This window comes from Biomphalaria glabrata, chromosome 4 (genome assembly GCF_947242115.1).
Source record: "Biomphalaria glabrata chromosome 4, xgBioGlab47.1, whole genome shotgun sequence".
NCBI classification, from domain to species: domain Eukaryota; kingdom Metazoa; phylum Mollusca; class Gastropoda; family Planorbidae; genus Biomphalaria; species Biomphalaria glabrata.
The window spans coordinates 20,025,533-20,076,340 of NC_074714.1; the positions used below are offsets into that span (position 1 = coordinate 20,025,533).

The 50,808-nt window shown below is 31.6% G+C and overlaps 2 protein-coding genes and 1 non-coding gene across 8 annotated transcripts; 1 reads left to right on the top strand and 2 right to left on the bottom strand.

Annotated features, from left to right (window-relative positions):
- Window positions 1-1,709: 1,709 nt before the first annotated feature.
- On the top strand, window positions 1,710-32,835 carry LOC106061557 (WASH complex subunit 4-like). 2 transcript variants are annotated; one of them, XM_056026302.1, is made up of 35 exons: window positions 1,710-2,000; window positions 2,884-3,023; window positions 4,532-4,697; window positions 5,719-5,786; window positions 5,878-5,957; window positions 6,477-6,519; window positions 6,659-6,762; window positions 7,306-7,426; window positions 8,154-8,271; window positions 12,532-12,659; window positions 12,897-13,057; window positions 15,471-15,585; window positions 16,476-16,601; window positions 17,153-17,260; window positions 17,390-17,480; window positions 17,635-17,690; window positions 17,812-17,891; window positions 18,772-18,877; window positions 19,576-19,692; window positions 20,454-20,622; window positions 20,829-20,983; window positions 21,686-21,760; window positions 22,157-22,261; window positions 22,494-22,628; window positions 23,691-23,799; window positions 24,214-24,367; window positions 24,880-24,943; window positions 25,080-25,163; window positions 26,131-26,227; window positions 26,572-26,666; window positions 27,351-27,443; window positions 27,696-27,798; window positions 28,483-28,533; window positions 28,757-28,770; window positions 30,817-30,953. In XM_056026302.1, exons 1-34 carry the CDS (start codon window positions 1,916-1,918, stop codon window positions 28,762-28,764), a joined length of 3,510 nt encoding a protein of 1,169 aa, XP_055882277.1. In that variant the 5' UTR covers window positions 1,710-1,915; the 3' UTR covers window positions 28,765-28,770; window positions 30,817-30,953. The 2 variants fall into 2 exon arrangements, with proteins under 2 accessions (XP_055882277.1, XP_013075182.2); XM_013219728.2 differs by lacking the exon at window positions 28,757-28,770 and having other exon boundaries at window positions 30,817-32,835.
- LOC129926108 (small nucleolar RNA U13) lies at window positions 12,098-12,193 on the bottom strand. The gene has a single exon (XR_008777799.1). It is a non-coding gene; the product is annotated as a small nucleolar RNA U13 (small nucleolar RNA).
- Window positions 32,836-33,295: 460 nt separating the features above from the next.
- Window positions 33,296-49,004, bottom strand: LOC106061558 (protein DD3-3-like). Of its 5 annotated transcripts, none has more exons than XM_056026306.1 (14): window positions 48,862-49,004; window positions 46,901-47,061; window positions 45,286-45,366; window positions 44,302-44,467; window positions 43,369-43,539; window positions 41,988-42,180; window positions 40,871-41,016; window positions 40,496-40,646; window positions 39,789-39,893; window positions 39,588-39,650; window positions 38,933-39,222; window positions 38,164-38,235; window positions 37,353-37,524; window positions 33,296-34,815 (listed from the first exon to the last, which is right to left on the bottom strand). In XM_056026306.1, the coding sequence occupies exons 2-14, from the start codon at window positions 47,054-47,056 to the stop codon at window positions 34,605-34,607; spliced, it is 1,977 nt and encodes a 658-aa protein (XP_055882281.1). In that variant the 5' UTR covers window positions 47,057-47,061; window positions 48,862-49,004; the 3' UTR covers window positions 33,296-34,604. The 5 variants fall into 5 exon arrangements, with proteins under 5 accessions (XP_055882281.1, XP_055882284.1, XP_055882285.1 ...); XM_056026309.1 differs by lacking the exon at window positions 48,862-49,004 and adding an exon at window positions 48,696-48,713; XM_056026310.1 differs by lacking the exon at window positions 48,862-49,004 and adding an exon at window positions 48,235-48,249.
- Window positions 49,005-50,808: the final 1,804 nt, after the last annotated feature.

A 50,808-nucleotide genomic window follows, 5' to 3' on the forward strand; every position in this document is an offset into this window, starting at 1 on the left:
CATCACTCTATCATTCAGTCTATTTCTGAATTTAGACTTGATAGCTAGAAAACTGTTTCGCAATGAAATGTTGTTGGAAATGGAAGAAGAAGGCGCAAAACAAACTCAGATAGAACGGAAGATGTCAGCAAGCACTTGATTCAGAATTGTAGAACTACCATTGAAAATAAATCGTTTTAAGCTGCATCGCTATTGATGTAGTGCTGGTGGCAGTGTCTTCTTTGCTAATACATATCCATGAATCTTGCAGTGAGTTTAGATGACTTTTGGTGATTCATTCAGAACCAGACGTTAAAATCAAAACCGACATCCAAGCATACACGAATCACCATTTGTGCAGACACCACAAATTTTTTTCAAGGGATCTAATAGTTTCTAAAAAATGAACCAACTTTATTAAATCTATAACGTGCTGTAGAGGTTGTTTCAAGAGGTTTGTAAAATAGAAATTCGTCTTGAAAATCACGTAAACCAGTGATTGTGAACTATCTGCAACGTCTGTGAATTCATCAAGATGGATGCTAAATATTTGAAGCGGAGAAGAAATCATTGCCTGAATTACCTGATCAATAATATCTGCAGAACTATTCTCAATGGGAAAAGTGTCATTAGTTAAGAAAATTGCACTAAATTTAGTAACGAATTCGACTCCATTCATTACTCGAACAATGTCTTTGGCCGCTGACAATTTTAACTCCTTGGCAATGGTGTGAGATTTCATAGCTCTGTCCATTCAGAGAGAAACCAATTAAGAAGCTATAACGGCTGCTGTTTTGATTATGAGTTAAGATTCCTTGACTCCGTCAGCTTTAAACCTAAACTACCGGATGTTCTTATCGTTCTGACTTCAGACAACTTTGCCGAGAAAAAATCGTCATTAGGCCTATATTTACATTCTTGTGTTCAAGATCCATGTTCATGGAATGTTCCGTAATGTATATATTACCTTCAAACTCAATAACATGGACTAGAAAACAATTACCTATTAATTGTTTCAATTAATAGTTTCAAGGCTAGCTCAAATCTTCACCATTGAAATAATGTTTGATTCCGCAATGAAGTTAAGTAAAGCGTTGGAAAAAAGAAGTAACTACCAATGGAAAACTATGTCTACCTCTAAAAGAGCCTTCTGTATCGTCTGGTAATAAGTTTGTGTTTTCAAATATGTCTCCCCCCCCCCCCAATTTTTATTTCGTTTAATTAACACTTCACAGTCGTTTAATAGTTTATTTTATATGATTACAATCTGAGTAATATCCCTTTACTTTATACATTAGATTGTAATTGTATACCTTCTATAGTACACATTTGCAAAAAGCAAAATTAAAAAATTTGAATGTAAAATTAACGAAAGCCAAACTCTCCGATGGTCTTAGGCGACCCCTGGCAAATAGGCTAGTCATAAAGCGGTCGCGACCCATAGGTTGAGAACCGCTGTATTAGAGCATGGAATGGGTTGCATGAGCTAGCCAGGAAAACCAGTGACTTGGCAAAATTTAGGTCATTGGCTAATATACATGACTAAATGTATGACGCGTAGGACGTAATCATCTTCTTTTTTGAATTAACGTCTTATTATATAAGATAAGATAATGTTCTATTTATTATAATCTTCGCTTATTTCTTGAAGTGTTTACTCCAGGATTTTTATGTTTCCCACTTTTTTAGCTGATACCAAGGGGAGAGAAAAGTACTCATTGTAATTTATTTCCGGGTCATGAAACTTTTTATTTTCACATGACTAAAACAATCAAAAGTCATCAATGTCTCTTCATCAAATTGTAAACAAACCAAAATCTGATTATGTTGTTATTTAAGGTGTTTGTTTTTCAGTTAAGTTGTTATAATCATCATTTATTATTAGATCACCTTATTTATTAATGAATTCTAGATAATATCGAATCTATTTGCTTAAATGTCTGTGACGAGTCCACAGACTCCAAGTGGGGTGACGCCCACAAATGACTGGGAGTTCGACAGATTTGACGATGGTTCTGTCAGTAAGTGTGTTTGTTTGTTTTGAATATTATGAATGAATGTTATTTTATTTTCAATGTCTAGATAATAGATATAATAATATATCGGTATTTTGTTACTTCTAGAGATCTAGACATTCTAGACTCAAACTCAATGGCACTGTGACTGTTGTTATTAAAAATATTGACTGAGAATGAGTGTAACGTAACGCCAGTAACGGAATAGTAATCACATGCATAGACATTCACTGATTCAGTGCTGTAGTCTGTAGTGGGCTAGCTAAACTATAGCCTAGCCCTAGCTAGAACATATATAATAAATTTAATAATTAATAATGTTAAGTTATAAATAACTTATGATTACTAATGAATGTAATTTTAATTAATTTATATATCTCTACTTATAATTGTATCTTATTATGACATTTATGATTTTATGTTAATATATAATTAAAAAATAAAAATCATAAACTTGATCTAGATCTGTGCTGAGATGTTCTAGATCTAGATTCTAGGTCTATTTAATATCAATATTATTTGTTAGTGAAAACATTAGTAAACAATTTAGTTTTAAGAATAGAGTATTATAGACATTCTATAGTCTATAGACTACTAGGAATCTATATTCTGTATCTAGATCTAGGTCTATTAAAACAAAACAAAAAAAAAATAATTTTATTACAGTGCACAATATTATCATTATTATCTTATTTGTTAGATCAATAGTATACATATATACATTTTATTTTAACAATTGTTAATGGATTTCAATTTTAAGTCCTGAGTTTGATATTTAAATTTAAGGTCATTAATGGATGAAGGCATTTTAATTTTATTACAGATTACATTTTATTATAGAAATTACAAACTTAGTATTCTTAGTATTTACCTCATCCTCGAATTTCAGAAATCGTTGGTGAGCTGCAACTTAAAAAGTATGGGAATTTTTTAGAGGAATATGCCACTCAACTGAAAGAAATTGAGGATGCCCTTGATGACACCATTGGCGATGCCTGGGATATGTCCCTGGATCCTATTTCTATGCAGGTATGTGACTTAACATCAAAATTCAATGCTATTTCAATAATTAGGTATCATTATGTTTTCTAATGTACTTATGTGTGTGGCACCATAATATATTGTTACGAATCTCACTATCCAGGCTCTCTGCAAACTGCACCATACACCACCAACTTAAAGAACTTGACAAGTCAGGGCTTCAAAATAACGTAAAGGTTTAATGTCCATAAATAACAGCCAATACTGTACAATTGGCAGCACGTAGAACAGTACAAATAGCTCTGCGATAACAAATATCTCTCCGATAACACCGTTCCGCAGTATCAAGTCTTGCACTGGCCTCTCCGTCTCGTTCCGGGCTTGCACTGGGTTCAACAGTTCAGGACTGACTTCACACACTAGGCTCGTTGTGTCGGACTCGATCGCAGACCAAGATCAAGACGCCGTTCGTCTCAACTGTACTTGACAGTACTCCGCACTGAACCGTCGTAATGCTCCGTACAGAACCACACCGTTGAACTGTGCTGTAGTCGACCGTGTTCTGAACTCCTGTCGTGAACCCGCTTTCTGAACCGTCTTGACTGCGACACCTCCGCTCTTTATATAGGGTCCCTACTGGCCTTCTAGAACCGGACAGAACGCCGCTCGACGTTTCTATGTGGTCAGATGACTACAACTCTCGTGACGCTAATGAGCTCTGTTCACGAAGGCGATTCTTCCCGAACCCTCTTGTTGACACTCGTCTCGGCCGATTGTCGTAACTCGTCACGGTTGACCGCTCGTCTAGCGCTGGCCTGGGGCGATTTGCGTCGACTGACTACACTCATACCACTACCCCCATCTGTGCCACCACCAGGTTTATAACAATATCATTTAATAAGAATTGAATAAGTGGTAATAAACATGAATCCCATGCTACTAGTACTTTGACTTAGAAGAATATACCTATTGTGAGTTGTTATAAGTTATCAATCAGTATTAAAGATGTTTGTAAAATGTTTTACATGTTTCGGATGTTCCTTCAGAGTTGAAGATAGTTTACTTCCTAGTCCAAACCTCCCGCAGGACGACGGGGGATGGGAGCGGGCAAGGTTTGAACCCTCGACCGTCGATTAATCTGAACGACAGTCCAGCGTGCAAACCGCACGACCAGGCAGCCATCCAGATATATATATATATATTTGTCATTTCATTACCCCCATTATAATAATGTCTACTCAAATCGTGGGATAATTTTATCTGGCCTTAATATTTTGAAAGTTTATTATGCTTCCTTTTACATTTAAGAGAGCAGGAAAGTTTCAAAAGTGAATGCCCAATTATCTGGTAGTTTCACTATCAAAACTTAATTACTTTTCTTAAACTCTAATGCTTATCTTTGCTAGACAATAAGGCTATTGACTAATTACTTAAAAATTGACATTGTTATTTACCTGAGAGCAAGAAATATACTTTGTCAATGATGAGTTGTTATTTTTTTTTTATTATACAGTGATTTCTTATGTTATTTTTTTTTTATTTATATGTATTTTCAGATTCTTCCTTATGAACAGACAACACTGCTGCACTTGATTCGAACTGATAATAAAATTCTTAACAAAGTATTAACTGTGTTAGCTGCCCTTTGTTCAGAGATTGATGCCTTGAAACATGAAGCCAATACAAAGTTCTACCATGCTTTGTTACTTTATGGGGAAGGAGGTATTATATTTATTTTCTGTTCAGACTTTCAGTCAGACATTTTTAATCTTCACTGTGATGAGTCATATTACCACTAACACTTTGACTTTGTATTACATGATCTTTGAACTTGCCAGTAAAACATCTAATTCAATGATTAGTCTTTTACATTATGGCCTCCTTAAGTCGCAAAGCAGCTATGGATCATGTCATGGAAATGAGATGACTGCCAGGGCTATGGTCGGAATGATGTCCCCCCTCTCCACATAGATGATTTATCCAAAGGAACGGCAAGTGTCGATGCAGTTTAAGGTCAGCAGTATCACAGGCTTGGCCAGGGTGAAGCACTGAATGCTCTAAACTGCCTTAGGGTCGCTGGCTCCTGATTTTTATTAGAGTTGACTCCCGCAGCCTTTTCCATGATTGGGTATTACAAGGCAGCAGAGGTTTGAATTTTCCTTCTCCTAGGTGGATAGCCAGTTACGGTTAATGAGCCCCTCCTTCCCAAAGCTTACTGTTTTAGACGCCAGTTGCTTGCTTTCTTCCCTTCTCCTGTTAGTGAAAAAAGTTCCGCCAGACTCAATATCTGTGAGTTGGACTGGTTGTCAAAGGCTATTTGAGACACATGCCATCAGGATTTATTTTATAGGTAGTGAAGTGCTTATATCCATTATCACTTACAGCAATGACAATCTTACAGAACCAATCTTTTATATACCTAAAGAATATATGACAGAGCAAATAAAAAATTAAGAAAAGATTGCAAAACTATTTCTGTTTCTTTGTGTTACCAGTATATAAAACATTTTTTATTCTTAACACTAACTGTTGGTAAATATAAACATGTTGTATTCCTCTTTTCATCATAGCCTGTGATTGCCTGCTTGTTTAATGAGCAAGTTGTTTTTTTTTCCATCTGGCTCTCTGTTCTTTATTGAAATCATAACTGCCTTTTTGTACATGTATTATTATGTAAATAGTCTAAACTAGCTTATCATCATGAATCCAAATATTATGTAAATTTTTTTTTCTCTTTTTTTAGAGCCTGAGGAAGGTTTGGAGGAAGGGGAAGCACAGATTCAAATTGGTCGCATGTTTTCACTTCTGCAGGTATTTATTATATATCATAAGGAAACTTTGATTTTGATTCTTTATTTTGTAATTATTCTCAACATTAATTTTTTAAAATTTTTCATCTCAGGAACTCTCCTGTTTTATATCTCGATGCTCAGAGGTAGTTAAAGCAGTCATGAGACAGTTGTCATGTCTCTATACTAACAAGTAAGCCAGCGTTATTAGTCTATTATTTACTATAACTATTCTAGATAATGTATTTTTTTCTGTACATTTACAAATTAAAAGACCTTGAATATAGTGTTCTGTACATAATAATTTTTATAAAATATTTTTAAAATATGTTTTCTGACAGGTTTAATTAAACTAAAATGTTATAATTTAGATGTCAGTAAAAAAAAAAGTTGGCCAACAATTTCAAGTGCAAACTAGTATTTAAAGGGGTTAAGATAATTTTCAACCAAATATATGCAATAAGCAAAGAAAAAAAATCTTAATACTAGCTCTTATAGCTTACAAAAGTTAAGTAAAAGCCACTGTGCCAAATTTTTTTTTTTTTTTTCATTTTACCATTGACATGAAATCTAAGCTGTTTCCAATTCATAAAAGAAATATAATTTTTTAAAAGTTTTTTATTTATAAATAAAAATAAATTATTGTTTTCTGTTATGCATTTTTAATAACTTAAATATTGTATTGTGAGTTTTTTTTTTTTAATATTGTCAGACCAGGACCCAAAATGATTGATGTTACAGATGTTCACTTTCAGGTAATGATTGGTGTACTTATACCTATTACAGAAAACAATTTACTAAAAAAAATTTTTGTTTTAATTGTATTCATATAGATTATTTTGGTTTTCAATAGATTAAAAAATATGTTTGTTTTTTTTATCTTTCATGACTTAGGTTGTATTTGAACATCTGGCTGATCTACTGACCATACTCATCACTCTTGATCGCATCATTGAGCTTCATCCCTCATTGAAAGATCACTGGACCCTTTACAAGAGGTTGGAGCTCCAAACAATTCATTGTCTATGTTGAGTTTTTTTTTTGACACCTCAATCTTTAACAAAAAAAAAATTAATAAATAAACATTTGGCTTTTATTTAATACAAATATTTTGCTTTTCAACATTTACAATTTACCTTCTCACAAATGCACTGCTGAACTTCTTATTATTTTGAAATGATATTTTTAAACTGCAGATGTTCTTTTGAAGGAAAAAATGAGAGTGTGCAAACAATCATCTCAGTTTTATTATTTCTAGTACTGTTGCTTTTCTTGACATCACCAGACACCCCATTTGATTGCATGAAAATGTTTATTGTGTAGGGTACTAATAAAATGTTTGCGGAAGTTCTGTCACAATACCCTTCTGTACCGTATTTTCCTCATTGGTTTACAGCACTTATGTATTATTTTAAATATATCTGAGAATATAAAGAGAATAAAAGAATTTTTTAATTTCGCTGAAATAAGAATGAGAAAGCAAAATGTTTTGTGTGTCGATGAAATGTAATTTTTACTTTACTCTCTTTATATCCATACAGAATGGTAAAATCTGTACATCATGACCCAAGCAAATTTGGTGTTCCCCAAGAAAAAGTCAGACCTTTTGAGAAGTTGATGATGACAATTGAAGGAAGATTGCTGGATGGAATGATATTTCAAGTTAGCAGTTTCTTTTTGTTGTTTTAGTACATAACTAAATTACAGTGATGAAAATAGTTTGAATGTCTCTTAGACAGTAGAGTTTGCCCTTGAGTTACAATGGTGTTGTAAATACCCCTTTCAAGCCTTGCAATCTCTAGGATGAATGATGTAAAAGTCATCTATTTCGATTGCTGAGAGTTAACAAGAGTGTCGTGTGGCCAGCATAATGACCCCAACTGTTTCAAACTCCTTTGGATTTCCCGTCTCTTCTTGAAAATATTTCTTAAGCCAATATTTAGGAAGTTAAATTACAAGAGATAGAAAACTAATTAAATTACAAGGACTTATTTTCTGCACATGTTTTAGTTTCATGTAATTTGCCCTTGGACAGGTAAAGTTAATTTTAGTTGTTTCTGTGGCCAGCTGTTCATTTAAGTGTAATGTGTCTGGTTTTCAGGATTGGTACAGGTACTAACTTCCATATCTGAATGAGCGTGTTAAAAATAAGTCAAAACAAAATAAAAACCTAGCCTCTTCTGTGATTTAAACTCAACATTACTTATGACATATCCTTATGGAAAGTATCATTGTTAGGGAAACCAGAATATCAAACTCTACTTGAAGAACTAAAATTAGGGACATGGTTACTGCTGATGTTTAGAGAAACATAATCCATTTAATTTATGAAATTATCATTAACTGCTTTTGCTAAGCAGTGTCTTTATCCAAGCTCCTTATTTCTCAGAACTGTGTGGAACAACCTTTTGATGATGAGAAAGTCAATGTCTCTAAAAATGGCACATTTGCAGAGGAGTTTGCAATCAATCTCAGGGACTGGATCGTTGAACTAGATGCCAGAATTGGTAAGGCTAATTGATAGTAAAACTTATGTTCCTGAACTTAAATCCCATATCACTTCGCACAATTACATTGACAAATTTAGGTTTCATTTAGCTTTTATTATTAGAAAATGAACTTGTCAGTGTCATCTTTTTCAAAACCATTTGTGTGTTTGTGCAATAGCAATCAATATAGCAATCAATATAATAGCTCTAGTCTCAGGAACAATAGCAGCATTAAAAAATAAAAAAAAATAAGTTCTGTTCTAAATGTCTATACTGGTGCTATCTGAACCAATGCATAAAAAAAGGTTTTGTTGACCATTATTATTAGAGAATGACATCTTCACTTTCCTTCAAATAGGGAGAATGTACTCTTGAATGTCCTAGATTAGGCTTTCGAGCTAAATCTTATTCTGAAATATTTACTTCTGTTGTTAAAAATAAAAGACCAGCAGTCATCTGTTTCTGTGTCCCATGGTTAATGAGTGTGCCAGCATAACAACCAACCAACTTTACTTTTTCTCAACTAATGTCAGGTACCCATTAGAGCTGGATGCACCCTAAATATCATGTAATTAAAAATCCCAGTCTTCACAAAGATTTGTACCCGGGACTCTCCTGTTTGGAAACCAAGTGCTCTACTACTCTGCCACCGCTCCTCCTCTTGTTAAAATGCTAAAGGGTTTTTCTGTTTCTAAAAAAATATTTTAATGTTTTCATTAAAAAATAACATGAAGTGCTAATTCATGACTCCCATATAATTTAATGTGAGACCAAGCGGCAAAAACCACCTTGTTATCTATCAAGGGGGATCAAATTAGAATCCTGACTCGAGTTGAGATGTGTTTGCCAAGCGCTTAAAAGCAGCTCAGAAATCTTATCCCAGAACCCCCTCCCCCCAAAAAGTCCACAAAAGAGATTGGACCGTAGCACACTGAGCATGCTATATGCATAAAAGTTACGCTTAAAAAAAAGCAAATTTTTTTTTAATGCTGTTTTTTATTTTATTTTTTTTATTTGCTCCTAGTTCATAAAATATTTTGGAGGAACAAGAAATAAAAAAAATTATCAGTTTACTTAATGTTCAATAATATAGTAAACTAACTTTCCTATTTTGTTGTTCATAATGTTATAACAATTCTAATTAATATACATACATGATCAATATTACAACATAATAGTGGCGAAATAGAAAGTGATTCTTTTCCTTGCATTTTAAATTTTCCTTTTCATATGATGGAAAAATAGAGTGAGAAAAATTTATCACTATAGGGATCAAGGAAAAATACATGAATAGAGTTAAATTAATTGTTTAAAGTGGCAGCCGGTTCCTCTTTCAAAATAACATAACAATTTTAAACTAACTTAATAATTAATGAAATAATCTTTATGAAATTTTAATAAAATGTGTTATCACCCAGCAACAGTTAATGTGTGAATTTCAGCTCCTTGGAATAATAAAAAGTTGTCAAAATAAACTATTCAAATTTTTCATTTTTGACTTTTTTTTACTATAATGAAAGTGTGAGTTTATATTAAGAATTGAAAAAGCATATTACTACATTCTTTAATTCTTAGTTAATTAGTACAAATAGTGACTTCAATGTATCACATTGCTTGAGTAGATTTAGTAATGTTGGCAACATTAATACATTTTTCTGTGCACGAAATTTTATATAAGTATGTTTTCTATCATGTGTAGAGCTGAAACCAATGATACATAGATCTAGTTAAACTTTAAATAAAAATAAATTGTCAACACCAGACAAGTTTACACTTAAATAGCCCAAGCTGACCAGCAACCCTGAGGTGTAAGCAATTTTAGTATAGATCTGTGGTGCCATTAAAATCTCAGATGCACTTGTCATGGGCTACATCATCTTAAAAAATATTCAAATCTAATGAAACTGAGCCTCAACGAGGTCCTTATGTTCTGTGGGCAGAAGTTTTAAAGGGCCAGTTATCAGCATATCATGTGTTCAGAACTAGAATGCTTCACTGTGGGTTTGTAAATTCATACCTACTTATTCACTTTTTTCTCACGCTCATTTGCTTTTAAAGATTAAGCAGCGCAAGATTTATTTGTATTATTTTTTGTTTATATATGTTTATGTATTAAACAAAACTGTATTGTTATGTGATTATCACAAAATATCAGGATTAAAAATTGTTTTCCATTATTATTTGATAAATGTTAACACACTGATCATGCTTTATTCTTTATCCTTAAAAAAGCAATTATTTACCAACATATACAGCCAGCCAGAGGGGTAGTGAGCAAAATGTGTGAGCAAAATTTTATTTGCTCCCAATTTTCCATGAACATCACATAGAAATATAGGCTTATAAATAAAAAGTATTTAATAATAACATAATGCAAATAACCTTAAAATGTATTACCTAACTCTCTGAGGGTGGAGCCCGTGGCATCATGCTCCTCCTTGCCAGCCGCCCTCACTATGCCTTAGTAGCAAGCCATGATGAAAAAATAAAATTTTATGAAAAGTAAAGTGAAGATATTTAGCAGTTGTGAACTCTAAGTCAATTTGAATAAAAACTGTTTAAATGTTGTTGTTTTTTAACTTGGAAAATATAACTGGTATTAATGTAATGCAAAAGTCAGATGCATATTTATGTTTGAAGCAATAAATGAACTAACAAAACAGTTTTGTAAGTTTTCAATCAAAAACCTGAGGGGTAAGTGTAGACACATGGGCAGCCCAGCACTTGCAAATTTACCACCCAGGCTTTCCCCCAGCAATGGAGAGGTCACTCCATCTCTGACAGTAATGTCTCTGAAAAAAACATGGAGAGTGGTAGTTAGAGTTCCAAAGGGAAAAGATCCTCTCTTCACTATTTTTAATTCATGTCTTGTCTATATCAGTGATGCGCAACATAAATCGACCTGCGGGCCATTTTAATTTCTGACACTGGCGTCGCGGGCCACATAAAGGAAAGGTACAAAAACGAATTGAAATTGACCTGAAACTATTTGCTTAGAAACCCGTGGTTCTAGTACTTACATTCATTAATGGGATGTTATTAGTATTATCTTTTTTCTTTTCATGCGTCAGAAAACGGCTTCATTTCTCTACTAAAAATATGAGCGACAGTGTAGCTAGCTTTACCAACGACTCGTCTTCTTCTTAACATTACTCTTCCAATCTCTAGATGTAGTTTAACAATCTTTTTATTCAAATGACGTCAAATGTGTTTTATTATTGCGTTACTTTTTTTTTTTTAAACAGCCACACTTTATTGACAACTCAAATATATTGGCTATATTGGCTTATTATCATGTTCTGCCAAAAAGTAAAGGTCCTCTCTTTATATGTTTTATAAATTCTACATGAGTCCAATCTCATAAACGCACAAATGTTAATCATAGTACCAATCAATCGGAGAAATATTGATGGCCCTAACGTAGGTAAAGAGACATTTTTCAACCTTTTTTTAGAAGGGGTAGCGGATTTTCTACACTTTGTGCCGACATTTCGGCGGGCCTAATACAACCACGTATCCGGCCCGCGGGCCGTATTTTGGGCATCACTGGTCTATACCAATAAATATTTGTGTAAAGCGTTAACTTTATCCGAGATTGGGTATGGGAGCAATACCTTGTGTAAACCGTTTACCTGACAGACAGAGTGAGTGGGTATAAGCTTTGTAATAATACATGAAGGACAGATCCAAAAATCAATATTATTGCATGTATATATTATAGCTTACCTAAAGCACTATGTAATAATGGAGTGAGAAAATTTGGTAAGCTTATTGAGCACCAGCCAGTTCATAATGTTTTCAGATATTCGTTTCATTTTTTAGTTTATAGCTTGGATCCCTTCGGTATCAGAAGGCTAAGGGCATGGCGTAACAAGGTGGGCTGCCCTTTCATGCATAAGGCATGATGAAACCATTCATCATATATTTGAACCGAAAGGATCAAAGAAAAAGGGGGTGAAGGTGGTGACCTGAATTTTTAAATTGCTTTTGTAAAATTGGTCTAGGACTTTATGTATACATTTTTGTTAAATATTTTTTGCTTACATTCAGATTGTATCCTTCACTGTATTTAATCTATAAACTATGAATATTTATATTTGTCTAAGGTATGATTTTTTTTAAATATATGTAATTTGTATTTATAATTTAAAATAATGTATATTTTTCCTTTTTTTTTTTTTTTTTTGATGATTTTCTCCCCTAATGTATTATTTTAATTGTTATTGCCCTTTGTGTTGTTTTTTTTTTTTTTTTTACTTAATTTTTTTATTTCATCAGGAGAAAGCAATGAAACAGAACATCGCTATAAATATGTTGGAGCCATAGGACTTTTTATTTTACAATTTCAAATCTTCAGAACCATAGATAAACGCATTTTTAAGCCAATCTGGGATGTCTATCGCAAGGTTAGTATATGTCCAATAAGACAATGTAATTTATGAGAATCTTATTTTACAATTTTGATTGTATTTTTATTATAAATAATAACATCATTGTTGTAACTGTAATTAACATTTATTATTGATTTAAAAAAAAACAACTTTATTGCTCTTTAACTTATAATTATATTTTTGCAATCTCAAAGTGATTTTTTGAAAAATCCTGTGACTTTTAAAATTTGAATATTTTGTGTGTGTAAACAGATTCCATGTGTGCATCTTATTGGCAATGTGGTCTTCTTTCCAAATGAGTTTCTGTTAATCAGACTTCCTAAAGCCAGTCAGTTTTTAGATAAAAAATCCCAGCAAGCAGTTACGCAACAAATCCAGGGATGGCTAACTTCCCGCAACCAATTACTCACCAGGTGTGTTTAATAATATTTTTTGTCTTTCTAGCAATATTAACCTATAACCATATCATTCTTTAAAATGCTCATACTACAAGTGTCTTCCATTTTATGGCAGGGTATAAATGTTTTGTTTGTTTGTTGTTGGTGTCACCAAATGAAAATGTGTGTCCTCTTCAGCTTTGTTTAGAAGTGTTGTAAAAATTTTTGTTTGTTTATTTTGAATTGAATTTATTTATAAAATAATTATTAAACATTTTTTTAAAACTTATTATTATAAACAGACAAATTCTTTATAGAAATCACATCATCTGACGTCTTGCAAAACTGTGATAATAAATGCTGTAAAAAATTTATTTCATTATTTGAAGTTATTTATATTTATTGTTGAAAAAAACCTGGATTTTAAAAACTTAACATTTGTCTAAAATAATAGTCAACTAACTGATTCAGAAGAGTTTGTTTAGTTTCATAATTAAGAAAGTTAATTATTTTCACAATTACTTCATTTTAAGAATATTTATTAATTATATCTGGTGTTCATTATCAAAGAAATTATTCCCTAGTGTTGTAGCAAAGTTCTCTATCATGCAGCTGAAATGCTGTTCTTATAATCTGTATATTACTCAAGTCGTTCAACAGTGTCAATAGAAAGTCTTTAATATACAATACTCCTTTTTTTCTTTACATGAAATAAATTTGGAAGTTTAAAACATAAATTTTTTATCCTCTCTTTGAATCTGAACTGGTGGATATTTAGACACAGGTAATTTTCCAAATCTCAGATTTTTCTGTTTTTATTAGTTTTTTTTTTTTTTTTCTCATATATTAGATTTTACTTTTTTTAATGGTTTAATTTCCTATATAATTATTACTTTGATTTATTTCTGTTTGCTAATGAACTATTTGTGTTATGTTTGGCACTGTCAAATTATTATTATGTCTCACTATGATAAAAAAAAATCTGTTAACTGTCACATAAATGTTTATCTCTCTCTGTGGATCAATGATAAATGTTTATCACTGACCATTATAATCTCTCACTGTGGATCAGTGATACATATTTTTCCTTGTTACTGACCATTGTAATCTCTCACTTTAGATCAGTGATACATATTTTTCACTGATACTGACTATTGTAATCTCTCATTGTGGATCAGTGATACATATTTTTCACTGTTACTGACCATTGTAATCTCTCACTGGATCAGTGATACATATTACTCAGTTACTGACCATTGTAATCACTCTATGATTATTTGTCACTGTTTCTAACCATTGTAACTTCTCACTGTAAATATGATAACAATTCAGTAAATGCATTTAATTCACTCTGAAATAAATGAGCTTTAAAAACTACCACAAAAATACTTTCCTCTCAAATCATAATGTTAAGTTTCTATTAAACATTATCAGGAAAAGGGGGAGAAACTTTGTAATGCATTTTAACAAAATCATTAATAAAACACAAATTATAGTTTATATTGCACTATTTGAAATCTATTCTTATATATGCCACAATATACTATTCATTTTTAAAAAGTGTATATAAAATTCTTGACTATATAAAGTTGTAGGAGGATATTGTTAAAAAAATTATTGAAAGCTATTTCTACTATTATTATAGGTATCACTGACATTATTCATAGGCTGGATGTTTATGTTTTTAAGATCAGCAGACATCTCACAGTCATAATACAAAATTATCAGTGGCAATATTTTAGTGTTAAAATTGGGAGAGGACAGTATTTAAAATTGAAAATATGCAGCAATTAGAACTAATTATCTCATCACTGAAAATTAGTGCTCAAAACTTCATTCTTAAAATGTTGCTTTTCATCATTTGTAACATGTAGACTTATGTACATTGCATTCATGCTGCATAGTTTCATTAGTTAGATTTCACTATAAGCTTTTCTTAACATGAAAAATAACTAATTTACACATTTGTTTTGATAAATTAACTTAGCATTTGAACCATTATTTTTGTAACCAATGGCTTATTTAATAAATCTAAATTTAAGAAAGAAATGTGTGAATTTTATATAACACACAGATTCTTTGACCAAGACTCTTAATATAATATTATTCATTTTTTAGCATCATATTCCAACATTTTTGTTTAACAAATAAATGTCTGTTATAATAAAAAAAAGAACTAGCGTTTGTTTAAACTAGTCATTCTTAGATCTACTATATAAATACACATCTAAATAATAATAAATATTGCTCTACTTTAATATGTAGTTAAATATTTGGAATCAATTAATACTTACATCTGTTGTTGTTTTTTTTATTGAAAAAAATGTTTAAAGTGTAGATGTATGTATAATGTTTTTTCAATATAATTATCTTTGTAATATGTTACTATTAATTTGTGCCTTGTTTTCTTAACAATGTCAATTAGCATATGATCATTACTGTCTTCCAGAGACCTGCAGACCTACAGTACTACAGTTGCTGCTTGGATGGTCAGGATGGAGTCTAGTCTAGATGGGGGCACATTGATGGAAGATTTAAACAACAGATGTGTCTTGTTCATACAGGTCTGTGATTTACAGTTATTTTGACTCCATTATTTGACTATCACAAATCTTTGGTCAATTACTTTCTAAAGTAACTTCTGGTTTTTGTTGAAACTTGGTTAGCTGATATATGTCATGTATTGAATAGCAAATGGTTCCTTGAATTTCTATTAACTGTTAAACTTGCACCACACAATATTTTAATTAAATGACAGTCGAAATGTCATGTAAAACTGTTTTTCATTACTTGAAGTTTAGCCAGGCTTTAAAAACTTCAGCTTTTGGAGCTTAGCTCAGTATGGTGTGTTGGCTGAGTGGTAAAATGCTTGGCTTCTGAACCAAAGGGTCTAGAGTTTAAATCCTGGTGAAGACCAGGAATGTTACTACCACCCTCTCTCAAGTTCACCCAACTCTAAAGGTACTTGATATACATTAGTGAAGTAAAGGCAGTTGGTCATTGTGCTGGCCAAATGATAACCTCATTAGCCATCAGGCATAGAAGCATATAAATCATCTGCTCTCATAGATCACTTGGTTTGAAAGCATCAGGCTACTTAAGTTTTTTTTTTTACTTTATTTAATTATTAGTAAAATCAAAATTCTTTTATGTTCCATTTGGCTTAACTAGATTACCACAGGGCATAGTTTGATATGTATTTCACCCTTTTTTTTATGGTTGTCCTTGAAAAAAAGAATGATCATCTGCTTTGCTTTTATTAGATAAAATTCTGTTTATTTTTGAAGGGTGTGTGGGCTTAAAAAAAAATTACCAGTCAGACCCTCAGATTTGAACAATTTTAAAATGTATCTATAAACATATTAGCTTGATAATTAAGTCATACATTGTAGATATCAATATTTGACAAAATGACTTGTTCTGTGTTTAACCTATTGAAATGTCTCCTCACCAGGGTCTTCTTCATGCCTATAACATTAGCCACCTTGTAAGGACAGTCATGAACCTTCAAGTGGCCCTCAGCAAACCAATGTCCAAAACAGCAGTGCTGTCTTTGTGTAGGCTTGTTGAGCTACTCAAGGTAGGAAACTCTGAATGAATTTATTAATTTTTTTACATAGTGGATAAATGCTTTTAAAATAATAGAAATTTCTATTATCAACACATTAAACTTACAATAAACAAAGAAATATTAAAAGAAAAAAGCACCTTACTTTAAACAGAATATGGAAGGAAAGAAAGAACAATATATTCAACAAACTTCAAGTTAAGATCATAGCTAGTTCATATGTAACCCAAGTCTGACAGACACTGACTAGCATAAAGGAATCTCTGTAATTTATAAGAAAGAGTTACAAGTCATTATTGCTTCTAGAAAACTCTATTTATTTACTATACAAAAATTTTACATGCAGTTATGAAATAAAATATGCTTGCTTTGAAAAAACAGTAGTACTCCTAATGCTAAAAAATTATCATAATCTCTTTTTATAACTAAAAGATTTAGTCTCTAAATCTATTTGATTAGCAACTTTTAAAAAGAAAAATATATTATTTAATAATAATTCCATTAGATCAATATTTCTTTTTCTTTTTTTTTAATTATGGTTGAGATTTTTTTTTCATCTACAGTCCATTGAGAATACATTCCATCGCAGAACAATGCTGATTACAGAGTTTATTAATCACATAGTCCAGTTCCTGTGCCTTAGAGCTCTCAATGCTATCAGTACAGCTAAGGTAAAGTTTGATAATAGCTAAACATTTTTTTTTTCAACCTTTAAAGTATTATTCAGATGTACATGTTAATGCATATTATTGTTATGAATAGAACCATATAAAAAAACTAATGATCCTATTTCATTACAGAAGCGTATTATGTCAGACAAAAGATATAGTGAGAAAAGGCTAGATGTGTTATCTGCCTTAGTTTTGGCTGAGGCAGCTTTGCATGGACCAGGTAATCCCTCAGTAGAAGAAACATATCTTTATTTTCAGTTAACTTATTCCATTATACATTGTCTTTATTATGTAATCTTGTCCTAATCCTTATTAAATCACATATACATTATATCATTAAGATGTGTAATGTTTTGTTTTGTTCTTTTAACCAGCAAGCAAAGAAAGACGGCTTGTTGTGAAACTAGCTATGTCTGTTGGAACTAAAATGGTGCGTGCTTTGAGTTTTTAATTTTAGTTATAATTTCTATAGAATCAAGAAATCTTTTTTACAAAAATTTAGTTTAGACAATTAGTATTACCTACTTAATCTATTTATTACTGTGGGCCAGAAATCCTTCAAGGATGATGAACTGCAAAGTTTGGATGATACACTTAGACGTCTTGATTTGATCAGTGAGCTGCAGGTCAAGTAAGAAATGAACATTTATTTTCAACTAGCCGGATAAGACTCACGGCCTGCGGGCCTTAGTTTGGGTATTACTGATCTACAGGATTGAATTTACATCTATGTCAAACTTTCAGAATGTTACCTTCACATTTTTTATTTTGCCATGAAAAGGAAAGTAGAGTATGAAAATGTGTCTACCCGTTCAGCTGACATAGTCATATCCAATATAAATTTCCATGAAAACGGATTTATCCAATTTGTTAAAAAGTTTCACTTTTTAATAGAGATACAATTAGGTACATTCTGTATTTTTCTAGGGCCCTTCGGTTTTGGGAGGGGCATTAAACATACACTACAGTCTCTGCCATGATCTAATGAACTTTTATGTCAAGTTTTATCAAGATTGGTCAAACGTTTTTGATTTTTATTCGGAATTTAAATACATACATACCCCTTACTTTTTGCTTTCTATATTAAATAGCCTTTTCCCAAAGTTTTTTTTTTCATCCATCCTGAATTCATCTTGATCTATTTTAATTAAATAATAGCTTTTCTCTAGTGCTACTTTCATGCTTAGGCCTATAGCATGCTCAGAGCACTATGGTCCAATCTCATTTATGGACCAGTGGGGAGAAGCGGGTATCTGGGAGAAGGTTTTCTGTGCTGCCTTTTGGCACTTAGAAAACACAGCTCTGCTCGAGCCAAGTTCAAGCGTACTTGGCCTCTGGACAATGTTTTGTTCAAAATGTCTTCTGTGTATCGTTGTCAATACAAATTTATTTTACAATCCTTCTATCAGAAAACACATCTTAGAGTGTGCAGTTTTAGAACCCATCCTCCTGTCATGCACTTTGATGTTTGATTAGAGCTTGAAATATTTTTTGTCTCATTGCTTCCCAAGAATTAAAGAAGCCTGTGACTGTAGTTTCATTTACTGGCATAGAGTTGTCTTACCCTTGTACTTGGATGACCTTTGTGACAATGTGACAGATACACACAGAGTACATGTAAGTACTTGGAATGGATTGGATCACTGACCTGGTTCTTGTATTGTTTTTTTAATTGATCTTATGCTCACACAGTTAAAAATATTTTTTTTTATCAATAGTTTGTCTTAACTGATATCTAATTTTAAACAAATTGTGATTAGATGAAAAAAAAATGTGTCCCTTTTTATATCCTGAACCCAAGCTGTATTTGTTATTACCATTCCTTTGAACCCAACAGCTTTGTCGACAACTTTTGACTATGGCCAATACCCCGGCTCCCATTTCATCCTTCTTTAGATGAGCCACTGTCAACTATGATTGACTTTCTCCATTTCTCTGTCCTTTGCCTTGGATAGAATCTCTTCTAATGACATTATTTTATGTTGTCTTCCCATCGCTTTCTCTTTCTGCCTCTCCTTTTTCTTTCTGGTATTGTTTCCTGAAGGAAGATCTTTGCGAACCCTGAGGACTTGTAATATGGCCATAGAGGTTCATATAGATAATTCTAAATCTAAACTAGCAAATCATATGAGGATCAAATGATCAGCATAATTTGATATTTAAATGTATGATGTTAAACCTTGATTTGAACTCTACACTGTAAAAGTTATGCTCTTTTTTATTTTCTCTCTTTCTAGCCTATTAGAATGTATGGTTATTGCTTTTTGTTTGTATGTTATCACATTGACTTGACCTAATGTCTTGGATGTTTTCAGTACATGTTCACTGCCCTTCGAGACTGTGTCCCACAAATGAATGCTACTAGGCACTTGGAGTCTTCTCAGAAGCTAAAAGAGACTTTTGATAAAGAGATAACTAAAAATGTTCAGGAGGTAATATTATTATTTCTTGTCAATTTTGAGGCACCTCTTTGTAAATAGTTTAAAAGAGTAGAATGTAGTCATTCTGTGAAGGTTCTCTCCAGCTTTTGTTAATATTGGCTTAATGAAGAGCCATAAGTTCAATCAGTTCATGAGCAGTAATTAAATTGTATAAGTCTTTGTAGTCATCAATGTTTTATGATAATTCAGTATAGTTAATTAAAGGAAAATATTTTTAGTTTTGGATTCACTAAGTTTTAATCACTCACAAGGCTCATCATTATTACTGTCTTTTTTTTTCCACCTCAAGACTCTTTCTCTCTATTCCTGCATGTTTTAGAAGCACTAAATAGTTGTGTTGGGCATAAGTCTTTTTTTTTTATAAAAATGTAAAGTGTTGGTGAAATATTTCCTACCATTATATGCTAGCTTATTGTAAGTGTTATAGGCTTGCAGTTTTATTAAGGCAATAATAAAATAGTTATGTTGAGGACAGAAAGGACAGTTTAAAGATTTTTGGTAAACAAGTTAGAAATACAGAAGAGGCTATACTGGTAATTTTCTGTTTTGAGGAATAAAATTTATTATTAATAATGTAATGATTTTCTTGAGTTTTCTTTACATTTACTAATCAAGTTGCTTGAATAGATGCTGAATCATAATACTATTTATTCATTAACCTGTCTCAATGTTGAAAGTTTATATAGTTTGAACATTGACTTTTTTTTTTTTGAAATCTCACTAGAAATTATTTTATTTTAACCTCCATCTAGCATTTGTTGGATCCTTTGTGTCGATCCATAGAAACAGATCTCCGTCTTCACATTCACCTTCACCTTCAGCTTGATGATCGCAACCCTTTCAAAGTTGGCCTGCGTGACTTGTCCCATCTGCTCAAAGTAAAGCCTATTCGTTTCTTTGACAGAACCATTAATATAAAGTGTAAGTGTTACCATAGCAACATGGTCTCTAAAAGAGCCTACTATTCTGTTATTATTGATATAGATGGGGTGAGATATGTTGTTAATGAATTAGTTTCCAGTCTTTTAAATGGCATTCTTTACTAAATGTCTAATAATATTTGTCCCATGACATTTTTGAAACTGTCAGATATCAAATATATTTTTCTGTCTCCCTTCTCCCATTAGCCCATGTTGAGCATTATCTGAACAAGACATTCTACAACCTGACCACAGTAGCCTTACATGACTGGAAGACCTATGGTGAGATGAAGAATATGGCTGAACAGAAGTATGGATTGACTCTTATGGAATCACATCTACCCAGTCAAACTTTAGAACAAGTGAGGAAGCAGAAACTTGTTGATTTCCTCCTGTACTTTGTTTGATCTATTTTATCTTATTCAAATAATCTGATGCACTCTTACAAAGTCAAAGCAAGCTAGAAGAGATTTATAGATACAAGTAATATTTATTTATGACTAAACTGCACAACAAATAAAGATGTTTTGATGAAAAATAATGCGTATTGTCTTACAGCTGTTTTATCTTCTGCACTGATCCTTAATAAGGATCTTTCTTTAGTCAGTTCAAAGGAGCTCTTTGCAATAATATCTTAACAGGCTTTATAGACTAGCTTAGACAGCGGTTTACTCTTAAAGTAAAACACTTGGCAGAAACTGACTTCCAAAAGAGACAGAGAACTTGTACAATGTTGTTTGTTTACATGTTTCGGATGTTCCTTCAGAGTTGAAGATAGTTTACTTCCTAGTTCAAACCTCCCACAGGACGACAGGGGATGGGAGTTGGCAGGGTTTGGTTCAGATCTTGCTGACAATACATTTGAGCCCAAAGGAACTAATACTACTACTAGTAATAATGCTACTAGAATTTAAAAGGATCCCCAGAAGACATTGGCATTCGCATCAATTGTGGCAACATATGCCTAACCCTAAAATTCTGCAATGGTCCTCAATCTTAAAGGTCTAAGACAATATTTAATTAATTATTTTGATGTTGACTTGGGCTGTTTCTTTCTGTTTCAGGGGTTGGATGTCTTGGAAATTATGAGAAACATTCATGTCTTTGTTTCTAAATATTTGTATAATTTAAACAATCAGGTAAGTTTTTGGGGTTTTTTTTTTTTGCATTTCTTGGTTATGGAATTCATATCTCTAGCAATTTTAAAATCATTCTTAAAGAAAAAAAGATAATAATAACCACCAATAGCTTTGAATATAATGATTTGAATACATGGCTGAAATTCTTTACTTAATGGGATTACAGTACACTATTTGTAATGATTTCTACATTGTAATTTAATTTAATTAATTAACTACTATTTAAAATATAAAGTAAATAAAAAAATGTAAATGTTTGTATGTTCTCATTTATATTTATACTCAATTTAATAAGCAGAGTCATATAAACAGATTTAAATAATATTACTAATATTAAGGATTATAAGAATGAAAAAGAGTATCTAATTAACTTTTGCCCTTTTGAATTTTCTTCAGATTTTTGTGGAGAGAACTAGTAACAATAAACATTTGAACACCATCAACATTCGTCACATAGCCAACTCTATCAGAACACACGGCATTGGCATCATGAACACAACAGTAAGGACTGTCTCTTCATTTTATTTTTTGTTTAGCCTCAAGAGTTTTATGTATTATGACACTTCTGTGTTGACTTTCTTTTAGTATTTAATATTTTATTCACAAGTAACAGATTTCTGTTAAATAAATGATTTAAATTATTTGCTTATTTGTTTAAAAATGTATTTTCACAATTTTTTGTTTGTTTGAAAATGGGAACTGAAAGAATAATTTATTGTATTATTTGTTTCAGGTAAACTTCACATTCCAGTTTTTAAGGAAAAAATTCTACATCTTCTCTCAGTTCATGTATGATGAGCACATTAAGTCTCGTCTCATCAAAGATTGGAAATTTTTCAAAGAGAATCATTTAGAGACAGATCAAAAAGTAAGCTAATGGAGAATTTATTTTATACAACCATTATACTGCTAAATGTCTATCCCATGACCTCATTAAAAGGTCACGGAATACATGAGACCAAAGGTAATCTGCTTCTGAAGACTGTGGGCATAAATGGCAAGAAGATCCACTGTTTAACAATAGTTTTTCTAAGTCAGATGTGGCAGAATATGTAGGCCATAGCTGTGTGAAATACTGCCCTCATCCTTAGTCTTCTCCTCTAATCTAACTTGAACGCAATCATCCCTACTACCAAATAATAAAACCCGTAGTTAAGGGTCATCATGTTCAACTCTAATTCTCAAAGCTTATTATTCTTTCACTACTTAGTATCAGGAGCTGGTAATTTTATAAATCAGATAGTTTACAAATACTGTCATATCAAACTAAGCATATTCCATGAAGCAGAATATTTTTAAATCTATCACAGAAGGATATGCTCTTCTTATTAGAAACATGTACTATATCAAAATAATAGAATTATATTTATTATTGTAATAGAAAAGGTAAGTGTTAACTATTTTCTCTATTGATTGTGTTATGTATTAATTTGTGTTTCCTAATCTCTCAAGTAATGCTTAATACGTAAGCTGTTATTTTATCCTTGGTTACGTGGTAGGGACAACAATACCTATATGGGTGGAGCTATGATTTTCAAGAGCGTCTGGCTTTTCTTTGTTTCTTGATTGTTCATGAATCCTTTATTCCCATGCCAAAAAAAAAAATTCCTTTGTAGCTGGTACAAGTACTAAAGCACATATTTCTCTGCCATGACTCTTTCAAATTGTTCTTACATATCATATATTTTCATTGTTATACTAAGTAGTATTTAGTTAGTGACTCTTTGCACCACACTTTTAACCTGGGCATTTCAAATCACTTTTCTTACAGTTATATCAGCTAAGTATCACTCCTTCTGTTGAATATATATTTAATAGTGATTTATATAACATTCTTATGTAATCACCTTTATCTCAATATAAATAAGCTTTAGCATTCATTCCATTGTACAAAAATTGTGAACCTATATTTGTTTTTTTTTGTTCCTAGTATCCATTTGAAAGGGGAGATAAGTTCAACAAAGGCATTAGAAAGTTGGGTCTCACTCCAGATGGTGACAGCTATTTAGATCAATTCAGAATCCTGGTCACACAGATTGGTAAGCTTTTGCAAGATGATGTAATTGAGCTTGAAAATATGGCTGACAAAGCTTTGTTTGTAAAATTGTTCCTTCAGATTTTGCAGATAATTACATCCTAGCCCAAACCTCCCTCAAGACAAAGGAGAATGGCAGGATTCAAACCCAGGACTATCAAGACCACAAAATGACACTCCAGAGCGCATACCACATGACATGACTAATCAACTGTTCTAAAGTAGAAACTCATCTGTTTGAGATATTAAATGTTATTTCAACTAAAACAACAATTATAAATTTCTAATAAAATATGTAAATCTATTGTTCAGATGTCACCTTTTTTTTAATAACTTCAGGGATCATTTTGTTTTAATGTTAATTGTAGCCTTTATATATCAAACATTTTTTTTTATTTATTCACTATCAATCTTGTAGGCAATGCCATGGGCTACATTCGTATGATTAGGTCTGGGGGCCTTCACTGCTGTAGTAATGCTATACGCTTCATTCCTGATCTTGAGGACATTGTCAACTTTGAAGAAGCTTGCAAGGAAGAAAATTTATCCAAGGAAACTCAGGCAGCAGCCCAGTGAGATTCTTTTTTTTTTATTAAATTTTCTATAAAAACCTTTTGATGATGTGTTATCTAAGGCTAACCATGGCCATTTTTGTCTTGTATTCATTACATTATCAAGAAATTGTTCTCATGTACACTGTCAGCTTTGACCCAAGTTGCTATTTAACTTTGATATTTGATAATAGACAAGGAAAAAAATGCTGTAATCCTTAGCATAGGTTGTAGTGTTGAAGAGTTAAGAGCCATTACCATTTCTGGTCTGAAGTGAATGCCTACACTTGTGGTTTACAAGGTTTGTAGACATGAAGTTTTGGTAATCACTCCACAACCTTTGATTAATCTGTTTATAATAATTTTCTTTCAAATAATTTTAATTACCATGTGCTCATGTGTTTTTGATTGTTCTCTATAAAATTAATCAACAAAACCTGGAGAATCTACATGTAATATTATTTTTATGTCTGTCTGCATTAACACATTACAGAGGGAACATAAGCTATCTCATTACTAACTTTACTTTTCAGAATACTAGACAATGTGATCAATAATTTAGCCAAAAATTTTGCTGAAGGTACAGAATATTTCAAGGTAAGATCTTTTGTGGAATTTTTTTTTTCTATTACTTCATCAAGATATTAACACAATTACCTTTAAACCATTTTTTGTTTAGATAATTTAATCCAGATGCAAGTTTATAAATTTTTATTCTCAAATCTATATTCAGATCCTTGTGGATGTTTTTGCACCAGAATTTAGAAATTCTAAAAACATGCACCTGAGAAACTTTTTTGTCATACTTCCACCACTGGTGAGTCTTAGATCCTGTTGTTTAATTTGTAACATTGTAAGAATAGTGTTTTGGTGCAGGGATAGATAGTTCATCTGTGCACTTAGTTAGTAAGTTAGTAGAATTTGGTTGTAAGCTAAGACGAATTCTATGTTTATTTGTTTTGATTTCACTGTTCTGTTAGTGAAAGTAGAGCTACGAACCTTGAGATATTGTTACTGTTGTTAGAGGCCTGAGTTTTACATTAATGCTTGTACAAATAGCACTGTAGAGAGTAGTTGTTATTTAATAGTTCAACATTTGATGGGGTTGTTTACAGTTACAGTTTATTCTGATTTGTATTAAATAGATCTATATAAATCTGTTCTTAAAAATCCCTGGCATTTCTTTGAATTGTTGAAAGACATGCATGCATACTTTTATCTGTCCATGCCAAAGCCATGTCAGGAATTCAGAACAGTATTGTAAACAAAATTTACAGCAGATGTGCATCAGACAAGACGACTTTAGGTTCGTGTCAAGAAATGCTTCTTAAGAGTCTTATACATACTGTCTGTAGTATAAAGATAATGGCTGAGGGACATAAATCACTTTGTTACCTGAGATGTCTCAGGAATAATGAGATTTATTTTGAGCTGAGTTGAGCTCAGCACCTAAAGCAACACAGAAACCTTCTCCCTAAGATTTCTTTGAGAAAGCATAAGTAGCACAGAGATGCACTATACAACAATAATAATGATAAAAAAAAAAAACTTGTTTGTATTAAATGTTCTTTATATCTGGATGTGCAGTTAGTACCTCTCTCACATATTAATTCCCTAAATAATACAGAAATTTCGTGACACCTGGCAACTTGTGAAGGCGAAATGTTTATCTCTTCTGTTATTTATTCTTCTGCACTTTTTTTTTTTCGACCACTGTCGTTAAAAGTTCTTCCAAAACCATTTAATGACTCAACATATTAACATGAATTTATTTTATTTCCCAGACCATTAACTATGTGGAACACTCGATCAGCTGCAAAGAAAAAATGAATAGAAAGAACAAAGTAGGAGCAGCTTTCACAGATGATGGATTTGCCATGGGTAAGAGTTAGGACCTCAAATTTTCATTTTGAAATCATTGTTTCATTTTCTTTTCCCTAAAAGATGTCTGATACAATTTAAGCAGGGTCATCTCTGAAAAATCTCAACTCTCAAAAAAAAACATAGGTTGTCCTTTATGGTACACTCATATCATGTATATTACCCACTGTAAATTCAACATTAACATATCCTTTCTAAATATATACTTCAAAATCTCTTTACACTTTAGCTCGAACATACCGGTATATGTTTTAGCAATGTAATTGAAAGATGCTGGTGAAAGCATATTAACATACAATAAATGTAAGCATTAATAAATGCTAGTAACTTTATATTCTCATCAGGTGTGGCTTATATTTTGAAGCTGCTTGATCAGTATTATGAATTTGATTCACTTCATTGGTTCCAGTCTGTTAGAGATAAATTCAAGAAAGATAAGGTAAGAAAGACCTTTAGGAGGGTATTAATTTCAGATTCTCTCTGAGAAAATGAATCTGTCGAAATGATTTTACAATACTTATTAATAGAAAATTAGACTTTCCCTTTAAGTCCTACATAGAATGATTCTATTTAAAGTTTCTTTTTTATGAATCATTTCATGCCATTTACAAAAAAAAAAAAGATTTATTAATTTCTAAAATGTAAATTTAACCTTTAAATTTTTCATTTTTGTACAAGTGCATAAAATAGTGAACACAAGTTTGAGAGTATGTTCCTCATTTAATAAATTTATGAAGCAACTTTTTTTGTTTTCGAATCTTTAGTATTTATTTTGCTTTTGATGTGCTCTTGCAAAATTTGCATCATGAACCCATGTGAGATCAGTTATTGAGTTCACTGCTTTTTTTTCTGACTTTGAAATCTTTAATAAATCAACTGCTGCTAGTCACTTCTTCATTATGGTCATGTGTATAATTTATAAAAAGTTGTAACATGTGCATTTGACATGTAATTCTAGGCATTTAAATTATATTTGCTGATATTACTTTGATTTTTACTAACTTTAAGGAAAATAAACTTTGAAATATATTTGTTGATTCCAATGTTTATTCTATATCTCTGTTGTTGTTTATTTGTATATTTAATTTTTGTATTATTCTTTTTATCTATTTATTATTTTTAGGAGCAAGTATTAAAACAATCCAGCAACAGGTCTGATGAAAAACTCCAGCAAACAATGTCACTGACAGTCAAAAGACTGGAACAGTACTTGCAGGTTATTTTATCATTCATCTAATATTTATTTCTCCCAAACAAGCAGTGAATGTGTCTGACACATAACCATTAATCTGGTTTTTATGCTTTTTATTACAACTGTAAAATAAGTACTTTTTTTTTATTTATTATGAATAAAATGAATTGAAACAAAAAAATGATGTATACTTTAAAGTTCTTGTGATATTGTTTTTAGGGCAATATATTCGGACATAGTAAGCAATTCTATTTCATTTTCTTTCATTATAACCAGGAATATGAGCTGCTGTTCTATTCTTTGAGCAGTGCTAGAATCTTTTTCCGAGCTGACCTCACAGCTGAAGAAGAAAAACAGGATGCTGGGTCAAAAGATAAAGGTTAGTATTCAAATGGAAACACGCCTGATTTTAATGTTTAGTTGTAAAAAAATTAGTTTCTTTCTTTTAATGAGATCACCCATTTACTACCTCATAGAAGAAAATGCCATTTGCACTTCATAAACATCCCACTTTGCCATAACTTAATAAATGATCTGGTCGAGCGGTATTCTCACTGGACTGTCTTTGGGCTTGTTGATGGTCCTGGATTAATACCCTGCAAGCTACCATCCACCGTCGTCCTGCAGGAAGTTTGGACTAGGAATAAATTTTCTTAACTCTGCAAGTACATCCAAAACATGTAAAACATGTTACAAAAACTAATAACAAACATTTTACAAAATTTCCATTTAGTAAACAATCCTTTTACTGACACATAGGAAATAACTAATTTATATTCACTTAGCTAACAATCCATTTTCTATCATATAGCAGCTTCTTTTTACTACAACTCAAGCAACTCATTTACTTCAAGTAATTGAAGAATTTATTTATTTCCATATAGCTAACAACTCTTTAACTTGCTACTTAGCAAAAAAAAACTTCCCCTTGCTAATTTTATTTTACCTCTACAAAAATGACTAGGAATCCTTGGTTATATTTCTAATATGAATGTTTTTCTTTATATTTTTATTCATTGAAGCTCTATTATGTATAATACTTCTATTATTTTATTTTAATTAGATACAGACAACAATGATGGTCAGTCTACATCCGCTGGACAACAATCAACAAGTCAGTAATGAATTTATTTAGATTTAATTTTTAAAAAATGAAAAATTCTCATCACTATAAACTTTTTCTTTCCTTATCAGTACACACTGATTGGACCCTCAATAAAGTTAATGACCATTTGATAATAGCAATTTTGTGCTTTTAAATACAAGAGTTTTAAGATGTATAAATGTAAACATTTAATGGATTATAAATTGCTATTCTTCTATCATCACCCATGCAGCCTCCTGAAGATATGTAAGTTTGATGTAGATATCATCATAACATTGTTTTTGTCACATTTTTTACTAGCTGGAAACTTAAAATCATAGTCTGAGAAAAGAACAAATCTTCTAGCAGAAAATGTCAGAATTTAATTACATCTTGTTTTTTTCCTCAAATCACAACGTGACTCCAACTCAAAATGTTATGTATCTGCTTAGTTTTGAGCTATTGAAGAAAATATGTTTAATAATTATAATAATAATAAACTTTATTGTCCGTAAGGAAATTTGTCTTACAATTTGTGCATTACACCAAACAAACATTATAACTATAAAAAAAAAAGTACATTCACACCAGACTCACTCAGCAAGATTTGTGAAAAGTTTATATCAGATTGTTTCTATTTAATGATTTGAGTATCAGGGGAACAAAAGAGTTTTTGTATCTGTCTTTGCTATCGGTGTCTTGTATCTCTTTTGTGATGGTAAAAACACAAAATCATGACCCAAAGGGTATTTTTTTATTTCTGGGATCTTTTTAGCTTTTTTTTATGGATGTTTGTCTCAAACAGCTGCCCAAATGGGGTAATTAAGTATTAAGGGAATTTAGGAATTCTGTTATAAGGTGTTAGTTGTTATTGTTATTATCTATAGAAATATTCATAGTTGGTATTTTTTAACACGATTCTAAATTATTTTGTCTTTTACAAGTATGGTGACACCCAAATTTGTAATCAAAAAAAGATAAATTCATCCACTGTTTTTGGCATTTATAACAACAATACTAAGGAATTCAGTATTTTACTTGCAGTCCCAGTTGCAACCTATATATTTTGCCACTTCCAGCGCAGATATAACCATTGTCTGGCGGTAGTCGATTTAGGCTCTCTTTTTCACAGTCTCTTGTTCTTATTCTCTTGTTAAAGACACAGTATTTTTAAAAATATATATTCTTCAACAAGTATTCTTATATATTCATGTTTGCTAAAAAAAAATAATTTATTCTATGCCAGATTTTTAATTTAAAATCTTAAATTATCTACAGTAAATTATTATAGATTGGAGATTTATTAATTAATTATTAATTAGTCTGTGGCATTGAAAGTCATTCTGACTAAATGACTCTCTATGTGCTTTCAGCTCATTTTGTGATGGAGTTCACACACACAAATTTGAATTACTTACATTTTAATATAGAATAAGCCTTGATTTTATTCCATAATATACATCTTACTGAGCAATGAATTTCTCTCCGATAAAGCATGTTATGTCATGTCTAAGCTTATTTGTGTATTATAGTGCTACAATCGCAATTAATACAATTTTTTTAAAGCACAGACCTTTTTTTTAAATGCATGTTCTAATTTTTAACATAACATTTATTTCTTTGTTTTTGTTTATTTATAAAACTTAAAAACAGTTGTCTATATCTCTTGTACCACATTTACATTATCACCTTTTCTTAATAATAAGACTAATCTGATCAGCCTTGGATTGTGGAGTATTGGCTTGATAAGCTCCTTAGAGATGATCGTAAACTTTCATTAGATAAATGCTGCTTTTATAATAATATTGTGCTAACAAACTCAAATCAGCATAATTTAATTTAGCTAGATGGCTAATCATTAACAAAATGTATTGGTGTTGGGTTTTAAGCCTGTCTGCTTTTTTATTCTAAAACAAAATTACTTTGAAGATCAAAGTTCACCAAATGAACATGTCTATAGTTATATTGGTATGTTCTTAAATCAACTAATGTATAACTGCTTTTTAACAGTGAGTGTGTTAGCTCCCTTCTAATAATAGACAGTTTACTGATTATTATTATTTTTAAATTGTGTACGCTAGAATCAAAGTATCAAAGCAATGACAGAAATAAGTCTCTGATGTTAATTTTAGTGGAAAGAAAAATTTGAAAGAAATAATATTTTCAAATAATTTCTGAAAAGATTTTAATTAAAGCATGTTATTAATATTGCATTATCTAACAAATTGAAGAATGATTTGTATTTGTGTGATTTGTGATGCAAAGTGAAAATTTAATGGAATTTTTTTAAACATACCATCATTTCTATTTCAGCAAATGGCTCAACACCAGCTTCTGTCACACCGGCTGCATCATCTTCTGGACCACCTCCTCCACCCGCAGGAAGTGCACCACCACCACCTCCTCCGCCACCCCCACCACCTCCACCCCCACCACCTCCACCACCACCAATGTAAGAGGACAATTGAAAGAAAAAAAGCTATGTATAACTATTTACAGTTTAAAATCAACTAAGTAGTCATTCTGAGCACTGAACAAATAACACTATTGCTTGTTCTTTAAATTACTTGATATTAATTTCACCTTTTGTAGACCTAGACATGCTTTGATAAGTTGCTATTCTTTATTGTATCAATGCATTTTTAAGAGAAATTAATCAACAATTGTAAAACCTTTTTGTTGTGATCCGATCTGTTATTCTATTGGTTTTGTCTTTAATTGTAGGCCTTTAATGTTTGCATAATATATTTGTTACTATGTTTTGTTATATTAGCAAGCAAGATTTGAGTTCATCTATTCAAGACTTTATCTGTCATAAAGTATACAGTCTTAGAGATTTTGTTTTATCAACAAAACACAAGTAAACAGAAATAAGTTAACTGATGCCATTTTCTACTTTGGGAAATTAAATAAACATTTATGAAAATTGAAGAGCTCCAAGTGTGGAATTTTGTACAAAGTAATACAAGTAGGCTAAACTATAAAGAAAAAGAAAAATTTCCATCAGTTATGTTCATTGCTTGCTTTTACACATTTTTTCTTTAAAAAGAGAATTACAACCTCCTCTATATTAACCTAGGCATTAACAATCATACATAATAGGTGAGAGTCAACATTTTTTTTTGTTTGTGCTTATTCTTGAAATGGAAAGTAAGAATTGTATGTTTATATTCACATTTTTTATTAGCTCATGTTGTGTATTTATAGTTTATAGTCTAATATTTTATAACTATAATTATACAGAATTACTTTATGATATTGCCATGTATATGTCTGCAGTGTAGACTGTATTATGCCTTATAAAAAATGATTGAAGATGAGAAGGTGACCTACTTTATTGTGTAATGGCATTTAAATTTAGGCTGATTTTGTATATAATAAGTTGTAAACTTCATTATTTCCCAATCCTTCTATCTCATGTGATGCTGGTCCAGTAAGTGTGGGTAGGAATGGACAAATCATTGGTGGCTATTGAGTGTATGTAAATCTAGAGGTGTTTTTTTTTCTGAAAGTCTCATTTTTTCTTTCATTAAATAGAGCAGAATCATTTCTATTATAGATTTGTTTTCAACTACATACAAATAACTGAAATAGTATTAAGAAAACAACTCTATATTAACACAACCTACTTTGAGGACTTAACATTCATTGGGCTATTATCACCTCTAAAAACACTTTTCTTCCTATTGTTTTTTATTTGTACATGACTAGTGCTATACAAGGTTTTCTGACTTCAGTGTAATAAGAATTGGCCGATTTAAGTTGACAGGTGTACCAAGCAACAAAACATCTCTATTGAAATCTCACTATTAGTGCTGGAATAATGTTTGACATAAGAGGAGAGTACGAGTGGACTTCAATTGAAAGGCTTTACTAAAAAAAAAACGTTTTATATCCAATGTTGAGCTAGGAAAAACATGAGTTTATATATTATGCCAAATGTGAGATCAAATCTTTTACTCCATAACTTTGTTCATGTTAACTCTTTTCTACAATGTGTTGAAGAAAAACTCAAGAGCACAAGAAAACTATAAAAATACAACTGCCCATGGAGTACTACTAGAGTGAATAGACTTTTTTTTTTTGTGCTATAAGCTGAAATTGGAACTGTGATGCTAAGCCATGTAAGAAAAAATGATATTTAATCAAAAGTTTTGTTTAGGGGCTCTGAAAATTGCTTGTTTTATGCTCTTTTACACAATGCAAAATACTTGAAGTTGTTATATGCTTTTTAAATTGTTCATATAAGTTAGTTGATTGATACAATTATGACCATTGGACTGTTGCTATTAATAAACTTATTTGAGAATAAATTGTATTCCATAGTTATAACTTGCTTAGATATTGGTCTTTTTTCCTTTTATTAGATATAAAGATAAAATCTAAAAGGTTATAAAAGTGAAATGTGGCATATACCTGTCACTTTTCAAGCTAAAAGTAATATAGGAGTGGCTACCATGCTTGGAGCCAGAAACTGCCAACCTTTCACTTACAGCATCAGGTGTAAAGAAAAAATGTAGAAAAATAAGGATAATTTTAATATATAGATAGAATCATTATATACAGCTGTCATTGAACCAAATGCACATGGAAATGTAATATGATATTAAGTGTTAAAAAATAATCCAGATAAAGTATCTATGAAAAGTATGCACCACACAACACCATACTGTAATAATTAGAATAGAACAAAGATTTTTTTTCAAAATAATTTATTTTGGTATCTCAAAATTTCCCACAAAAATGGATAAATGACCGCCCCTTGCAATGTTTTATTTTAGAATGTAAAAAAACATTAAATCACAATGAAACAAAATAGTTTGATATGGCACATAAATATGTTCAACATTATAATTTCATCAAATACATATATTTTTAAGTAATTATTAGGATCATTGGATCATACAGTTGGAAAATGCAAAGTAACATGTAGTATCATAGAGTTAATTTTCTTCTTTGAAGGAATGTAATTTATAAGATAAGATTATAATAGCAATACCAGATTTAAAGTCAACCAAAAAATTATTTATTTTTTAAAAATATTTTCAAATTTGTCTGCACTGTGGTTTGGACCAAACAAACTAAGATTAAAAATTTATTGGCATGGTGTGTTTTAGGAAACACTATTTTATTAATATAATTCTACTCTTACTACTTTTATGTTCTACAATGATTTATATCTGTTACAAATGACCTACATGATCCCAAATCAATGATTTTAGTGTTTACCCTATAGTGAGAATGTTGAAGCATGTACTTAATTTGATTTACTCTATTTTCTATTTGTATAAGTATTATGCTTTGATAATTCACATCTTTCCATAAAAGATAACTAAGTCAGTTCCCATTTGTTCTTAACTGTGAATCATAAATTACATAAAGGAATGTTGTTTTTTATCTATATGTCCCAATGTTCTGAACCTGCAGGTGGAGACAAAGGTAGATAATTAGCACAGTCTATAGATCTAATTGCAGAACCTGAACACAGCACACTGCTATTTATTGATCCCGTAGATTGAGCTCAGATAAGTATTATGAACGGCAGACAAAGTATTATGCAAATTAAAAGTAACATAAGGCAAAAAATATAATGTACATAGGCCTTTCTTTTGAAACAGTAACAAGTTTAGAACACAAAATATTTGACATCTTACAAGCAAGAGCAATGTAGAAAAATTCATTATAAAAATATCAATATGTACAATATGCTTGACATAGAGAATGTAAGAACAAAAAGAAAAAGATGACAAAATTATATTGAGAAATATTTACTGTAGTTCACAAAAGTGAAACTAAACATTTTGCTAAACAAAAACTCACACAGAAGCACATATTTTCTATTTGAATAAAAACAAAAGTGATATCAGATTTGATCAAAAATAAAAAGCTGAAAACATTTTTAAAGTACACAATACAGTTTTGACCTAGAGCTAAAGTAATGAAAGACTAAAGAATATAAAATACAAATGTGTACATAAGAAGAGTGATAGCAGAATTTACAACTATTTATTTCAATGCGCCTGGGCCAACTAATATCTTTTGATAATCTTATGCTAAAATTAATACTACAACAGATATATGTAAACTTGAATTTTCACTGGCTACTTTACAACTATGGAACCCTTTTGGCTACGATTTGAGAAACTGTTATTTCTAGTGCACATGTAAGAATAAATCCCTGGTTTCGTAAATTTGAGGACTGCTCCCTCATAGGAAGCAGGGGCATTGTCCAGTGTGTTACTAATCTTGCCTCTAGTACTGACTAGATAAGCTTTGTTCTCTGCCTCAGGACACGTAGTTGCATCAGCACATCTGGAAATAAAAAAGAAAACAAATAATTGTAATTTTGTAGTTCCATTTATTAAAGATTCATGCAAATAATTAAAAAAAAGATATTGGGTATGTAAGACTTGGACTATTAAACCATAAAATCCTAAACAAATCATGAAATCTTAATAAGCAACACAATTTCAAAATCTCTGGCATTATTGTTCAAAAAATTGTAATTTCTTTTGTACAGTGCATGTTCAGTGCACCATGGTCCTATCTTTTTTGTGACTTCTGAGGAGAGAGGGTATCTGGGAGAAGTTTTTAGTGCTGCCATCAGGCGCTTAGCAAACTCAACACAGTTCAAGTCTGGATTTAATCTTGATCACAAGCAAAAAACACTAGCTCTATAATTAACTACAAGCATAGAAAAAAATCAAACATTTACACAGCTAAAACCAACCTGGAAATCTCCCCACATCTCAAACAAGACTAAACTAAGAATCTTTAACTCATAATGTCAAGGCTGTCCTACTGTATGGTTCTGAAACATGGAGAACAACTGAAGCGACAACAAAAAAAAGGACAGACCTTCATCAACAGATGCCTGAGAAATATCCTAAAAATACACTGGTACGACAAAGTAGAAAACACCAAACTGTGGGAGATGAGTGGGCAGAAAAATACAGAGGTGCAGATCTTAGAGAGGAAGTGGAGATGGATTGGTCACACCCTTAGAAAAGATTACAACAACAGAGCTAGACAGGCCTTAGAGTGGGGCCCCCAGGGAACAAGATGTAGAGGAAGCCGAGAGGACTGGAAAGAGCTGGGAAGCCATCAAAAAACTAGCAAGAGACCGTGGAGAGTGGCGTGTTTTTGTTTCATGAGGAACCCAAAGGAATGATGATGATGATGATGATAGATAAAAGAAAGCCAAAAAGTTCTTAGCTTACAACAAAAGTGCCATATTTTATATCAGTTAACAGGATAAGATGTTTGTTACAGCATAGATGAACAAATCCTTGGACTATTTGTTGATTATAACTCTGGCATGTAACATGAACATTTTACCAGCTCAAAAATAAAAACAATTGCACCCAGAAAAAAAAAAAGGAGCGTCGCTTATAAGTAATGCTCAAATAAACTTCAGATCATCTAAGTTTGAAAATAATTGTCTTCTTTTAGCAACAAAAACATAAAGAAAAAAAGCCCAAAAATGAAGCAAACTGATTATAAATTTCTGTTAACCAATTCAGGACAAGGTCAACATAACAGCAAGTGATTGGATGATAATATAAATGTATTCCCAACTTTTTGGATTTTTATTTCCACAAAATCTGATGAATCTTGGACAAACATTTTGTAACAACGTGATCTTGGTTATTTAAAACTAAGTTCACCATCAGTCTTATTTTTATTGGAATCTCAAATCTCAATTTATCATTATTGCAGACCTGCCTACTAAAAAAAGTCCAAATGCGTAACGCTGATGGTCAAAATGAGTATTTTGGTACCAGAATGCGTAACACTTACTGTGACTTATGGAGTTATGCGATCCACTATTTTGTCATATATATATATATATATATATATATATATATATATATATATATATATATATATATATATATATATATATATATATAATATTAGATCTAGATGTCATGATTAGATCTATAATCTAAATCTAGATCAATATGACAATAGAGATGATATCTAGACTAGATCTGGATCTATGTCTATATAATGAATATAATCAACTCTAGATCTGGGCTCAAAAGTGTTACTGATGCCATGGATCCACTACAAACGTAGGTCTACTCCAAACTTTCGTAGGCCTACCTTCATCCTTGATCTATTCTATACTAAGACTAAGAGTCTAGATCTAGACTAGATGGTAGTAGATGTTATCGATCTAGATCTAGTCAATCTAAATCATACTACAAGTATATTGGATCTAGAATGTAGAGTAATGTAGAGAATCATGACATAATGTAATGAGTCGTAATGACTAGCTAGACTCTAGCTAGATCTATTCCTGTATAATAACAAGTTATCTAGATTCTAGATCTAGACTAGATATCTACAATGTCACTCAATGTGTTTTGAATAGATAGCACTTTGATATTTATTTATATATAAATGAATACGGGAATCAGGGATTCAACATAATTAATTTCTACTAATGAACTTACAAAAAAAAAAAAAAAAAGTCACGTTGGTATATCAGCTAACTGACAGTACCAACCTGGTACCAACCCGCCACTCCCTCACTCTCGCGTTCTTCATTTCTAGACTAAATCTAATTGCTTTTTGTAAGAACCAATCAACGTATAGATCTGGACACAATGCGTTCCCCCACCTTTTCTGTCCCCCCCCCCCCCCAACAGGACGGCTTAGCGTGACCTCTGTGACCGCTCGTAAGCTAGTCAAGAGAGGGGGAAAAAACAAATGCATATTTGCGTACTGACAGTCATTTTTGGGAGATTTTGCGTAACGAATACGCATTTTGCGTAACGGTAGGCAGGTCTGTTATTGGTTTAGTCATTGATATATAAACATTCAAAAAGATTTTTAAAAACCTGTAGTATCCTGCCGAAGCCATATTGATAGCTAAATCTTGTGGAGTTATTTTTGTTTTATTAAAATAGATCCAAGCCACTTCAACACTCTTCCACAACTGGCTATATTCAAAAGGTGTTGGAAAATTTTGACTCCTGTCAGAAAGCTCAACAACATTGCTGCGGTCTGTTCCTAAAATCAATATAGTGATAAATAAAAGAAACTGTATTTTATCTATGTATTTTATAATATATTTTCATACAATTGTCCTTGGTTTATATTGGTTTATTACTTCTTTTTTTTTACCAAAAAAAAGCAAAAAATGAAAGTAATAGTAAACAAAAAACTGTTCAGTAAATATGAAAGAACAAAAATACCTGGTACACATATATATAAATGGGTCGTAGAAGTTTATTTTTCCAACTTAAAGAATTTAACAAAGCTTTTTTTTTCCATCTGTTATGAAGATTTTAGATCCAGTGAATTCACTCTTAAAATAAGAAACTCAATATCTCTAGTTTCCAATGTAACCTTCCCTTTTTAAAATGTTGCTATTTTGTATTGAAATAAAAATAACTAGTGAATCTACAGAGTACATTTGCACTGCTACAATTACAGTGATACAGTGTGACTTATATTTGGAGAAATTGAATCTATCTTAATCTACAGAGTACATTTGCACTGCTACAATTACAGTGATACAGTGTGACTTATATTTGGAGAAATTGAATCTATCTTAGAGAATGGTCTCCTGCAGTCTCTTTAAGTTCTATGAACTAGTCGGTCAACTCAATAATAAAATGTTTCCATATACATTCTATCAAAACATACCTCCTTTTCCCTCTCCAGCATCCCCAGCTTGACCATCCCCAGCAGGATTGTTGTTGTTATGAGTGTTTGAACCTGAGGAGTAGAAAAAAAACTTAAGTGAAGGAGGCAGATGTACACTTTTAAGAAGAGCTAGTGAATTGCAAGTTTTTAATTAAACATTTTTGAGTAGCTATAATTAAGAGAATTATACTTATAATAATTTAATAAGATTTTTTAACATGAGAAAACTTACATTTTTTTAGTTCAATCTATAATGATCATAAAGAAAATAAATGTCTAACAAGTGATATGTTCATGTCATTTGATGGATTATTCAAACCATAAAATCAAATATTAGATTCAACAAATAATAATAGAATTTTGGTGTTTTAAATGTACATTTTCAGAATGCACAAGTTATAGATGATTGGAAGTTTTTCTTTATTCATTTTTGTAAGTTACTTTTTTAAATTACCAAACAGCCTCTACAGTTTTTCTGTTATGAATGGCCTAGGTCATTTTTTAAAATAATTAAAAGCAGAAAGAACTTTTCTAACTTAAAATCTCTACCTTCAATAAAAAAATGAAAATTTTAAAACCTGCAGTTTCCCTTAATTAGATACCATTTTTATAGGTAGTATAGGAATACATAAAACAAATTTGTAAAAAAAAACAGAAATTATAATGATACAAGTTTAATATTTTTAGAAAGAAAAATCGAAATAATTAAATCCAGTTTTAAAATATTAATTCAAGTTTTGTTTATTTTAGTATTAAACCAGAGCCTTACCTGTCCACTGTATGTGAACCATGTCATTGACTTTAATGTTTAAATCATTGGGTGAAAAATCATATTCAACAGCTGGAAACGTCTGGACTATGTTGCCCCTCTTGCCTCGAACATTCAAATTATAGATGTTACTGTTCTCCAAGTTTGCAGTTCTGGGGCGTAAAATAAACACATGACTTCTGTCCTGAAAAACTCGACCAAACTGGGCTGTGTTGACTGCCAAATGAAGAGGCGACTGCTTATTCATGACATAGACATAAGGGTTCTGCTTGATGGGTGACTCAGCTGGACTAAAAAAAAAACAATCAGCCTCAATAATCATGATGTCGCATAAAATTGCGTCTTGTCTTCATCTTTATCAAGAGTAATGGATGCACACACAAAAAAATTAAATGAAATCTATAATAATGAATGAATTCTATTAGTTTATAAGAATAAAACATTAAAATATCATTTCCTGGTTAGTTAGGAATCTAATTTGAATGATTTTGTTTTTAAATAAATAAATAATTACTAGAGTTATTAAAAACACGAAAAGGTCCTAATATTAAATGATAAGAATGTTAAACTTTTAAGTTTTGATATCTTCATTGTTTAGAACATCTTCATTAAGCAGGTCCTCAGACATGAGATACTAATAATTTCATTCACTTACAATGCATCATTCTGTGTAGAGTCTGTGGCTACAGGATCATAATCATCCGTGCTAACGTTATATCTGAAAATATTTTTTCTAATTACTGATCAAGTATTTTAAGAATATGTAAAATGGAATTTTTAATAAGTTCATTGTTAAATAAACAAATGTTTCTAAGATAAAAATACAAAAATCAATACAAAAACTACATATTTTCACCTGAATCGGAACACACAACGCTTCTCTTTGCCAGAAGGGAAATAGGGAAGAGTCCATGTGTAGTTTAAAGGTACTCCATCTAGACCATTACCTAAATGATTGGATCTATTCAAGTAGAAAGAAAAATTATTTTTTTTTTGTATTTAAAAACTTAAGATTTTAATATTTATATGATTTAAATGGGAAACAGTTTATTGTCCAAATGTTATCGACCTGATAAACATTTTTCCTCTTACTTAAAAGAAATAGATTTTAGAGATTTAATGTTTTAATGGCATAAAAATTAAGCCCCCTTATTAGTTCCAGGTAGCATTAAATTCACAACATATTGTCCTAGAAACTGTTTGCCTAAATTAAACTACATGCCTTTTCTATTATAGGTCACCTGCATATAACAGAGACGTATTGCACTCTACTACCATGATGCATACTAACAGAATCCCCAAAACTGAGCTGGTAAGTATCCAATAACGTCCCACCTTCACATTCCCATGCCTCACTTTTTGTTATGAATTTTAAAATAATCCAGAGAGTAATATTTCTAAAGAGCACCTTATACATGTGCTTTGTAATAATAGCTTGTAAAAAACATGACACACAGGTTATAACTTAAGAACCACTGATAATTGAAAAAAAATGTTAAAACCTGTGTAACTAAGAAAATATATATAAAATGTAAAAAAAAAAAACAACAACCATTTTCATACCTAGACCAAGGAGCTTCTGCACACTCAGGTTTATTTAGCATTACAAGACACTCAGGACTGTAGGTGTTACTGTCATATGGAATCAACCAACTGTAGGTATATGGACTTTTATTGTTGTTGGCGTTTCTACATGATGACTCCGAGGTTTTATCTTATAAAATGAAAAACTTTATATAATACAATTCACACTTCAGACTATCATGTTAATTAATAAAAATAGTAATAATAAGATTTTAGCTACTAGTTAAATATAGTTTTATATTTCCCCAGCTTGGAGAGAAACTCATTCAGTTCTTTCCTTAAGTTACAATTGAGTTGAGGAGTATAAAATAAGGTGCATTAATTAAACTGTTAATGTTTTGTTTTGTTTTTTACCTTTAGCTTTCTCTAAATAATTGTTCAGCAGAATCCATGTGCCATTATTTTCTTTACAAGATTTTTCATTGTTAGAAAAGACAGCTTTTGTTGATTTCACACACTCATAATAACCTTGAACATTAAAACTCTTACTCTGGTAATCACTGAAAAAAATAAATAGATAAATCACAGAAAAAATAATGCATAATAATGCAAGAGCTGTCACTGTCCAATTCAACATTAACTAAAGTGATGCAAAAATATGAACTGCAATATTTATGATTTTAAAAGAAAGAGAATGACAGTAATACTAAGATTGATTTAAGATAAGACAAAGTCATAAATACTGGAAAGTTCAAACTTTCATAACATTAGGTATTTTTTTTACTTCTTCCTTAGAATTTATTGTCAATTTATTGTTTATGACAACATGCTCAAACTATATATTATCATCAAAGTAATTGATAGCAGATGGTAGCAGTCATGGTTCATTGTCTTAGTCACTTAATTTAATCACACATGTAAATTGATCACAGGAGAACTAAGAAGTTAAAATAAAAAGAGAGACATTTCCTGAAGGTCTTTGTAATAAAAATAGCTAAAGCTTTTTGGCATCCCCCACTTAAAAAATGTCTAAATGAGATAAGGAAGTATGCAGGTCTTCTGCTTCATTAGAAGGTTCGAAAAGAAAACATTTTGCTTCACTATTTACTGAAATAAAAGCATTGCTTCAGGAGAAGAGTATTAACTATACAGTATTAATGAACTGTCTGTGGATCCTAACATTGCATTTGATGTTGGATTTTAGTTCCAATTTATATGAGCTTAAGCATGAGTTACAAGGAAAAGTAAACAATTTGAAGGAAGGCTTCATCTGCAGCAAAATAATTATATAAACAAGATAAATACTTGATTCTTCAAAGCTATTGACAAAAGAACACTGAATCATCAGAGATGAAACTCTAAAGATAGTGAAATGATTTAAAATAAACAATACTTTAAAATTAAGAAGCTTAATATTTTTTCTCCTAAATGTACATTACTTCATGATGAAAAAGAGTTACAACAGATCAGAAAAATACTTAAATTAATAGAAAATTTCTGAAATCTAATTCCTCAAAAGCAAAATAATCACCTGCACATTGATGCCTTGTCTGTCAAAACAGCAATATCTTTCCATGGGTTAGGGTGCCAGTAAGGGTAGTAGTCTCGTTCCTCTGCACACTCATAGCCATAACGATTACCTGTAGGGTTCTGACGAGTGTAAATAGCACTGCTGTAGCCTAATCCATTGTTTGCTGTCAGCTTTTGATCTGCTGTGAACAAACCTTTAAAAAAAAATAATTTAAAAATATTTTATTGTATCATAATTATTATTGATTTGAATGAAAAAGAGTTACAAAAGTCTCTTAGCCCTACCAGCCCCCTATGCCTGTGTTCCTGAGGGCCCCACTATCCCCTTTTATTATTATCTTCCATGTCAGAGATATTATAAAAATCACATTGTTCTTTTCAACTGAAATAACATTTTTTTTGATAGAATTTTTACTCCTAAGATTCTAAATCAACCGAAATATTGATCAAATTTAGGTTTATTACAATACAAGACCTTACTATTTATGTTTATTGCAACTTTTCTTTTTTTTTTCATATAAAACTATATGCACCCATTCAATGTAAGCAATGTCTGTTATAAAAATTAGATTGAAACTACTACTGCTTCATCCCTGTAATAATACTAATACTAATAAGAATTAAATCTTTCATTATTTTAGCTCTATTATAAGAATTAAATCTATCTTCACTCAACATTATAGCCATCAGTGTTATCTATATTTTTTTAAATTTAGTTTTACTTTTTCTGCCAAATATCACTAATGTTTTTACAAAGCTTATAACAAGTCACTCTGTGTGTCTGGTAAAAAGTTTGTACATGTTATATTTCCAACACCCAAACTCGGATCAAGATGAAATTTTGCACAATTATTTCTTCTACCAGACAACACAAGAATCAAATTTAAAAAATTAACCAGTAAGTTAATTAACTAATGGAAATCAATTATTTTGTTTGGTATCTCAAATAAGGGAAAGAAATAGTACTTGGCTGAAGTGGTGATATAAACTGAATTGGCCCCCTTTATAGGTGGTCGTCTGAGACTATGTGAACACAAACATGAAGTAGAAACAATAAATAACTATACAATCTTCCATGTTCATAAGCTCTTCACTAGCAGAGTGATTACCATGTTGGATAGAGAAGCCTGTGAAGGCTTAAGTCCATGAGTTTGAATTAATGTTGTTTTCCTTTTTTTTTATAAATACATTTAAAAAAGCGATCACCAAGATACCCCATTCTTTGAGAAAGCTAAAAGCATGAAATTGTGCTAAACAAAAACAATTGGTAAAAATATTTCTAATCACACAGATTTATTAATGGTAGTCTACATCTATTACTAATTTAATTACATGATTGATCCAAACAAATAGATACACTTTTTTTTTAAAGTTAGATTCACCTTTGTTTCTCTCTCGTAAATAGCATTTATCATACCAGTCCCATGGTTCATGAAGTCCTCGTCCAATTTTCACATCATTAGATTTACGATTTTTTGTATCTGCAAAAGTATCTTTTGTTGGTTTTGTATATTGTGATGTTGTTGTCTCCACTCCATTTCTAATGTAATCATCTGTACAAAACATAAACATTTTGAACCAAATAGGCCTATTTGGAAAATTAGTATTATTTATAATACAATAATTACATGTGTCAATTGGCATATGCTAATTTAATAATCAAGACAAAAATATTCTACTTCATTTCTAATTACACTGTGTTCCAAATCATGCAAATAGGGCATGATGAAAGGGAGATAGTTAAAACTATTTTTCTATGTACTCGAGGTTTGAGCAACTTCACTTTCAAAAGAGTCTCAACATTTCTTTTAGGAAAGCAATGATATTAGCTGTGTTAGTCACATAATATCTTAGCTAGCCTTTAGTCACAAAAATTCTCATTTGATTTCAAAAGAAAATTCTAAAAGTATATGATATAATTTGTTTCTGTAGATTTGAGAATAATCACTAGAAGCATTAGGACATGCTATTAGAATCAAGGCGTTAATGCAAATATATAATGCCCAATTATTAAATACTTTCTTTTTAAAAATTCTTGTAATTAACTATTTAAAAAAAAAGGTATTTATATAATATTTAAAACAAGTAATCTATACAACAGAGCAAGGGATAAAGACATAAGGCACCACAATATATCAAAACATCTATTATTTCAGCAATCCTATCATTTGATCACATTTGGATCAATACATTTAATTTTTTTCCCTTTCCCTTTTTTTTTATAGTTGGCATTAAAAGCAGAAAAATGATTTTTTTTTAAATAAATGAATATGTTACTGCATAAAATAAACAAAAAAGCACAGTAATACTGTTACCAGCAGAGGGGTCATTATCCTGACACATGTACTGCAGAATCAACATACAGTTCTGTTTTTGTTGGCTGTTAGCACTATTACCCCCACATCCATGTTGATTGGTCCATTCTAAGGTCAAAAAGGTCTTGCCTTTTCCAGTTTCCCAATTGGAGCTTTGAAAATATTTCTTTTGAAACAAAAACAAAACAAAAAATAATTTATGAATAGAAAAACATCATATCTTCTTATTCAATATCAATATTGGTATTTCAAATTGCACACTTATTTCTACTGTATTATTTTGTGTGCACTTTTACAAATCATATATCATTGGTGTCACAAAAGGAAATATTTAAGGCAAGTAGGATGTCAAACACATAAATCTTTTAGCATTTCAAATTTAGATATTAAAAACCAAATGTGAAAGTTGACAAGTTATTACCATTTTTAAAAAAATCATTTTTGGCCAAAATATATCTATGTTTTTATGAAAATAGTCCAGATCTACAATAATTTTAATTTTTCAGAAAATTAATTTGTTCTTGAAAACTATTTAAGTGATATTTGGTTTAGCACATCTGACAACTTGTGGAAGTAGACCTGACTTTCTCAAGACATTTTGTATTGTGATCTAACAGAAAGCAGGAAAGCTGCTGGTCATCCACTTTTACAGTATACTGATGTATGCAAATGTGACATGAAGCTCTTCAAAATCGACACTATCAGCTGGGAAAAGGCACTGGATAGATCCACAAGTGGACCAAGCATAAAAGAAAGTTTCCTTTTGCAGATGCAATACACAACAGTAGAAGAAGGGTGAAAGTGCAACAGAGATTACAGATGCCCAACCTGTGACCGCAGCTGTGCATTAAGGATTGGCCTCTTTAGTCGCACAAGAAGTTGCAAAGGGAAAAGATCATCTCTCAAGACGTAAAATGCTACAGAAAAATGTAACAACTGCGTCAACTTGATGTTACTATACTGAAAAAAATATTAAACACTTACCATGTTATACTGATTTTCTTCTGTAGCACCTGACTGTAAGTCTGTCTTGTCTCCCACATTGTAACCACCTCGATTGTTATTCTACAATCAAACAAAAGAAAAAATGTGCAGATAATTTTAATCACATACACAAAATATCAAAAAGAAAAACAATATTTATAATATTATATTAATTTATTTTTGGCTATACAATACTGTCGAACCTCTACAAGGAGGCCACCAGTGCGGTGTACTTCAACAATAATATTGGGGACTGGTTCAAAACCACAGTTGGAGTAAGACAAGGCTGCCTACTGTCACCAACACTCTTCAATATCTTCCTTGAAAGGATAATGGAAGATGCCCTCGAGGGCTATGAAGGTACTGTTAGCATTGGAGGAAGAAGAATTACTAACTTGCGCTTCGCAGATGACATTGACGGCCTAACAGGGACAGAAGAAGAACTAGCTGACCTGGTGATGCGCATTGACAAGACTTCTGCAGCATATGGCATGCAAATAAATGCCGAAAAAACTCAAATTATGACCAATAGCCATCAGGGCTTTAAAAGAGGCATCAGTATTGGAGGTGAAAAGCTAACTAGTGTTAACAGCTTCAAATACCTCGGAGCTATTGTCTCAGATGAGGGAACAAAACCCGAATTATTGGCTCGAATAGCACAGTCCACAGCAGCCCTTTCAAAACTTAAAATAATATGGAAAGATAAGGGCTTAGCCCTCGGCACCAAAATTAGACTGATGCGCTCTCTGGTCATGGCCACATTTTTATATGCTTGCGAGTCGTGGACGTTGAATGCAGAGCTTGAGAGGAGGATCCTAGCAATGGAATTGAGATGCTACAGAAGGATCCTAGGCATCACATTCAAAGACCGCATCACAAACCAAGAAATCAGAGACAGGGTTACTGTAGCGATCGGAGCTCATGACGACCTGCTTACTATTGTGAAAAAACGAAAGCTTAAAACCTTTGGCCACATTACAAGATCTACGGGGCTCGCAAAGACCTTTCTTCAGGGAACAGTGCCAGGAAAAGAAGAAGAGGCAGACAGAAAAAGCGATGGGAGGACAACATTAAAGAATGGACAGGCCTGCCATTGAGAGAGGTTCTGATCAAGGCAAAAAAAAGGGAGGAATGGAGAAAGACGGTCGACAAATCTTGCCTGGTGCCCCAACGGTCCAACAGACTAAGGGATAGGTAAAAAAGGTAAAAAAACAATACTGTCAACAAAAATATAACTTTCTATAAATGCCTATATATAGAGTGAAGCAAGTGAAAATAGTGAACCAAGTGGCTTTATTTCAGAAGGGAGCAATATGCATACTGCTTGGCTGTGTTTGCAATAAAAATTAAAACCTTGTTAGATGTGAGGTAGAGTGACATAAGCTGCTTATCTAATAGAGAGAGTTACATTTGAATACTGATGGTGATCAGGAATGTTTAACAGAAGGTTAAACTCAAGTTGAGCTGGCTTTGCTGAGCACCTTCTACTTTACAAAAAAAAAAAAAAATGGGACCAGATTGCATAGAGCATGAAAACATGCTATACAAAAACAAGAGTAAAAAAACTTAGAACATGAGTCTTCTAAAGACACTAACAGAATGGCATTATCCTTACCTGACTATCAAACAACCGGTTAGCGTTTGTTCTAGTGGCTGTATTTTCATTTAATCTATTATTGCTGCCTCTTGGGATATGAAGATAGATATCAGCATATAGAGACTCACTAGTCAGCACAACAACTAATGCTAAAAGAGATATTCTCTCAAACATTCTATCTGTAAATGATATTGATAGACAAATAAACATACATGTATTTTCAAGCATGAATGATAAATGTTTGTCTTAGTAAACATTAAAACCAAGTTGGATCATCATTTGTTGCTTTAGATATTTTGATACATGCATATATATTGTAGTGTGAACAAAGAGAGAGAGAAGAACAAAATGGAGGAATATAAAAACAAAATATAGCATTTACTGTGTTAGCTATTAAATTAAGATTAAATTATTTTTATAAGCTATGATTTTGTCATTTGATATTGCTAAAGAGAGTCTCATCACATTACAAGATGTTTTGTAACCGTTATATATAATTAAAAGGCTTATAAATAATAAAGTGTCATGGAATGATTTTTTTCACATATTTTTAATTGATGTGGTTTTTGATATTTTGACTGAATAAGAATAAAGTTAATCTACTGTTTATTATATAATCTATAGTTAAATTTAATTACTTCATGCATGGGTCCTGTGATCTTCTGCTAAGACAACTCAATTTGAATATATGACTACCTTTGCTTGTGTTTCCACCACCACCTTCTAATGAACTAATCAAACTTAAGTATCATTTCTGTATTTTGAAACCTTCCTTCACAGCAGCAGTGTTATACTAGTTTATAAACAAGTAGATAGTACTATAGTAGTACTAATAGTCTAGATTTTTATTCAGGTCTCATTGAATTGACTCTTCTAATATATATATATTTAGTTAGATCTATATGTAGGCTATTTATATATATTAATATATATATAGAAACTCTATTTTAATAGATTTATAAATTTATATCAATATCATATTTATATCTATATATATCATATTAAAATATAATATGTATAATAATAGACTTTAATAGACATTAAAAGAGCTAGAATATATATAGATCTAGAATTCTAGTAGAATATAGATTTTAAAAAAATAGTATCATCTACAATACAATAGTCAATTTATAAGATAAATATAGATCTAGACTCTAGACAAACAATAGTGACTAGATCTAGTAAATTCTAGTACTAGTGACTAGACTAGATCTAGTCAATACTCAATGTTATAATTATAGTTTATTATAGGAATACAGAATATTATTATAATCTAGATCTAAATCACAGTGACAGTGTAATACTAATAGTAATACTATAGTACTATAGTAAAAGACTAAATTCTATATAACAAAATATAACATTAATAACTATACTATAGAGTATAGTCTGTACTATTATTTACTTTACTAGATTATAGACTAAGAATCTATTATCTAGTTAGATGACTAGAAATTGACTAGATCTACTCTACTCTCTCTCTCTAGTGACGGCTAGTGTCTTATACTCAGTTACTTCTCTCTAGTGACGGCTAGTGTCTTATACTCAGTTACTGTAGTGACGGTAGTGTCTATGACGACTATGATTACTAGAGTAGTATAACTAGATAGATCTAGCCAATCTAGTAGATTTTACTAGATAACTAGATCTAGATCTAATAATCTAATACTCATAGTAGTCATACTAGATGATACTAGATCATAGATGTAGTCATAGTCATTAGTCAGTCATACTGTCTGAGTAATACTGTCAGTGCCTATAGTCTATAGACTAGTGACTAGATACTAAAATAAACTAAAATTACTATACTCACTTATACTTATACTATAGGTGTAGTGTATAGTCTAAGTCTTGAGTCTAAGTCTAAGTAAGGCTTAGTCTATGGCAGTATTTCCTAGTCTAAAGTGACAAAATCACAAAGTTAATACAATCTAAATCTAGTTACTTATATCTAGATATCTATAAACTCAATAGATTACTCTAAATATGACAGTTCCTGTAACTGTAGTTCTGAGAATACTGAGATCATTCAGAGTTACAGAGTAAGACTCAACTTCATTGTTTCATTGACAACAGTGACAGTAATTCTTTAAAAAAAAAAAAAAGCACAGTTTCTGGGTACTTTAATGAAACAAAATACCCAGCCAGATGATACGGCACGGCACCTGTTACACTTTATATTATATTCATGCTGAAAAAAAGTTCAGGCTAGAATCTAAATGATCTTTATAAGTGACTCTAATGATCTTCATCTAAATCTAATTTATGCATATATATTAAATCTAAATAAGTTTAGATCTGGTATGAAAACTACTCTGAATGTGTGGGGAGGGTGGAGAGCATATTATGGGCCTATATTATGTCCGAAGTGCCTCGCGAGTCGTTATTTTTCCGCACGAGATTTAGATTACAAACGGGAAATAGATAATAAGTTTGTCTTCGAGTCCGAAGATTAGTGAGGACTCAGTATTTTCTGTGGCTGCACAGCCCCAGCTGTGACCTACACATTTCGCCACACCCAGGGCAAGCATAACCATTGTCCGCAGGTGGTCGATTTAGATTTTCTTTTCGCCGTCTGCGTTTGTCCTCGGCAGCGGATTTTCTTTTGGTCTCAAATGTGTATCCCGCGGCCTTCGTGAGTGACCTCCAGCTGTCTCGTTCTAGGGCCGCATGCAACAAGGTGCTCTCTTCTATGTCAGCTAAGGAAAGTTGACGCCTAAGCTGGTCTTTCAAAAACCTAATCTGCTATCTTTACTGACTTAGACCCTCCCGCGCCGTTCGGCGTATTTGGCGGCAAGCTGTTTCCACAAAAATCCGCCAAGCACAATTTCCGTTAGTGAAAGCCAGCAAAATGCATATTCTGAGGTAACTACAGTGCATTATTCTGCTATGAACAAGTTTTATTTCAAAAACCTAATGTGCTATTCTTACTGACTTAGTTACTCTCGCGTCGTTCGGCGCATTTGGCGGCAAGCTGCTTTCACAAAATCTGTCACTGGCAATGTCTGAAGCCTCTTACCACCTGCTCTGAGGACCTCCATGAATGTGTGGCTACAAGTTGTACTAGGATGTTCCAGTTTGCGATTTCCTCGTAATGACCTCCATGTCATCGCAACTCTTATAATGCGTAATTAATTTTGTCGGAGAACATGTCCCCCAAACCTCATGCGACGCTCTGTCACAACCTTACTAAGGGGTCGACTCCCAGTTCGGCATAGGATTTCCTTGATTGAGACCCGATCTCTATAATTTAACTGACTCCTAAAATCCGTCTTAGTCATCTTTGTTGAGCCACATTTATTCTTTTTCAATTTCGGCAGATGACTTTTCACTGCACTTTATTAATGGAGCCCAGCCACTGGAACAAATTAGTAACATCTCTTGGCTACGCTCTTAGAATTAGGTGACTGTATTATAGTTTGCTTTAGATTTTATATCAAGTAGGGAAGTTTAATCGTCAAAATCCTTTTTTGGGGTGTTTTTTTGTTGTTTTTTTTAAATTCACCCCCCCCCCCCTTTTAGCTACGCTCATAGAATTTGGTGACTGTAGTTTGCTTTGAAATAAAAATGAAGAGAGATGTTTTCAACCGCAAAACTCTCTGTATGCGGGTATTTAAACTCAAAACCATCAGGAGGGGTTTTAAACTTTACAAAAAAAAAACTCTCTCTGGAGGATGGGTTTTAAACTCAAAACGACCCTTGGCTTGGATACGCTCATAAGAATTTTGAGTGTGTAATTTGCTTTTTTTTTATATTGAATATGTATTTTTTTAGCTTCAAACCCAGCTGGAAGGGGTTTAAACTCAAAACCCCATATGGCTACCATCATAGCATTTTGAGTGTGTAATTTTCTTTTTTTTATATTGAAGAGGTGATTTTTAGCTCTAAACCCCGCTGGAAAAAAGGGGGGGGGCGTTAAACACAAA

Coding starts and splice junctions, on each gene's coding strand:
- LOC106061557 (XM_013219728.2), top strand. CDS start 1,916: ATGTCTGTGACGAGTCCACAGACTCCAAGTGGGGTGACGCCCACAAAT. Junction 12,660..12,896: donor TCTGGGATGTCTATCGCAAG/GTTAGTATATGT, acceptor GTGTGTAAACAG/ATTCCATGTGTGCATCTTAT. Junction 20,984..21,685: donor CCAGTCAAACTTTAGAACAA/GTGAGGAAGCAG, acceptor TTTCTGTTTCAG/GGGTTGGATGTCTTGGAAAT.
- LOC106061558 (XM_056026306.1), bottom strand. CDS start 47,056: ATGTTTGAGAGAATATCTCTTTTAGCATTAGTTGTTGTGCTGACTAGT. Junction 39,651..39,788: donor CGTTGTGTGTTCCGATTCAG/GTGAAAATATGT, acceptor AAATATTTTCAG/ATATAACGTTAGCACGGATG. Junction 37,525..38,163: donor TGCTGGAGAGGGAAAAGGAG/GTATGTTTTGAT, acceptor TATTGATTTTAG/GAACAGACCGCAGCAATGTT.